Here is a 60,948-nt window from a genome sequence, read left to right as displayed (position 1 = left end):
TAGCTAGTTCTGGTTAAAGAGTAAAAGTAGCCAAATACAGTTTGGCTAGCTATGACAAAAATGCTAAATGCAGTTAGTAGGTAGCGACACCTTTATTAGTGTCATAAAAACTTTTCAGCTGGACAGGGTAATGACATGCTGTTTTTCCAGTGTTCTTAATTAAACCGAATTTGCAATAACGTTTTTTTGAAAAGGGCATTACGTCTAAACGCATTGACAACACAGTTTACCTGTGCTAAGCGCTCAGTCTAATGTTAATGATGGCTGTTTTCTGAGTTTCTGTTTATCCAAAGTTACGAGAAAGTTTTTTTTTTAAAAAAGGGTTATGCCTATATGGATATGTAACATTGTTTGCCTGTATTAATCCCTCAGCCCGGAGTAATATTTATTTTTGAACTTAGCAGGAATGTCTCTAAAAAATAAAAAAGGTTGGCCAACTGTTTTTGCTATAACAGGGAGGGTAACAACGACTTGTAAACTGTGTTTTTATTTCAGCTAAAGTGGTGAAAAGTTATTTTAAAAAAAATATATTACACCGGAAATACAATAATGTTCTATGCCTCACTCAATTTATGACACTCTACACTAAAGCACTTCACTTGAATGTGTGGCACAGTTTACAGTTCTTAAATCTCTCTTTCCGGCGTTCCACGCCAGGTAACACAGTTACTTGTGGCTTAACCCGGCTAGTCTAAATATTAATGCCACGGAATCGCATTTTGGATTTAGTCTCTATTGTTAATTCTAAACCGATGAACGTAGTCATAACCTTTTTATTTCTTTCGCCTACATCTATTTCTTTTTTTGTTTTTAAACTTGTAGGATTTAACTTTATGATCAAACCTTAGATATCTTAAACTTGATGAATATTTTAGTCATGTCACAGATATCATAAAACATTTTCCAAAAATCGCTACACCACAAGTTTAATAAATTGATATGTTAAGACGTCTTAAAATTTCTTTCTAATGAAAGTTGAGTGTGGTACAGTATTGCTAAAGTATTAATTTTCACAAATCACTTTTTGTATATTTGTACTACATAAAACATTTTTCAAGTTCAAGATAATACCATGGGATAATAGACCTTTTCATAAATGATTGCGTAACTTTGCTTCGTTGCACGGAAACGAGGCAAGCGGTGCTTAAAATTCTTTACTAATTGCTTCCAATATGATTCTTTGTTTACGCTAACAACAGATTCAAAATGCTGCGGAGATACATTATTATGAGGGCGATATTTACATAAAAACGAGTTAACTCCTTAATAAAAGGCTTTATCTCTATAAAGTTACGCATCTTTTGACATTAATAAGCGCTGGCATTCTGAGTTTGAAGACAAGATCTGTGGAAGTGTTGGTTTTGTGACAAGCTTTATTTCAGAAATATTATATCTAAAATTTGTAAAAAACAGTTATTTTAATAGCTAAATCTCAGCTCAATATGGATTTTAAAAAACACGAGTTGGAGATACCAGATTTTGATGATTATTTCAAAAACAACATGGTTGGTAAGTAACCTTAAACTTTTAAGCTAGCTAGCAAGAGAAATTTACGTTTTAATGGAAAAAAGTGATTGTTAGGAAAACGAAAACTATAAAAAATGTATATATATAGGTTTTTTAAATTTATGTAGATATGGATGCCATTACTCTCACAGAAGATGATATTGACAACCCATATGTAAAATTAAATGTTACAATGCTTTCAAAATATCCTATGGAACATTTAAAACAGTGGTTAGTATTTAGAGGAGACACTCTACGTGGTATTCACACACTAAAAGATGCCCAAGTTAGGTAAGTGATATTAAATTGTAGAGAGAAGCTGAACAGAATTATGGCTTTATTATATTGCAAACACAAATCTAGAAACATAAGAAAAGTGGAATGTTGGTAATTACAATTTCACAACAGAAGTCAGAGCAACCTCAATAAACTTGGATTTTATAATATTTTCATAGAAAATTATTTTACATGCTTTTTTACCATCATATGTGTATGTAGCTATTTATATATAATATATATTCTAAAAAAATATTTTCCTAAATTCAAGATTTTGTATGCATAAAAAGCAACACATTTGTATTCAATGTATTTTTCTTCACTTTAGAGTATGGAACTACTTTGAGAATAAAAACAATCAGAAGATTGTTGATCCAACACCTGATAAGCTTTGGATTAGGAAAAAAGCAATGGAGCTAGGAAAAATTTTAAAACCGCTTTGGAAAGAAGGCTCACTACCTGAAGCACCCTCAGCAATACAAAATGATATGAAAAATCCATTGGACCTCACTGGCTGGTCAAAGTCTTTGCAAGGTGTACCTGTCTTTACCGTTACGCAAATGACAGACTATCACACAAAAGTAAACAATACATTTGTTGAAAAGGCTAAAACAATTAAAAAACATTTTGCAAGAGGTGAACAATTTGTAGAAGAAAAATACATTGATACCAGCACAATATATGTCAAACAAGACAATAATATATTTTGTATAAAAGGTATAGCTGCTGCAAGTTTAAAAAAAATGAATAGATGGGTGTTTATTGTACTTAACAAAATTAATGGTGAAGTTGTATTTGCACATTGTCAATGTCCAGCCGGAAAAACCGGCACATGTTCGCATTGCTATGCCGTTATGAAACTGTTAGCTAAATGGGTAGTTGATGAATTGCGTATGATTCCAGAGCCTAAAGCATGCACATCAATGCCATGTGTTTGGAATGTACCGCAGGCAAGAGAATATATGCAAAAGCCACCTGTCTCAGAACTAACCATTAAATCACCAGATTCAAAAAGGAATGCCACAAATACTGAAGGAGCTTCTAAAAAAGGAATTACATCTTCATTGTACGAGCCAAGATCTGAACATAACAGAGACACACGTAGTGACAGTTTGAGAATTTTGCTTGACAACGTCACTAATTTTCATGGCAAAGCACATGCACCAAAAATTATGAACACAAATCCTCAGCTATACACGCAAACACAATTTGGGCCGGTGCCATTTGGATCTATTCTGAGCTACCAATGTGCCTTAATGCCACCAGATTTTAAAGTTTACTGTAACATTAAGGAGGATGGAAACAAGGGCGACCGGGTTTTGTTTTCAGATTTTACTGACCACTTTTTTAAACAAAATGACAATGTTATCGATAATTATGCCAATGAAATTCATTTAGTTGAGCAAAAAAAGCTAATGTTACTACAAAATTTAAAAGAGCAGGCAGCTGATGCAATCAGCATCGAAAAAAATACACGAGACCAAGCTAACAATCCAAATTGGTTCAAGTATAGAGAAAACAGATTTACTGCCTCACTGTGCAACAAACTTGGAAACAGTGGACCCAAAACAGAAAGAGGCTTAAAAACTTTAGCACGAAATATAGTGCATGGTTGTGTACCACAACAGTTTTTAAAAGTTAAATTTGAGTATGGACGATATCATGAACCCATAGCCATTGCACATTATGAAAGATACATGAAGATTGCAGGTTTCCAAGTTGTTGTGGAAAATAATGGTTTAACAATAGATCAAAATAATTATGTGCTTGGAGCTACACCAGATGGAAGAGTTAACTGCAATGGCTTTTATGGCATCCTTGAGGTAAAATGCAGTCACTTGTACAGAGACATAGATCCAAAGTTAGTGTGTTCTGTGGCGAAAAACCCTTGCATTCTCTATGACAGCAATACAGAAAATATCAAAATAAATAAAGATCACACATATTACAATCAGATACAAATGCAATTGGCTATCACATGTCAAACATGGTGTGATTTTATTTTTTATACCTCAAAAGGTCTTGTAATCGACAGAGTGCCATTTGACATGAAATACTGGCAAGAACTACAAAAAAACATTTTACGGTTTTACTTTACATATATGCTACCACAAATCATAGAGAAAGATCAGGACAAATTGATGTAAAATAAGACCTGTATATATTTGTAATGTATATATATCACTCTTTTTGTAAATATTTTTGATTTAAAACATTGCTTCAGTCTAAAGTTGTTTGTTTACTTTAAAATAGGGTCTTGAAAATTTGTGAGAATACCACATACCGAAATAATTTGATTCAGGGAGTTCAACATGTTTACTGGAATAACTCGATCGAATATTCGAAAACATTTGAGTCGTTGAATCATTCTTTCCACATGAATTCTTTCTGATGCTATTTGTTGACTTTTGACTACTTCAGACTCTGAAAATTGCTCGCGTCCTTTCAAAAATGATGGCATAATTAATTCCACACCAAGAGGTTTTACATAGTCCTCTATCAAAAAACCTCGATCAGCCATAATAGCATCTCCTGCCTGCCAAAGTTCTGGAAATAATAAACCACTTTTGACAACAATATCTTTATCTGAGATGCTACCGGGGTAGGCACTCGATATAAATGTGAAACCTCCACCAGGAGCAATGCCAACAAGTACTTTAACGGTGGTGTGACTTTTGTATTCTGAGTACATCATTTTGTGTAAATATAAAGATGAAGGCACTGCAATTTTAAACTCTACACAATCTATAATGCATCGTACGTTTGCAAATCTTTCTTTCATACTAGCTGGCATATTTTCTTGAACTTGACTGCGGGAAGGCCAAATGCATATTGTTCCGAGCTTAACATACATATAATTTACCCACGTTTGAAAAGTATTTGTTACAGTACCTTCAGACACTTCAAACAAATATGATAAATGGCAAACATCAAAGTTTCTTCGCATTCTAACAAGGGTCAATAAAAAACTTTCAAGAGGGGACAGCGTACGTGGTCTACCTCTATCACTAAAACCTTTGACATCTTGATTATTGTAAAGAATAACATTTTCTCCATTTTGTCCTGGGTTTAAAAAAATTAATAATTCTTTAAACACTTCGATGTTTGGTATGCCAGTGTAATGTTTACATGATGCATCAGATGACAAAACATTTTCGACAAATTTTATTTTAACTGTAGAAATTTTTTCCATGAGTTTGTGTTTCAACATTTCTATCTCTTTACACAAACTCTTTTTTTCTTCTGTAAGCTTTTCAACTTCTTTTGACAAAAAAATTGCGTCTGGTTCCTCCCTCATAATAAAGTCTGGCTCAGCTACAAATTCAGTGGAATCATCCCCTATATCAGTCTCATCAGGAATTAGAGTGGATGTTTCTCTAAATTTTTTTCGAGGAGATGGTCTGTTAACAGGAGCTTTTCTTTTGCTAAAATCCTCCACATTTTCAAATAGTGTAGGTTTGGCTCCATCTCTCAATCTGCGGCGTGTCCCTCCAGGGGCTTTTATTATATCACTTTTTGCAAAGTGTTTTTCGCACAGCACAGTATGGCTGGTTACTCTAAAGTTGTCTTGTCCATCAATACGTTTAATTCGGCTGCACCACACTTTCCTTGTTCCTGAATCTTTCGGAAATTTAAAAAAACTTATGGTTGAAGATATTAATTCATTTTCAAATTCAACCAGGCTACGATTATTGCATCCCCAGGCAGCACATTGCTTTCCTTGAGATCTTTTATGTTTTTTCTTCGTATTCCCCTCCGACATTTTGTTTACAAAAAAGTTTAGCACCGCTTGTCTCGTTTTCAATACGAGGCATACTATTGCGCAATAATTTATGAAAAGGTCTATACCTATTTATTTCAAACAACAGAACAACATTGTAGAGGTTCTGTACAAAACAGGCTACTGGCGACCTTGGTATAGGGAACAAAATTACACACGAACAAGAATCCGAAATCTTTTAGCCTGCAAGGGCTTTTCATATAGTTGCATGTGTTATCATTTTCCTCAATTTCCAATGTTAGCTAATAGACCTTTTCCGAACTTCCTAATTATGCCAAACTTAATTAAAGAGGTCGATACTAAAAATAAGTTCCTTATCAAAAGGTAGAACAAATTACTTAATTTCTTAATTATTTCTGTTCCTTAAGTGCTTCAACTGCGAGCTGAAAGTTACGGTCAAACCCTTCATATAGACAAGCTTTCTAAGAATAGCCTCGTTTTCAAAATAATTATATATAAATAATTATATATATAAAATCCAACTAGAATAATACATTGCTTTAAAAACTTCAGTTTTGTCATGATAATTTAATATTCTATCTAAATATCCTTATTTAAAGAGCGTAGAACCATTATGAAATTTTGGATGACGTCATAATTATTATAATTTATGAAATTCCGGAAAGAAACGAATAAAAGAAAATTCTTTATGATTGCCATAATAATGAATATTTATATTTAAAATCTCGAACAATAGGATTCTCAAAGTTTCTTTTTGAGTTGAGGAAACCTGGTGTTAGATACAAGTAAACAAAAAACCTCACCGTTTTACAGCTTAAACTCTCAACTGTCCTAAAACATCAGTGAGAAACCCGTTATCAGCTTTCTTGAACATTCTCCATTTGAGTGCTTGATATATTACATCTGTAGCTCTGTTTTTTTTTCATCGGCCACATGTGAATACATTCTGTTTAGGAAAAGGCAATTTTATATGCTCAAACTTTCACGAAGCTTTAACTGGATTAGGCAAAACTAATCTAGAATTAAGTAAATTATCATATTGAACCGTTACCGAACTTCAAAAATGTGTAGAAAATTTTTTGTCTTGAGGTTGCCAGGGATCCCAATGATGACAACTTGATACATTCTTGCATTACATAGCTGTGAAAAATACTTTGTTGATAACGTTGATAGCTAGCTAGATCAATTTCCATGCTGGACTCATCATTTGAACACTGCTTAAAAAGCCTACACCCTGGAGATAGCTAGCTATATATCTATGTAATGTAACTAGCTGCAGTATTTTAATTTTTTTCTTTATGTAAAGTTCTGTAAAGTCCTGTAAAGTAGTCACCCCTGAAATTCAGCTGTGCAAAAAGAATGTGTAAGTTTGAATTTGGGAAAGAGAGAGCACTCGCATTTTTCTAAACGTTCAATTGACGTTCGGCTAAACTTCAGAAAATGCATTCAAAAAAATTTAATAAAATATGAACAGCAACACAGTTACGCACTTACTCATTCAGTTTACTTGGAAATTCTCATTCTTTGTGTGTAGCTAGAAGTGCTTATTTGCGCTTGCAGCTTTGATATAATAATCAAGATTTTTCTGCACAAATTCTACAGTTGCTCTCAAAGTGTACAAGGGGAAGAGGGTCTTCGAAGGGCATACATATCTATATACGCTTTAAAAAAATATTGCGTTTTTTTAGGTATCTTTTCTGCAAAAAGTGTGTGGTTATTTCAACTTTAACACCTTAGACCTGCCACAGTTACCAATTGTCCTTTTTTAAAGTAACGTGTTATAATTAATATTGATTTTTCGGGGAGGGGTGATCTGTAACTCGGGAAACGGGTAAGTTAAAAGCAAAGCATACAATGGCGTATAAGATTGACGATTTATAGTATGTACGCATTTTTGAATAGACCCATATATAGTTGTTGACAAATGATTCTTATCTGTTACCCGCATGTGACTGGTAAATCCTTAAACTATAACTTCATTTTTGGATTGCTTATTTGATCAATTATATATTTTTTTAGAGTCAAAAAAAAGGACAAATTTAATGGAGATCCTAACTGGAAATATAAAGGACGTACTTGTAAATGATTAAAGGAAAAGTCCTTCTGATACGTTACAACCAGTAAACCACAAGGTTTTTTGGCTTACACTTGCAGAAAAACTTGCCACCATTAACATGAACTGAATCATATATCTATAGATTTTGTTTTTGCAGATTATGCCTTTAAATTTTTTAACCTATAAATTTGATTTAAAAATGATAATGCTGCAGGTCTATAGTAGACCTGGAGTTTTAATATTTTTAAAGTAATCTTGGCCTGATTTTTTTTTATATTTTTATGTTGTATGATATATACTTTTACATTTTTTGCGTGTGTCTGAAAAAAGTGTTATTTGTCCTAAAATCTTATTTTTTGATTGGCATTTTTTATTTCCTTTTTTAAACAAATATTTATAAAGTTTTATTTTAAATGCTTCACAGACTGCATTTTAAACATTTTGAAAGTATCAATTGTGCATGCAAAACAGTATAAATATAATCCAGTTTATAGTGAGGTAGAATGTAGCAAGAAATTCAGCTGTATATCACTGTATATAATACTGTGCAAAATAAAAAACTTAACTGGAAATATTTTGTTATTCTTTCCGGATCCTATTAGTTATAGACTGTTTGCTGCTTTTAAAAAAATCCACTAGAAACAAAGTCGAATGTGCATGTAACTTCCAGATTTAAACCTGGCATAGAAGCTTGCGGAGGTAGAATGTGCACACGTGATCTGATAAAACGCATTAAGTATCCTTCGCGTGTTGGTGCAACCTCGACTCCAGGGTTTATAAAAACAGAACCATCCCCGGGGTCAAGGTTGGTGTTGGGGCTAATCATTGCTTTGGAAAATAAAGGGTGCATATGTATCAGCTTTGAAAGAACAACTGTCGTATCATGGTAAACAATGGCGGCAAGTAGTTGCAACTATATATTGGTAAAAACTTTTATAGCTAACTACAACTTAGAGATTTTAATAAAACAGTTGCTCGGACGATATAATAGTATTAATTTTGGCGCGCAAAAAATTGCGTGCAATATTTAAAGACTATAAGACCAACAACACCGACATGTGGTAATGTCGTATTATAAGCTTACAACAAAAAAAAAACAAGTTCTTTACAGACAACATAGAAACTTAAAATTATTCTCTTTTGAAGTAAAAAATACTCTACGTTATACGTCCTTACTTTTACAAGTTTTAATCATTTCTATTTTGACTACCAGATTTTATGCTTATATATGAAATGCAAATTTTAATGCAAAAATCATTGAATTAAATAAAGGTTTTTCGCGCGCCAGTATTTATATCGTGCAGCAATATTTTTATCGCTTATTATATCTGTGCAAAAATTAAATAACATGAAGATTGATGGCTGTGAGTATACTAAAGATGAAGCAATAAAAAGTCAATTTTTATTTGCGTATCGTTGCTATGTACATAAATAAGTGTGGTTAACAATATAAAGTGTTCTAGATGCAAACTTTGTCGGTCAAAGTGACGAAACTTCAAATGGGAGACCAAAATAAGGACCACTTTTAAATTTTTGGTCATTATTTATGGAAAACCTTTTAGTTAGGTGACTAATGACAGCCGCAGCGGATGTCAAATTATCAACGCTCTTATCTGCCTAAAATGACCAAGCTTTAAGTAAGATGACGAAAATTGGGATCCATAAATTATTAGGGGTGATAAAACTTTTGACCAACAAAGTTTAAGTCATAAAGTTATATACAAATTGATGTTTACAATCTATTTCAAAAATTATTAAAGAAAAAATGTACAGAAAGCGGTAACAAATTTGTCTAAATGTGATAAACTGTTTCTAAAGAACAGTATCACGTGGTATATTAGCTGTTGGCAGCAAATAAAATTACCGAAAGCATATCAATATACATGTGCCTGTTTAATTAGTAATGAGATTCTGCAAATGAGTTATACAACATACTATTTCAGAGATATTCACTTCAAAGTGGGATTATACAAAAAATTTAAAGCACATTTGAGTCTACACCTTTAACAAAGGGCTATGAAACAAAATAAATCAAATAATGGGACCTGCCATTTATCCAACATACCTATCCAAATGTTAAGTCAATAATATAACGGATTGAATCATTGCCAGTAAATTATCCTAAGTTTGTTAAAAAAAATCCGTAAAATAAGACAAAAAAAACCCCGGGAAATCAAAGTCAAAAGAATTGCAGTCTTTCATAAAATTATCATAAAATATCATATGTCATATCATAAAATTATTACGTTTTGTTGTTAATTTGATTAAAAAGACGGAAAATAGAACATTTTCATGAAATAGACAACAACAATAACAAGGTTTAACAGCCCGTGACATTGCCCGTCTATTAATTTATAACAAAGCATTCCTGTGGTTTTAAAACCCGTCACGCTAAATTTAAATTGGCATACTATAAAATTCCCCAGCTAAAAAAATTGCTTTATTTTATCACATAGTTTGTTCTGACTAACTGGAAATTGTAAACAAAAAATTTAAAAATACAGAATATAGTTTTTACGGGATATTTTTTAGGCGCCTTTATCGAAAAATTGTTGAAAACAAAATCGATTTTGCCTGTTGCAGTCAGACACACTCATACACATACTTAGCGTATTATTATAAGAGATTTCGTTAACAAATGGCGGGAATAATTTAAACGTTCCACACGAAATAGACAACTTTGCTGGTGCACTCATTTTCAAAAGTGAAATGCATTGAGGGAGCAATAAAAGTTAATTGCCCTTAATATTTTTTAAAAAGTTAAAATACATAAAACTTTTGCAAAAGGCAATAAATAATCGTTTAGTATATTTTACATATTACTGTGACTAAATTCTTAAAAAAAAAAATCCACTTTCACCGATACAGACACACGGGAGCGCAAAAGTGCGGCTATTATTTTTAATGTCAGATTCTTTACACACATAATACTTACAGATAGGTGAACCTTCATACTTAATACTATCACATAGATTAAGTAGTCAGTACGTTACGTAAACTTAATGAAGTAAAAAAACTGTTATTTATGCGTAAATTCCGAGGATCACATCATTTCTATCCACTAAAAACAGCAAATGTTTCATTTCTCGACTTTTCTTGACTAAAATGTGTTCACCACTTTTAGAAATAACGTGTACACGTTTACAAAGCTACTTGTAGTATCATTATTCTTCTTCTTCACCTTCGCCTCACTGTTTTCTCACCGCACATAGTACTGATAAATGGCCGGACCTTCGTACGTTACATCGTCACATAGACTATCTAGCCAGTGTATAGTAGCTACACGATATATATCAAGTATATAATATTTAAAGCGCTCATTGACACCGAAGCGGTCATGATGACCAAATTTTCCGTCGTTCCACTGGGCGCATCTTTGAGCCAAAACCGAGTTGTCTTCTTCTAACGGATAAAATCCACCGCAGGCGTAAGGTTTTTCATCAGTGACTCCAGTGAAATAATCCAAAACAGATGACGTTGTTGTTGCTATGTCAACAATTCTGTCGTGATGTGCGGGTTTACTGCATCGTATCCTTAGTTGCTTGAAATCAACCAGTTGCCTTAACATTGACAGACCATCGTGAGTAAGAACAAAATTCTTAAAGAATACGTCACCGATTTTAGTAGCATCTGAAATTTCATGAGCCTGTAGTGATGTATCTAGATGAGTTATCTGTGTCCATCCTCCTGTACATAATTAAGTTTTTAATTAAAAATTTATTACAAATTTTGAACAATTTGAAACATAATTGATCCCCAGAAAGGTATTTAATTGGGTCATTTGTCCCTTTTGGCTGTTTGTTTATATCTCCTGTAAAATGCAAGATATTATCTGCTAAATTGATAAAATATTATAGTCATAACGAATTGGAGAGTCGGTAGTACTTACAGTCTAGTGCTTCTTTTTCTCATAAGATAATTTAATAAGTTTATATCGAAGTATTAGTATATTCACCCATTTAGGGGTCTTAAATCCGTGTTATAACAAGTTGTACTAGAACATTTAATGTCTATGATTTTTACGGCAAGGTTGAATCCCCCCTATAGAGCAAAACGAGCAAACTATTAGCTACCGCAATTTAATTTGTTATTTAGTTATTTGTTTTCTAGCTGTGAAAAGATTTTCCGTTGATAGGTCTGAAGATAAAGTTCATCGACTGATCTGATTCGAAAATTATAGCTATCGTTCAGAAGATAAAATGAGAATTTGTGTCAATTTACAGTGGTGTTAGTACAAAAACAGACAACAGCTTTTAAGGTGTTGCTTTTTAGTGGTTGCAAATACCTTACCTCCATCTGTCACCATGTCACAATACACACTTATCATTTTTCCATTTAATTTTATCCAGTAGTAACCAGAAGTTATGTAGGGTCGTTGTCTCCTTAATTGTTCACACGAAGATTCTGTCACTGAAGTAAAATTGAATTTTTTTCGCCATCCAGGAGCAACAATATCTAGAATGTGACGAAAACCAGAAATTCTGTCATTGTTAACATTTGTTACTGGGTGTAGAAGTTTTAGAGCTGACGTATCAATCAAATTGGAATATGGTGTGAACTATCCACGAGGTCATGTCAGACCTTCATCGATGACAGGTTGTAAAATTCTGTATTTATTCCAACAATTCATTTTCTCAATTGCGAGAAAATTTACTGTTTTGTATGAACCGTACTTTTATTTGGATTATAAATATTGGGGACTTTTTACTAAATCATTGTTCCAAACATTCTGTCCACTTAATTTACCACATACGTATTTGAACATATCTTTCACTATTACTTTTTGCTACCTAGTGAATAAGTTATAAAAATCTTGGTTAGAAATTTGGTTTTATGTTTTGTATAAATTTGCCTTTTTGTTTCATTTTATAGAACTGTTTCGAAACATTGTTTAAATTTTTGTTTTTTATCTTTAGCAAGAAGCTAACCTTTTATTACGTTACGATTTGTTGTTTTGTACTTTGATTAGTATTGCATCCCTTTTGATTTTGGAAAAAGGATCCTTAGCTCTCATTTTCTTATTATTTATAAACATGGTTGAAGTGCATTATCAATCAACAGTTTTTACAAGTTGTGTATGTTCGACCAGGGCAAAAGTTTTTCTTGACGATACACGTTTAATCATTTATAAGAATTTTTTATTAACGCGACTTTTAATAAAAGCTTTATAAGTAATTTATTGTAACCAACGTAATCATCTGAAAAAGTTTTTAATTATTGGCGACCTCTGCACCTTAGGTAGAAAATCCTCTAAAAATTGCGAGTTCGTGGCCAAATTATTCCTTATGTAAAACGTCTATGCAGATTTTCTTTTCTTGAGTGAAAAATAGTTCTTTCGCTTCTTTAGCTAAACTTGGAAAATCAATTTCCTCTTCGCTCATAACAATGTGGAAAACTAAGTCATCTGTTCGGTGCATCCAAAAAGAGGCGGCTCTCCTGAATAGGCGGCTGTCAAATAAAAATCTGAATAATTTGATAAGAACTTGCATTCGTGACCTTGGATAATATGCGGAGAAAAAAGCAGTCGACTCATCATCTCTTGTTTTTCGAACGCGGGGAATACTCCATAACTTCATTGTGTGATTAAGGTCAGATAGCAATACGCCCATGAAACAAAATTTCAAACAATCGATATTAAACTGCAGATTCAAATCAAAGATTGTGTTGTCCTTGAGAAAGTTAATTAAACAGTTACGTCTTTTTCTTTTGAAAATTGACCACCAACACTTTATTTGTCGATTTCTTGTTGACGGGTCGTAACAACAACTTGCATATCCAGATTCTCTGTCACCGTGATTACGTTGCATCCCTTTAATTATTTCGTTTTCAGACCCTTGATCTGCACGGATACAACAGGGTATTAGCTGACAGTGCTTAACTGTATTGCGGAAGTATGATGACACACTTGTGAAGTTGTTATTTTTTGCTCCTACAGCTAACCACAAGATCTTTGTACTGAAACCATCAATGGCTTCATGGATGCCAAAACCAAACGGTTTAAGCTTATCATAGCTATGTAGGTGCTACAAAAAATTCGGTCCTTTGAATGTGTGTTACGGCGTAAAACGCGATGGTTTGTTCTCCTTCCAACGCCTTCTGTATATAATGCCTTATGGCCAGAACGTAATGATTTTCTATGCACATTGAGACCACTAAGTTGTAAATTATGATGCATCAAGCGGTATCCAAATTTAGAGCTAGATCCATTGAGTGCCTTCTTTAATGCTGATAGCATGCATTTTACGACACATGGTTCTAAAAAGATTCAGTTTTTGAATAATGAGGTGTAGCTAGTGTTGTAGTGACAACACTTCTCCGAACGTCGACCTATGAAGAAGTATTGTTTCTAAATACGAATAACCTGCTTTGAAATACTGAAAAGAAATAGCTTTGGAAAGTTAGCTACCAAAAGTATTTCTGCCTTACAAAGAAACGTGAAAAGAAAATCAACAACTTACATTTGTGAAATGCTAGTTGCCTTCGTTTACTGTTTGAGACATTGTTTATAAAGCACAATCGACAAGTGAAGTATTGGCCGGAAACTTGTATCTTGAACCTGCCAGTTCACCACTAGCACGTTATTGCACATTATTAAGTCGCACTTCGAGTTATTATCTTGCACTATATTTGCTTGATGTGTGTTATCAAATTGCACTTGATGAGATGTCTAAAATTCATCGCTGCATTATATGTTATCTTTGAGTTATCAATTTTTACTTGTTATTAGTCGGTAGGGCCCGTGGAAAAATGCACTTAGGCAGAAGAACAATAGAAAAGAGAACCATCACTTACATTTTGATGAGGTCTGCAAGGACCCGTCAATACAGAAAATTTTTTTCTCGGAAATTTGTTTACCCGTTCCCTTTATTGTGTAGAGCTCGATCAAAATAATGTATAGAATCAAGTGCTTTTGACAAACGCCGAAAAAAGTTAAAAGAGTTTTAAAATTTTGTTGATGTCAGCAAGGAGATGCCAAAATAGGAAAATTCTTCTTTTATAAATTTTATACCCGTTGCCTTCATTATATAGATCTTAAAACGCTGAGCAAGAAAATGTATAGGAACATGTACGTTTGACAAACGGTTTCTGAAATATTGAGGTTTTAAGGTTTTTTGATGACGTCATCAACCCAAATTCGGCAGGAAATTTACCCAATTTGGTCCCAGGCTGTTCCTAGTTACCCACGCAGTAAAAAATGACTTTGTTATTTGGTCTCAAACATTGTTATAGCTTTATTAATTTTTTTTTTCATTGACAATATATATATATTTCCAGGACCACTGTTGACTGGGTAAATTACTTTACAAATATTCACATGCGTAACATTAATTTAAATTTACATTTTGTAACTAGAAGCTACTTTAGTTAATGTTGGCAAGTTGTTCACTTGCACGTGGGCTTAAGTTCATTTGATTTTCTTTATAATATCTTGTTCTAACTGCGCTTGTTTCGCATTTCTCTGAAGTTACTTCCGCAAGTCCCTTGTGAAGTCTTTTGCATTCTCTTCCATATCCTCCTGTTGTAAAGAAAACAAGTGGCGTGACATTGATCACTCTGTTGTCATATTTGCATTTTTTTTTCTTTTTTGTTTACTTCATAGCATTTAGATGGTGTCGGGATTACATATTTTTTACCTATTTGGTTGAAAACCCTGACGTCAAAAAATGCCTTCTGTCCTGTTACCGAAAACCTCCTTCCTGTTACGTCTAGTCTAGCTTCTTTGGAAAAGTTACTCAATGTTGATAAAACTTCGCCATTTAACTCTTCCAACACAGGCGTTCATTGAAAGCAGATTCGATTTCTGTAATCTTGATTTTACAATCTCGATTTTGGCTTTTTTAATTGTTGCTTTGTTTATACCCAGGTTTTGGTCTTAGGTATGCCATCAATCTTGATTTACGATGAGACTGGTGAGACTTTCTGTGATGGTTTTCGAGTTTTTGTATTCAGTGTCGCTTAATTCTTCGAAGATTTGTATAACAAGTTCACCAAATTTTGCTGGGAGTGAGATAACTTTTCCTTCAGTTTCATTAATGAAGACTCCACCAGTTAACGACGGATTGAACTCCGTTGTAATTATATAGTCAATTCTCTTAAAAAGGTTGGATATTCTTGGTATGGTTCTCATCACATAAGTCATTTTTTGCAGAAAACCACTCACAAATGACGTATATGGGGCGCGAGGTACTGTTTGAGCAATTTCTTATAGTTTCTTCAATTCGTCACACCACCCGTTGATTTTCTCAAGCACATAGCTCGCCTTGTATTCAGCAGAATCATCAGCTGGCCTTGTAATCATCAGATCCGCACCAAAGTGTCGCTTGCCATCTTTAGTAATGTTGATTATAGTCTGATTAAAAATTTTTATTAGCTTTTCCTTCTTGATCAGGCTTTACAATTAGCCAATATTTTGTAGGTTCATGGAAGTACCCAAACAGTGGTCTCATTTTGCATAGCTGTTCCCACCTTTTGTTCAGATTTATAAAGCATCCAGCTGCAGAAAGGTCATCTGCATATGCCTCTGTTTTTGTTTTGGTTCCAGGTAGATTTTCTGTGACTTCCAGAATCATGTTGATGAGTGGAATGATTGCAATGGCATATATAGGCATCGCAACTGGATGTCCTTGTATCGTGTCTTCTGCAGATGAGATTTGTTTTCCACCAAGGATGAACAACTAAGATGGTGATACGTAGCAATTTATAATGAATGTTGCTATTTTCGGGCAAACAACTTTTGCATTGTGAAGGAAGGCATTACGATTCACCTATTGAATGCATTAGTTGCATTTATTAGGAGGTCTGCTTCGGTTTCCTTCTCTCTGAAGATGCTTTTAGTTGCATGGATCGCACCTTCACAGCCCCCTTCTCGACCGGCATAAACCTGAAGAGATCCAACGGATTTTGTGATGTCTTTTCTTAATGTTGTTGCAACTGCCTTCACAATGATGCGTCGCAGGACTTCACCAACACCAATTGGTCTCAATCCTGGAATCTTGCCAAGTTGTATTAAACGTGATGCAACGAGTGATTCTAATGAAGCATCATTTATTTCTTCTGCGCACAACTTGCAAGTTACTAAAACAATGGCTTTACATAATTCCATACAGCTTTCACCACATGATTTACTCATCAACATTCTTTTCCAACCGTCATAGTCCATGTTTGGAGGTCCGGAATCTCCTTTAGTTCTTATTACCACAGTTTTAATTGTATCACAATTGATACTATCAAAGATGATTTGATGAATCGTTTTAGGTTCATCTGGCAAAAAAATTCGATGCATTGCCGTTCTTGCAACTGGATGCTGTTGTTGATGGATATTTTAATGTTTCATCATTTAGAGGTAGGAATCTTTTCTGCATTTTGTTAGTGAGCAGTTTAAGAGCAACATTTACGGTACCTTTCTTTATCCTGTTTGCGAACTGCTTCGATGTTTCATTGATTGATTTCTGGTCATGGATGCGTGGAAATCGGTCTTTGCCAATAACACTAGCGTATCTCCTGCATACCAAAACTGTTGTTTTCTTTCGTGCGCATTGCGATGGTCTTTTGACTTAATATTCTTCGGAGGTTTTTGCAACAAAAGTGAAGGCATGATCATGACAGCTTTCACAGCAATCTTTTTCATTAGTGAATTATGAATCCATGCATTACGCAATCTTGTTGTTTCGTTAATGAATTCCTTTGCAGCCGAGCCTATTGAAAGAAGAAATAGATTTTTTCTCCAAAAGGCTATTTGCTCGTAAACGAGACTGATGATATCTTCAATTGACGTGTTGTCATGTTTTTCCTATACTTGTCGGTTGCATTGAGGAATCGGTACCACCGTTGCTCTTTAAAAGAGTCTCATCACTTTCACCTGCATCAACTTTGTTAGTTTCTTTGCTGTCATCAGGACGTTTCTTTTTGCACTCTTCGATCCAAATATACGAAAGCAGTAGTCACATTGTAGAGATGGTTTTTATTTTCTTGGGATGCTGCTTATTGTTCAGCACTTGGACGTTTCAATTTGCACAGTTGATCCATTGAGAGATTTGACCCCAGAGATAACAGCACAACAAAGAAAATACAGTAATAGAAAAGAAAAAAAGGTGTAGCTTGGTCAAAAAACACTTCAAGTAATGAGGAGATCCCCCGGGGTTAGAACCCTAGCTCACCAAATGTCTCTAACACTCAGGAGATTGACGTTAAACTAATGTTATTAACGTCGTGCCCTCACGTCAGAAAATTTAACATTTGAGATATATGCTTTTTGACAACATCAAAGGAAAATGAAGAAAAGTTTGAATCGTCGTATTTATCTTCGTATGCGTTTCCGGGTGTCTTTTATTTCTTCCGTTTGCACGGTGCATTGGTTACCGTTTTGACCTTAAACTAATGTTATTGACGTCGTGCCCTCACGTCGGAAAATTTAACATTTGAGACATAAGCTTTTTGACAACATCAAAGAGAAATACATGTCAAAATTGCCCCTCACAAACACACTTGCACACCGTATTACTATAGGCGATTAAAACTATTTTTCCGTTTATGCGTTAGGTCACGGTTCAAAAATAGAATTTTAAAATGATTTTTTGTGATCGATTTTTAGCTTATATTACCTTTGGTAACTCTCAATATATTATTCGTTTGCTAAATTTTTTAGGTATAAAATAATTCGGTAAAATACACATTCAAATGGCATGTATTTCAGTTTTTCCTGACATTATTAACATGTCATGATATTGCGTCGCTATTGTTCTAATACAGATTAAAGTCTTGAGTTAACATTCAGATAAAAATTCTTGTAAAAAAGCAAGCTATCAATTAAAAGAACGTGCACTGAATTGATAGCTACTTAGTTAGTTAGGGAAGAAAAAGTTTAGTTAGTTAAGGAGGACGTTTTTTGGTCATTAACGCTTCACGTGTTCATAGTCAAAGGACTGATCCAATATGCGACTACAGTGAGCCTCAGTTTTGTTGCAATCTTCAGAAAATGCAATATTGAATATAAATTTAATCCAGAATAGGTTTTACAACGAAAGTTTGGATGTTTATGATCCTCTTATATATCTACAATTTCATATGACGATTTTTAAGAATTCTTATCCTTCTATCCGTAATTAAAGATCAGGTCAGTATGAAATTAATTTTGCATAAAACATCATCTGATGTATAGGTTGGCCCTGTAAAGAATTTTGTGTAACTTTCCCAGATATTAAAATTTATTTGGAATTATTTATTGTATTCAATATTTGGCTTTTTATTCTTGTTTTGACAATTTTGGCTACAAATTGTGTTAGCCCAACATTGTCGTTGTTGTCGTCGTCGTTATCGTCGTCGTCGTCGTCGTTGTTCTTGTTGTTGTTTTTAGGCTGTGATATTGCGATAAAAATTTGAGCATTTCGCGCACTGAATTGAAAATAGATACCTGATTGATACAGCTGAAGAATCTGTTCATCAAGCAATAACGCATACCAAATAGCAATGTCGCTTATGTAAACAGCTGGTGCTATTGAACGAAGAGCTGATGGGGTTGATGTTCTAATTGTCGACACTCTGCCACAATAAGTTTTTTCAAGAATCCCCTGTAGATACAACCGCAAGCATGTTGCTAAAATAGTTTAAGAAGTTGTTTAACGCCTTATTAACTTGTGTGTAGTTGCAACTAAAAATAGCTAATCATATATTTACTTAAAAAGTTCCATTTAACCACCACATGCGTCCAAGAGTAAAAAAACTCCTTTTGCTTTGAAACTACAACATTTGAATGATCTCTTTGTCCGGACACGACTATCCGTAGTATAGCATTGAAATCATCAACTCCTTGAAGTTGTATTGCAATACCTAAATAATACATAACGGAATTAAATAGCTACTCCTTGTTTTATTTAACAATGTTTTGTATTGATGGTTTCCAAATTGTAGATAATACGTACGGGCTGCTGTATTGACTTATCAAAATTGCCTTGTCTAGAATTTTAAGGGTCCTTATACTTTACATGTAAATCTTTTACTATCAATGCACACTTTTGGCACCTTTTTTTGTTACACGTTTTCTTGAACACGAGGTGTACATAATATATAGTATATAGTATATATAGTATATAAAAAAAGTCCAAATACATCTTGGGCTCGGAAAGGGCCTAATTTTAGCATTAGAAGACATACATACATACAAATATTTTCATTTAATAGATTATAAATATACGAATAAGCAACAATATTAACCACCTACAATAGCTGCGAGTAATTATTCATATTGGTTAACTTGTCCATAGATAAAAACAAAATCAACGCTGCATAACGAATTTGTATTTTTAGGCTATCGCAGAAAGAGCCACACATACGTCAAACCCAGTTTTAGACTCCTTCTGCAGATACCACCGTAAAGATCAATGGCTCACCTCTTCAGATTCCTTCCGCAGATACATCTGCAATACCTCTGCAAACATCAAGTGACTCCCCGCTTCAGACTCATTACGCAGATACCTCACGTTAACATCGATGACTCCCCGTTTCAGACTTTTTCCGCAGACACCCTATCAAAAACCTACGACGCCATCAACATAAATTATCATAAATTATCGAAATTTTGAAAATGTCGCAAAATTGCTTACATCAGCTATTGCAAGAACAGAAAAAGGAAAATTCCCATAAAACAACAATAGTGTAATTACGTTTTGAGAAGGGAAAGTCCCTTACTCAATAGTTTTATCCACGTAGAAAAAATTTAAAAGTAAAATTATACTAATAATATAGAGAGATAAGTTGGTTCAGGAATGCGATGACGAAACTGTATAGCACTGTATCAGTGCCAGTAGCTGTAACCACGACGCTGATCGAATGCAGAGGGTGGGAGATAATGTTACTTTTTATAATAATGAAGAAAGGAACAGATTTGCTCTGGGACAACACTAAACGATGATACCGGAGTTAAAGCGCAGGAGAACTGCTACGATGCTGAGTCCATAAAAGACGAATACCAAGAAGTCGGAGACATAAAAAGCATGTTCTCATGCAGCATATATTCGGCGAAAACGACACACCACTTTTAAATCTCACCTGAATCGAAGCATTCATAGAGGAACAACAGATAAAGCGTTTCGATATCGACTTTTGGAGTAAAGCATACCTGTCGAACCATCAACACCTCAGAATTATACTAAGGGAAATTAGTGTTCAAGATCATCAGCACCAGGGAGTCTCTGGTGGGTTGTGGATCTCCTTCAGACTTTTTGCAGAAGAAGCGGTTTATCTATAGCTTTGACAAGGAAGCACCGTGGAGACTAGTCTGTTGTAAGAATTAATGCAGACAAGGGTTGCATGACACCAACCTGGTTATGGTGGAAGGAAACTGTTTCTACATCAAGAAGATGGATGTTTTGACGAAGGGAAAGGAATGTGACATAAAACAAGTCTTAACACAAGTAGGCCATCTCAAACAACATATATGCAATGGACACAAACAAAAAAATCATCTGGAAAGGTTAGAGATGGTGTTTTAAAGAGAGAACTTTCGCTAAGCTGCATTGTAATGGATAGAGTACATGTCGATGGAAAAAAGAAGTGGCTACGGAGGAGGACGCGTCGTAGGGAAATGCAAGGCGAAACTCAAGGTAGATCGGTATGAACCTACAAAAAGTGGTACGCTTGCCTCTGCTAACCAGAATCCGACGAAGTCTTATACAAGTGGACAACGGGAAAAGAAGAAGCTATATGGGAACTAGGCTACAACCTCGTCACTGCCTGGGAATGTGAGAATCTTAGCAAGGCTAAGCGGTATTTCAAGAAAGAGCTCACTACATCATACACTCACTACATCGTTTTGACTTTGAGGCTTTTCTAATACCACTGAATCAGCAGAAAACAGCAGGCTTTACGAATATAACCGAGCACGTACCAGTGAGCGTTGCTATCCACGATAGTTTGAATGGTGAACCAACATTTATAGAGCATGAGGGTTCGAAAATACTGGTTAAAAGATTCGTTGAAAAGCTGGAAAAGAGGCAGAACCTCATCGTAGAAAACGTGGAAAAAACGTGCCCTAGACTTGAGGACTTTGCCTTACTTCCCGTAAAGACTCGAAAAAGTGGTTGGAATGGATCAACCAAGTAGACGTGATTGTCATTAGCGAAAAATCACACTGCTGAAGAAGGACAACAAGTACATGTTCCCGACAACTTCGAAGTTCAAATTCCTTGCTATCAAAAACTCTTTACCACAAGGAATAAGCTATGATAGACGGTAGAAATTTCAGGAATGTAAATTGGAGAAGGTGATGTTCCTATGCGAGTTGTTAACGGACTACGACAAGCTATGTGTGACTGGTGCTGACAATGTAGAGTTAACCAAAAAATATAGTGGGCTCCGGACAGTCGGTGTGATAAGTATAGGTTAGGGAATGATCGCTTAGTGCATTTAGGGTTCACCGTTGACGATACACCTAGAAGGACTGTGAATGTGGACGAGCAAAAGGCGCAGAGGACTCTGAACGAATTTAAGGATGTACGGAACAAGTTGAAAAGGGGATCACAACATGGAAATTATTCAAAGTTTACCAAAGGTCGAAGATGTGGTGGATAATACAGAAAGTTTCCTATGAGATACTTTCTTAGACGGAGTCTTTTCAGTGTGGGAACTAGGAGATTTAAATCTTGAACACCTTAAACATCTATTAAATAAGGAGATATTCTACAATAGCGAGATCGACAAGGTTTACGAAAAGGTAAGGAGGCTGGAGGCTAAACAGGAGTAGTCTAGAGTGTCAGAGGAACAACAGCATATGTGGAACGACAACATTTGTTTGTTCACGCTGAAGATCTAGAAAGATTACAGGGCAAACGCGAGGCAGCGCGTAAACCTCATGGTTGCTGCCCACTAGACCCAGACCCAGTTCAAGGCGATTGAGGAAACGCTGATGAATATATATCCCCCTGCTGTTTCGCTTTTGGTACCTCTTCTCGCCCATGCGTTTGAAGGACAATTCAATCTAAACTTTTCCGTTAGGTTTCGCCGTTCGAGTTTTTATGTTGAAGCGTTGAAGACTTTCCACTGGGCTTTACGTGGGCTCTTGCTACCGTGTTTACATCGACTTGGCTACCAGGCTATACACTAGCTGGTGCTATCATGGTGTTGTTGTTGTAATCCTCGTCTTTTCAACGTGGACCAACATATCACTAGATAGGATGTAGACGCTAGGCATCACGACAAAGTTTACAGGGGTTTTGGCATATTGCATCACTTCTTAAAAGGTTGTTCTATCTTGTCCAACATCCTTTTCTAAACACCATCGATCTAATGTTGTGCAGCAGTCTTGTTATATATTTATCTGTTCCTGAGCCGATAAAGGTGGCTTTGGCTTGCAATTGTGGGGCAAGTGTAAGCATTGTGAGCACTTTTACACTTTTACTAAGCTTTGCTAAGCCTTTTAAGGTAAGATCCTGACCTGTAGGCATTATTAACTTGGCAAAATCCACTTCATCATGTGGCAACCATTCCTCATTGGTAAGCGAAGCACCTGTATCTCTGCACCATTCACATAGGTAATTTTCCTTCTTCTGACCTTTTTCATCATACTATCACATGCGACGCATGTGCTAGTACACATAGAATTGAAAGATACTGGTGACTAGTAGGAGGGGAAGTTGAGAGAGATGCCTAAAGCTTTAGTAGCACAGTGCACTGCAAAGTAAACCTGAGTGTGCCAAAATTCTAGTGCATGTCCAGCTTTCCATATAACTTACACAAAATCGTTAAGTGTCAGTGGAACCTTAATGTGTACTTGGTAGACTCTAGAAATATCACAGGAAAATGACTCGTCGTGGATATGTTGATGTCTTGATGCTAAAGGTTCGTGACACCTAGCGGCTTTTCTCCCGGTTTGACTTGCCTTTTGCTCTTGGCTTATACAAGTAAATGTTAATCCTTTTTTCACAAGAAATATAATGCACACACTTTCGCAATTCTACATCACAGATATAGCGAAACCTACGCTCTTTGACGTCAGCCTAGGACATATCAAGTTAATTGCTTCAAAGTCGATATTGATCGGACCTAAACGGCTTAAAATCTATAGTAGCATTAACTGTGCCATCAGGAAGATAGATACCAAACAAAAACGTTATCCGGATCGAGATCATGAACGTGTTGTACAGAATCGAGGATATAGCAGCACATATCAACAAGGAAGCCGATGAAAAGGTCATGATCTTTATGCTTTAAAACGGTATCTTTAGAAAATCAATTAATCGACCGATGCGGGGACTTATGGTTCTACCGGAGCCTCCGGGTGGAAAGTATTTCGCTAAGAGTGACAACGACATTTTCTTCTGGCGTCTACCTTTGACTACTACTTGTATGTCTACAGCTGGATGAAGACCACTGCTTCCTTGATAGTGAAAAGTCTAAGATTCTAGCCATACTTCAGACCAAAGAAGCAACCTGGGTTAGCATGATGACGTGAAATTCCAACACCCGTGTCTACCTCTCTCTGCAAGGTTCAACGGACAGGTTTGAGTTTATGCTGACTGATGAAAATTATCACCATGCGAAAATTTATCATTTTTTGAAATCACTTTGCATATACTTATAGCATAGGGAGGAATAAATCTATATCCGACAATGCCACCAACTGTCCCCGAGGTGGCACAGGACGAAATTCAAGTCTTCAGATGGAGCAGTATCAACGCAGTTGAGTGAAAGAACGTAATAGTCTAGCAAAGAAGTTGCATGACGCATGGTACGTGGGTTAGAAGGAGTGATCACGCCCCATCACAGATACGACAGCGAGTGAAACGTATTTTATTTTATCGATGAAAAAAAACGTGCAGGGCTAGTGGCGAGAGGGCGACAAGAAGATAAAGACGAGGCGCTTAAAATTTTATACTGCATTCCTCTACCACCTACAGCCCCTTCCAAGTTATGGCGAGGGTGCAATAGCGAATGCGAATGTGAATGAGTTAGCTCAATCTACAAAACTACGGGCTACCGCTCACAAGAGGGTTGATTCTGCAACTCCACACCCAACCACCTCCTCGGTAGCTGTATCAATTAGTAGATTGCCATCATAAGCTATGTATCTTGTGTAAGCTTTCGCTTTCTTGCTAAGTTCCTCCATGTATAATTCTACTTTTTTGTCTTTGTGCAGCTTGTACACAAGGTACATAAAAGAAGACCCATAATCTGTGTTAAAACATTCTTAAACTTGGCTTTTCAACTGGCACTTTCTAGTTTCTGCGTACACATCTTAGATCGTTCCTTAATACATACATTCAACGCCTCTTTCTTCAGGTTTTTCATGTTTGTTTCTGTGTAATATCAACACGTTTACCCTAGATCGTCTATATTGTGGTGAAACTGTCATCATCCTCATCAGAGTCACTAAGCTAGCCAGCGCCATGGATCCAACCTCCTTGTACGTACACCTTTCCAATTAGGGCTGTGGTTACCAGTCTTTCCTCTGCACATACACACTGGCAACTTTCAGGATCGTGCTACATTCATAAGGATTCTGTGGTACTTTCTTCCTATGAAAGTTGGTACGTTTGTTGTCTTCGAATTGCTTAAGCCTCTCAGAGATATATCTAGACTTTTAACAACTTCCGAAGAGAAAGTGTTGACGCCTAGCTCATCCAGGGGCGGATTTGGCTATGGTGTACTAGTGTGAATATATCAACAAAAATTCTGCGCAAATAATTAAGGTGTATCTCTGTGAACATTTTGCTCTCTGATTTTTACACTCATTATTAAAATGAACTAAAATAATGACCGCCAGCGTCCATCGCGCATTAACATGTTAAATATCCGGAACAACGATTAAAAGTGCAACAGTCGTGATGACGTCATACGCTGTTAAGAGAATGTCTGCGGAAGAAGTATGGAGTGGGGAGTCGTCAATGTTAGCGTGAAGTCTCTGCAGGAGGAGCCTGAAGCGGGGAATCATTGGTTTATGCGGGGGTAGCGAGATATGACCTATGTGTGACCCTTTATGCGATGGTTTACGCTGATGAAGCCACAGGGTTTGTAAAGGTGTATCAAAGGAGCCACTACAATTGTGGTTTGCCTGGTCCTGACTACAAAACCTGATTACACTAACACTTACTAGTAGTCTGTCCGTTCGTTTTGGCATCCTAAAGCACATAAACATATAAGAATAGACATACCGTTTTCAGATAAAGTAGAAATAATCGCTGTTCTCTGATTCATAGCTTGCCAGGTAGCTCTGAACCACAGAGATATCGTGAAGTATCCGGGATGATTTACATGGTGGTTAGAAAACGGCCCACTAAATGACAAATAAGATTTTGAACTTTTAGTCATGATTCCATGTTACATACGTATTGGAATGCAATGATCAAACGCCCGAGCATTTATTACATTGTTTACACTTCAGAGACAAATAACATAATACTGGCTAGATTTAACTCGCTTCTTAACTTGCCTCTTTACTCGTCTCTTAACTCGCCTCATAAATCGTCACTTAACAAGGAAATAGTTTTGACATTTCTTTGTTGTTTTTAAAAAGTAGCACAGGTTTAATATTTGGCTTCGTCACTGTCTAATTTTTTCACACGTTACTTTAACGTGTTACAAAGAAGCCAAAAACATTAAGCTTTAATGTAATAGTTTAATTCCTCAAGTTGGTTGGGCTACGAGTTTAATTAATGTATTACAAAAATCCAAAACAGATATAATCGTTATCAAGGAATAATGTCAATTTAGTATGTCTAGTTGAATGCTAAAATAAGTAAAATGTATGTGTTACCATCTTTTTCGATCGTGAATACAATAATTTTGCGTGTTAAACTAGTCTTGGTTATCTAAGAGCTTGTTGGTGCAAGGAAAAGAAAGCATGGCTTCACTGGTGATAACAATTTATCGTAGACAATAATTCTATTAATCACACCAGGATATCTTCTCACATACATTACAGTGCTGCGACATACGTCTTAGAAAATTCTATCCAAGAAATCATACCGCAAAACTGTTTCCTCAAAATTTCCAAATTCAACAATCTCTCCATCACCTTTTTGTAAGACGTAACCTTTCCCAAACTGGTCCAATGCAATGTTGTTAGCTTCCAAATCTAATACAACTGTTGTATTTCCGTCCATATCCATTCCTCTGCCATATGGTGTCGTTTTATTAACGTGGTTTACAGTTTTAAAAGGAATATGAATGTTTGGACGAGGCACATATTCTCCATAATCTAAAATAAAGGTAAATTGTCTACAGTGTACTTACGTACTAATACCAGGCAATGTAATTTTACACAGTTATGCACAAATTTTTGTAACATCAGACCATGTAAGTATTTAGTACAGAATCTCTATGATTTTAATTTTATGACTTTCAATATTTATTACTAGCCGTCACTTGTAAAAAAAATTTTTTTAGGCCTGCCGGGCGGTGGCATCAGTCAGTCCGTTGGTCGAGCCCAAATACACAAATTTTCTGACTTTTCGTAATTCGATATTTTTTGTTTTAAATATATCTTACATGATTATATACTTAATAAAATCGCATTTAGCAGTAAATAAAATAACTAATAAATAATTATACTATTCCTATTGTTGATGACATGTATTCTAATATGAACATTTAGAACGACATTCTTATATTTCTTGGTACAAAGTTCCATAAAAAGATAAAAAATAGCGCAGAAAAGATTTTTCTATTTTGATATGCAAAATGTAATAATCTATCCATATACCCAGTTTACGCACAAAATTTATAGTGGTTATTATGATAAGAAAATTTCTCATCAAAATGTAAAACTTAGAAATTTTTTTTTAAAAAAAATCGAAAATATCTCTAATCTGTGAAGTCCTCCTCACTAATACAAATTGATTTTTCAACATATAAGTGGTTGAGAAGCAAGACTAACCACTTATAATCTAATAAAAGAGAATAACATGGCAGACAATGTTTTACCCATTGATTTTCGCTCTTTATTACATTTCGGTCCATTTTACCCAAAAAGGCCGACAACGCGATTTGTACCCCTGTGTGTACTGGCCAGAATTTTTTTTTTTTACAAAATATTTTTCTTAGTGGTACGTTAATGTTAAAATGTCATCCAGTCAAAATTTCAGAGCCATGGACTAACTGAGTCATTTTAAAGGACCATGTGCCCTATGTGCACACCAAAGTTTTTAAGCAGCCCTAAAAAAGCCGGTAGGGTTAATCATGCATCTAACGAATTTTGTTAAAACTTGTTTAAAAGACTTTAAAGATCTGTAAAGGTTAAAATACACGGTAAGTTTAATCTGAGAAAAAAAGGTAATATACCTGTCTACACGTTACAAAAAATAATTAACGGGTATTGTTATAGAAGCAGGGTAAATGTTTGAAGAAAAAAGCGGTTATGATTAGAAATTGAAAAAATATGCTCAAATCTTAAGTTTGGACAATAGCTCATTAATCATTCTGTTAATTTCAATAGAAAAAACTTAGCAAAAGTTGAACATGTCCAACTTTTAAAAAAACTTACAAAACCGAAAAAAGTTGTACATCTTTGCTTTTTGCATTTAAACGGTCCGTTGAAACTCACCGGGTATTTTAGCCTTAACGATCGAAAGTTTGGTTCGTTATCATTATGTTAATATTATATTATCATTTGTTATTTTTCCTTTGTGATACAAAAATCGGCTTTTTTCTAATATACGGCTTAAACTGCAAAGATTTTTAAAAGGCGGACACTTTGGTCATACACCTATGGTGTCCGCTAATTGGAGAGTATACTGTATTTTTTTTTTTTTTTTTTTTGTCGCCGACACCGAAATTTGAACTGGTGTAAAAGGTTTCCGCCTTTAAAGAACAAGTGGATGCTCATTTCAGAGTGAGGTCTTATTTATTGCCGCCCCTTAAGGGGGCGGCAGCATTGTCGGCCCTGCGTGTGAGCGTGTGAAGGGCGAATGGGAGAGACGAGCCGTATAAACTTTCGATTTCTGCCTTTTTGCTTCGTGTCTCGATTGCTCAATATTTATCACATAACATGTGACCATTAGTGAAGAAGACAATGAGTTGGCGAAAAAATGCAAAAAATGTTAAGCGACGGGCACTTTATGTAGCGAAATATATTTAATTGGTCGAATGGTTTTTGGCTCTTTCCTCCAATTGGCTAATTAAGCTACTTCGTAGCGTACTTACTCTCCTCGTGTTGGGCAGCGTGGCGAAAATAATCAGTTGCGTGGTTTGTATAAGAGGTAAAGAAGTCTGTTTATATGGTGAGCTCATATTTTCATTTAATTTCTAAGTTGTTTGAATTGTTAGCAAAGACAGCTCCGTTGTGGAGTAAAAAGACAACTCCGTTGTGGAGAACCAGATTATAAAATGTTGATTAATAAGTTACATTTTTTAAACTCTTGTCGCCATACAGCTGGAAAATTTTCTAGTGCTGTAGATTGTTTTCTTGAAACTTGGATACATTGTGTTTCGAATCTGTTTGTAGGAAATAATTTTACCAGCTATTGTATAGGATCATTACAATACGTCACTAGGCAATTTAAAGATCATCAAAATAAGAACTCAGAGGCCTCAGTTCTATGCTCTTTAAGAGAGGTTTTTTGGCAGTATTTAAGATTAAAATGTCCTTCTTTTGTTCCAATGAATTGCAATGCACAGTTTTCTGAAATTTTTCAAAGTACTGTATTTTGTGATATGCCAGTTAGTGAAAGAAATAAGATTTTTTCAAACTATTTTTTCAGTGTGTCATGTAGCACATGTAACAATAATTTTCAAGTCTCAAATGAAGTTTTAAAAAATTATGTAAGTTTAGATGGTATATTATCTTCCAATTTGCTGCCAGAGCAATTGCCTTTGTATCTAGCACAGAGTAACTCTATTTCTAATGCACAGTGTGAAAATTGTAATATTACACTTTCAGTCACAGCATCAGTCAAGCAAATCAGTGATGTTTTGTTTGTACAATTTAATGAGTCTATGATGAGTGTTTCTCAGTTTCCTCCAGAAATTGTGTTAGAGCAGCAATTTAGGTTAAAAGGAATAGTTAGACATTTAGGTATTCATTTTACCTGTGCAATAAACAGTAACGACAACTGGATACTGATAGATGATTTGCATGATAGCTGTAATTTATTTAACTCGTTAGATAGTTTGTATTCAATTAACTCCAGTGGTTGGTTTTTTTGGAAAATATGTTAAACACACGCACCAAGACAATGCCTTGAATCAACAGAGTCAAAACTTTGATATTTTTATAGATTTTCAGGTGTTTCAAAACAGCAAAATATAAACAACTTATTTTTTAGGTCAGGCTTCAGATTTACTTTAGGGTAGAACTTTCGCGGCAATTTAATTCTCGCGAAAGTTTCTTCCGTAAAACACGCGAAATTTTTAACAAACGGAAAATTTAAGACAATGTGTTGCTCGTGACTTATATTCACTGGCCAAGTAGAAAAACTTGGCGATTTAAAAAAGAGAAAAGAGGTCCTTGGGACGAGAGTGCCCTAATGGTTCATAAGCAAGTTGTTTAATTTTTGGCCTAATTGAAACGTGAGAACCAAATTATCTCATAAAATTTGATCAAATAGTGGGCCTGTTTAGTATTATTGCAATAAGGTTGGGGCGGCAGATTAGGTTGACCTATGGCTAGTAAATATAAGAGTAAAAATTGAAATCACTATAAAACTTGCAAAACAATGATATGTAGCAGTTTGTAGCTTAGTTCTATAACAAGTTTTGTTTTCTTGTTTCGCCAACAAATAAAAATAGATTGGTAACACAAAAGCATGCCTAAAGTGATTTAATGCAATATTTGTAAATTTTATATTGTAAATCAATACTAAATGTGTCGAAAGAAACTTATATATGTGTCAAATTGGAAATATCTCAGTTTTTGGATTTTAACAACGTTAATAAATTGAATGAATGCTGAAAGCGAGCCTTTTCTTTTAAAAAATTTTCACAAATATGACTTACTTACTTTAGGTTCATTTTACAACTGCTATCATACAAGAAACGCTGAAATGTCATATAAAACATATTTAAAAAAAGTATTTAATTATAAATGTGTGATATAAAAATGGACTATATTTTGTTATGCATCATTGTTTTATAAATTTAACGGTTGCGAATCTATAAAGCCTACTTATAATAGGGTTAACATAAATAAACAGACGCAAAGACATGGAATATCTAAGACATGAAAATTATGTATAATCTCATGTGATGCGAAATATGTAAATAATAGACCACCTGCTCAGATAATCAATCCTATTCTCATGATAAACACTAAGCAGAAAGGATCGCTTTACACATTTATGCTCTCTCTATGACCATGGTGTGACTTGGCCGAGAATTTACCCAGGAGCTTATGCATTGGAAGAGAACGTTCGACCACTCGACCACTAAGATGTCTACGGTAACTAAACCGAACAATGTTTTAAAAAGAAAAAGTATACATACTTGATTTAACTTTGTGATCTGACGTTACACAAAATATAAGATGATAAACATCAAAATGAATGCAAGGACCTTGATATATCATAATCCATCTGTTCTCATTTCCATACCATTCGTATATATTCTGATCTTCGTGTAGTGAGTAGATAATACCGTTAAATGCAATTTTGAACTCAACAGAAGATCCTGGATTTGTTGTTAGTATTTCCCATTTATTTACAGTTGGAGAAGGAGTTGTCTCGTGCCTCATAATGCATTTGCAATCTTTGCCAATGGCATACCAGTGATTCCCATATTCCTGAACTCTCGATATCGCACCTGCAGCAACTTTAGTCAAAGCAACTAATAAAGAGAAGTAATTTTGTAAAATCAAAACACAGAATTTTGTGATTGTTTCTTAACATTTCTCCTACAGTTGCTGCTCTGACTAGAAATTGAATTTTATGCTATGCGTTTTTTAATAACAGGTTCAGAAAGAAGTCTTTAAGAAGAACTGCGTCCATATATATTACGAATCGTAAAATTTAGATATTTGATTTAAGTTAATATTTAACGGCAGAGCTTACCATTCTTTTATATTGTGGTCAATTCAGTGCTGCTATATAGACCGAACTAAGTGTGATTTATCGAAAACCCATTTTTCGTAAATTGTTTTCTTTATATAAAGTAAGATATACTTACTATTGTCTTCTTTCAAACGAAGTTCAAACGTTGATAAATCGATGGCGAGGATGTGTTTTGCAGCACAATCGAAAGATAGACCATGTACGTCTTTACTTATCCATGAACCTTTCCAAACATGAACAATATTGTCGCCATCTAGTGCACACATAATTCCATTTCTGCGATATTTAATTTCACGTACCCAAGGTGTTGCAAGAATTGCATAGGAATCGTTGGTCGGTGATGCTCCTGGGGTGACTACAACTCCATTTTGTTGGTCAATACCATAAACACGGTGGTGGAAAATGTTGATTGTGATGTAACTTATCCAAGATGGAGAATGTTGTCTCATTTTACCATGCACTAAAATTGTTACAAAATTTGTTTATATTTCTCAGGTTATTCCTGCAACGATATAGTTAAAAATAAAACAAATTCGGGGTATTTAGAAAATCCTACATTTTCTGCAAATACAAGGCGAACGATAAAATTCAGCCGACCAGCAAGAACATGGATAGCAAGAATCTTTTTCGTTGCATAAATCCCGAACAATCTAAAAGAAGAAAAAGAAAGCTCAGCAACTCACATACTGCTTCTAGAAAACTTACACAACACAAAATTAATGTTGATGACAAAAAACTTCGAACTAATTTCCAATATAACATTCTGAAAAACTTTTTGCTTATTCATAACATGTACGTCATATCTTTGAAACTTTTGCTAGTAATATTTTACTATTGTCTTACATTTATGAAAGTGGAGCACGAAAAAGTTTCCTAACTGAAATTAAATGACACAAGTGCCATATACTTTTTGGTTTTTTGCATAGCTTACGATAAGATAAATGTAATTCTTCTACGTTGTTTTATTCTCCTTTTGTGCATCGCTTACACGATGCAATTATTTCACAGATATGCTTTGATTACCCTCTTCCTGGTGACAACCGCTGAAATTAAAAGTCTGCCTTATATTTTGTCACTTATCGCAGAAGTGCGATTGGTGACCTATCGCAAGTAAGAAGTGAAATGTAGAAATTTTACTGCCTGAACCAAACACTCGTACTTTGCTGCGCAATTACCTGAAAAAATGTGTTTTACACTTAAAATTTCAGATTCTAACTATAAACACTTTATATATAAACACAACAATCTCTTTTCTTTAACGTTTTGAGCGAGAGTATCATATTCCATATTTACTTTTATGTAAAAAAAAAAAAAAAACGACAAAATCTGTGACATATCCAGAATATATCTTTTCAGCAAGCTTTCGCCAACACCCAAGTAGGCATGTTCACACTAATTCTAAATTCTTTCTCTTTCACATGTAGAGATAAATACTAAATGTAATAGTATATAATAGGAAGAATTCCAAAGGCATTCCATCAGAGTAAGTTTAAGATCATTAGACTTTTCCAAATATACTGAGAAGTCGTGAAACGATGCTAAAGAATAATTACAAAACATCAAATGTTTGAGAACGGCACTGACCTGGGGAACAAGTTTAACGTGTTTACCTGTAAGTGCAGAAATACTTGGGTGCTCAGACATACGGACTTTAAAATGGCGTTTTGTTTTGCCATAATAAGTGGCGTTGCAGCCACTACACTTAAAACAGTAAACAAGTCCGGAGCGTAATGAATTGGGCATTCTGTCCTTAAAGACAAAGCAGCTACGTAGCCTCCTCTTGGAAAAATATAAGTTTAATATCACAATGTGTCGATTTCTGCTTAAACAAATGGTGCGAGCGTGTTCTAGTTTGTAAGAAGATCTTTCCTAAAAAAGGTAAAAAAAGACTAACTCTTTCTTAGAAGCAACAGTCACTGGCTCCTTCGGTTCGCAATTTCTGCTCTTGAAGATTCTGAGACAGAATTCAAAAACCTTCGAAGGGTATCCATTCCTTTAAAGAATAGTCTTTAACTGAGATGCTTCTACGTGAAATTTATCGAAATCTGAACACAGATGGTAATAACGATAAAGTCAAGAAAAAATCAAGCCGTGTTATTATTCCTTGTTGTTGTTTAAAAGAAAGTAACTTAGTTTTCAAATTTCGCAATAAAATTTTTCACACACTGATTAAAAACACATAATGGTGTTAACTTTTTTAAATCTCTATCTAAAAAAATTGTTCCATAGACGTGGTCGTCTTTTAGATGTAGCAAAACTAGTTCGCTGCTTAACAATTTTTGGCTGCCTTAGATTATTTTCACGAAATCTAGTCGGAAAATTGTGATTTATTAAATTAAAACTATTGTGGAATGTTTGTGGTGCTAACTTATTTTTAACTTTAAACATGAAGATTAAGTATTGATAGATATTTATTTGATAAATGTTAAGCGCCTTTAAATCTTTCATAAAATGCCTTGAGTGAGTGCCATGATCCTGGTAGTAAATTATCCTAGTTGCTTGTTTTTGTTTGCTCAAAATTGGTTTTAATTTGGTCCTGTGTGTACTTGCCCATGCAATGTTTGCATAGTTTATGTACGAGTGAATTAGTGAGAATTATATGTTTTTTAAACACATCTGGTTTAAAATAGATTTAGCTCTACAAAGAATATCAATAATTTTCGAGATTTTGATCTAGGATTACTCCAAGAAACTTAATTTCTGTTTCACTTTCAATTTCTATATTGTTTATTGCTAATTTTGGTAGTTTTAAAGGAATGTGATCCCTTCTACTAAATTTGTGAAAAAAGGTTATCTCGATTTTTTTATACTTAAAGACAATTTGTTTGCACGGAACCGCTCATGTATATCGATAACTTCCGTATTTACAGAATCGAACAAATCCTTTATGTTGCTATGAAAGTAAAATAAATTCGTGTCATCTGCAAACATTATTGGATCCAGCAATTTTGTAGCTCGTTTCAAATCGTTTACGTATATTAAAAATAAAAGTGAGCCTAATATCGAGCCTTGAGGTACTCCACAAAGTATATGTTCATAGTCAGTTTTACCTTTTTCATAGCTTATAAACTGTTTTCTTTGAGAGAGATAACTACGAAACCAAATGATATGTTTCTGATACCTTCAAGATTTGAATTTTTTTATTAGAATTTCGTGATCTACGGTGTCAAAGGCTTTTAATAATTCTATGAATACACCTATTGTGTATTTATTTTCATTAAATGACTGGAGCATTTGGTCAACAAGTTGGACAATTGCATGTTCAGTGGCATGTGCGTGTTGAAATCCAAACTGTTTTTCATATAAAATGTTATGCTCTAAAAGAAATTTATCTAATCTATTGTACATGATCCGTTCAAGTAATTTTGAGAAACAGGGCAGTAGGTTCACATATTCACAACATGTCACAGATTCACAACACTCGTAGAAAGTTTTCTGAGCAACTTTTTTTTCTTTGCCTTCTTGAAATATCTTTTTTTCAGTTAAAAAGTTTAGCCATTTATATGCTTATATTAGCCTCGTTAACTAAGCTTTTATCAAGGATATCAAATTTTGTTTCTCTCAAACGAAAGCTTAAATGTAAAATGGTACTGCAAGTAGTGAGACACTTTTTTTATACCGCAGTGCGGTATAAAAAGAACAGGCGAATCCGTGAATTTTTTCACGGGCCACCGACTAGTACCCCTAAAATTCAATTCCGCCTGACAGCAAACCCGGAATTACAATCAACCAATGAGCACAAAGCCGGTGTGGTCACATGTTATCCTGTTAAATAATACAAGAATTACTTATATTCAGGTGAGCAAAGCCATTGTCGCTTAAAACAAAAGATTTTCCGATATTGACCACGTGAACAAAGAACAACAGAATTAACCAATCAGAAAGCGCAGTCAGAATTCTGACGGCAGAAAAATCGTTTGAAACCCAGCATAATTTAAGGGGTTCCACCTTAACTATTGCGATTTCATGGTGGTAAGAAAAATTATGCTGGTTCTTCTGGCTATGCTTACATCAAATAACTTGACACATCTGACTCGATTGTGACATTAAATAACGCCAAAGTTTAACTATGCAGTTATTCAGAATTATTTTGCATATTTAAGGCAGAAAAAAGGTCGCATTTTCAACCTATGTTAAATAATTGTTTTGCTTTTTGCTTAAAATTGGCTACGAACAGTGAGGCGAACGTTTTTGTTGGCTAAAATAAAAAGTTGCTGAAGAAAAGATAAAATGGTCATTAATATTCATCATTGATTAATGAAATGAAGAATCTTTTTGAATCGCATACATAGCTACTTATTTTAATAAATAAGTTTGTTTTGTTTTTTGCTAAGGTAACTAACTAACTAACTGTTTGATTTTCACTTTTCATATTTTCCACTTTCATATTTTCCCCTCAATGTTCCATTAAAAATAGATGACAAGGTTCTAGTCACGGCAACGATAATTTACGGATTTATATAATTTAATTTGCATGTACACAAATCAACTTTGTTAAATCGATAAAAATAGATTTTCTCCAATTTTTAGTCTTTTAACGAATTTATCAAGGTAGTTAGAAAACTATTAAAATATTTCCCAAACTCGTCCTGAGAAGGAGGTTAAATATTTTTATACTTTATTACAATACTCTCTTTGTGTATGTTATTGCAACTTTCGTATCCTTCCCTGCACAATGTCGGGTAAAGACCTGCGATAAAATACGCCAACATTCTCTTTTTATAACTGTGGGGTGTGAACGCGAAAAGAGTCGAATGTAGGCTACTTAAGCTACTACTACGAAATGCTAAATGAAATCTAGTTGTAAAATTTTCAAGAATATTTTAATTTTCTATTTTTTTCAGATTAAAATATTAAATTTTTCTGCAGATGTCCAGGTAAGGTAAGTCATTTAGGTATGACATAAGCCACCCTCGTCCCCAGGGCTTTTTGACATTATATTAAGATGGCAAAATATCCTGGGGACGAGGGTGGACGTAAAGCGTAATTTATAATACGCCGCTAAGAAGATCGAAGATAGTATTATTGCAATTCTTAGTAGCATTTCAATCAAGGAGTATAAAAACTAAAGATGCCTTACGGTATCGTAGTAGGAAAAGTATCTCTCATTGACAAAATCTGTTTCGTTTTTTGTATCTCGATCCTCTGCAAGTAATTCACAACGTTTTAATCCACTACGTTCATAATTCACAGACACACATCCGTTCTTTGCTAAACAATGGTTACAACAATCTTCCTCCAGCAGGACATCAGGTATCGTTTCCAGTGGCGCGATATTTAATTTCGTATCCTTGTATTGAAACACCTTATGAAATACTGCTGATCTAGCTCTTTTTTGTCTCAACAGATGACTTGTTGATACATGAAAACATGCAAACAATAAATAAAAATAGCGAAGTAAAAGCATGTTGGTATAAAACCTTTGTTGACACAAGTTATATCTACCCAAACTTGTTATCAGAAGAATTTTCTGTAGAATTTTATAAGTTTGAAAATTTTTACTCCCTTCTGATGAATAATGCATGAATAAAGTTTGTCCAATTCAAATTTCATTTCACCATGCAACAAGGTCGTAAATAATAGAATCAACAAGAAAGAAACAAAATAGGTAAATGGATGCTTTGTATCCACCAATCATTTGGCTCTTTATAACCACATCTTTTAAATAGATATATTGAGCATAAAAATTAGAAGTTATCAAGAAAAGAGTCAACCCACAGGGACATTAAGTCCACACAAATTTAAGATATTTTGTAACCTGCTGAAGGACGCCTTTTTTCTTTCTTCTTTTTTGAAATCAGGTCTGTTATTGAAATTTGTGATGAAGAATGATTTTTTTATAACAATGAAACATAGTAGATTATATTCCAACAAATAAAATCTACTGTACGTGTAACCGATTTTCAAATTTGATACAATTAACGATACGCACAACGAATGTAGTGGTGACATCACTTATTGTATATGTTAGATTTACTTTCCTAACATCATTGTTGGTCCAAACCTAGTCGGAATAAAAAACCCTTATATTTGGCTGCTATATAAATCCAAAATGAAGAGGAATCAACCTCCGCATTCACAGCAATCAGATGTAGCTCATTTTAACCCGGCCTCTTGGAGTCTATACAATACAAGCCTTCATAAATAAGGCATTAAAACAGTATCACATGATGTTAAAATGTGAATTTTCGTGACCTGTTTTTTTGCATGACATGTAAGACATGTTATTGCAACTAAAGTCCTTGTGCACAAATCCTTAAAACTTTGTGCCAAATATTGCGCACTCTTCACGAATGACACAAAGGGAGGTTTAAGAGTCCCACCGGCACTTACAACCTGCTTGGGGTCCACCGGAAGTGTTTCTTACACTACTGCTTTTACAACAATTCAAGTAATATTAAGTTTCAATTTTTCGTATGTCAATTATTATCAACTGTACGCTTAACCTGGGTTCAAACGGACTAAAAGATAGTTTTAAGATTATTAACACTAAAACAAAAATGTGTTTATCCTTTTGAAACTAATATATTCTCATAAAAAGTAGTTATAATTTAACCCTATTTTTTTTAGTTTTTTTACACATATTATCATATTATGACCGGGCTGGAGGAGGAGAGAGGGTTCCGTTTTCTGTAAATAACTTTCGATAGGCTTGCCTAAATTGAATTAAACTAGTGCCACTTATAGTAAGTCATTAAGGGTACAAAATTGCGGGAATAATTTTTTGCTTATGCCAGCACTTTTCTGTGCCGTCATCAGAAGCTATGAATTTTTCAAAGATACCACACTTTCTGCTTAAAATGCAAAAAAGAAAAAAACAAATACTTGAGGTTTCAACATGACTTTGTGCATTTTTTTCACTTAAACAAATCAAATGCACTTTTTTCTCGCAAGCTTGACTTTCTTCACCCGAATCACTTTTTCGCCCAAACTATTCCAGTCGTCATTATATCCAGGATCATCCGGATCTTCCCATGCACTTTCATCATCACTTGGCATATCCCATGTTACTCCCTTGTTCAAACGGGACTTACTTGAGGCCAACGCTTCTTGTAGATCATACTCTCATGAAAAGGATCTAAAAGACGAAAGTTTCGATATGCCTATTGCTATTTCGTCAGTAATCCCAGCTTTTAACCACCCATTTGCTGATACCTTAATAAAAATAATATTGTTCTCCTTTAGAAGATCTTTGACGGCACTGGTTGTCTGTCCCTTGAATACATCCATAATCAGAAGTTCAGGATGCTTAATTTCCAAAGCCTCCTTCGTTAAATTTTGAAGTGTGGAATAACGATCTCTTTCATTAATTTGACAGACTCTTCTACGTTGTTATTATGTTTTGGGTTTGCGCTCAGAGAGAATCCCTTAGGGAACTCTACTTTTGGGATACTCCGCTAATTTTTCCAGTTTATATGAGCTGCATAGGGAGGAATTAACCATCAAGCATGTGTTTATCTGATTCCCCCTCTATCGGTACCGCGCTACACGATTTTTTTGCAAGTGTTGATTTCCCACAAGAAACGTACTTGACCGGCGCTTGATCCAGATTTAAAATCATTGATTGTGTGATATCATGGTCTTCAACTAGATGGACGTAAAAAGGATATTTGCTTCTCTTCTGGAATTTCGACTTTTCCAATAGTCGCAGCTCCTAGATATTTTTAATCGCCCTGTAACAAGAGACGTCCTCATTGTATGGTTGGTAACATCTTATTCAAATAACGTTTGTTTCTTACATCTGTTTTCACCTAAATTTCTCATTTTGATTTAAGCGTGCGTACAGTACTTTCTTTAAGGTCTTTGTTTTATAGCAGCACTGTTTCCACTTTCAGAATTTATTAGTCTGGTAACGTTCGTCAACAGTTAACTTTTGGTAAATCTAACGTCTTTTTGTCTTTAGTGACTTTTCAATTTCTTCAGTGATGGCATTGTAATCAACTAAGCCTAATCCTGTTTCCCTCTGTGATGCTAAAGAAGATCTTTGTGGAGGAGAATCGTTGATTTTAACAGAATTGCATGCTTCACCATCGTGCTCATTTTGAGGATTCTCCACTGTTTTCTGCAATCCTTGTTTTTGCTAATCGCCTTATAATTGACATCTTGGTGAATTTCGATTTCAAAATGTTGAAATTATTTGCGGGTATTGAATTTCGCGAAATCAAATACCCGCAAAATTTTATACCTTTATACCTTTATCTAAAATCACGCTACGTAGTATAATGTCGAATCCAAAGGCAAAATACGTCTAGAAAATCAATATAATATTGTCTACGAAATCCCGTACAAGGACTACGATGCTGTTTATATCAGTAAACTAAACGAATGTTCAATTAACGTGTACAGAAGCATAGAAAAAGCCGTACGCAACACCGATACAGACAAAAATGAGATTAGGGTCCATAGTTGGAAGAATTAGCATATTATTGACTTGGACAATATAAATACCATGAATCGCGAGTCCAGTTGGACACCAAGAAAAGTGAAAGAAACCAGAAATAGTATAGTCAAAAATATTTGAATTAATAATATTTTTTATCCACTTCCATGTGTCGCCAGCACTTTCGAGAGCGAATACCTTTTATTCAAAAAAGGAGCAAAACGATTCGAGTGAAACGTAACATAAAGCGAACTTTTAGACTTATGAAGGACCGCAAAAAGGTAATTACTTTAATTGCTATAATCTGATTGGTTTATTTTGTCCCTATAGTTATATCTTCAACTAATAAGTAACAAAAGATGATTTTAAAGATTGCCCGTAGATGACAGCTGCAACTATCGAAATGTAGCCACGAATAAATTCATAACATTATAATACGTATATTATTTAAGGACAATGACTAAACAGAAAAGTGGTAATATTTTTAACTTCAAAAAGAACATCACCATGTTTTTTATTATTTTAACTACAACGGAGAAGGGTGGCTTAATCAAACTCGTTGCATAAACGCATGTCAGAAAAGATGCAAGATACCCTAAGAACAAGGTTGTTCCGTGCAATGAAAACGCATGCAATCGAAATTGTTGCAAAATTCTACTTGCAATGCTAGGTGGCAAGACTGTTGAAGAATGTAGATAGGATACAATATCCATAGAAGTTAAAGCAAATTCTTCATGCGGGATTGTTGGAAAAGCATGTTTACATTTGCAACTCGTGCCAAAAAGACAGGTTTACTAAAGAGGCGGGAACTCTAGAGTAAATACAGTTAGTAGACTGTGAAGGCTAGTTAAGGCTTATTGTACAAATTTATGAATTTTCAAAGGATTACAATAATAACAAATCAAAATTTTTATACATCTGTAATGCTGCATATAAATACAAACTAAGGAATACAAAAAAGCTTGTTCACCTATCATATTTGTTTACTTTTTTACACAATGCGATTTTAGAACATGTATATCAAATCAGTTGACATGAATTAGCTAAATAGTATTCGTTTAATTAAGTGGTAAATATTTATATCACCAAATATTTTTTTATTTGACTAAAACCATACTTTCTATAATGACGAAACACACTGAAAAATAAATAAGTACCTACTTTGCTATTAGTTGGCCTATTTTTCCATTTGAATTATATTTGTTGCAAGTTTCAAATTTTACACCCTTATCGAATTTCATAAATTATAATAATTATAACGTCATCCAAAATTTTATAATGGTTCAATGCTCTTTAAATAAGGATATTCAGATATCAAATTATCATGACAAAGCTGAAGTTTTTAGAGCAATATAATATTCTGGTTGGATTTTATTTAGATTTAAAGAAAATAATTATTTTGAAAACGAAGCTATTCTTAAAAAAAACTCGGCTATATGAAGGGTTTGACTGAAACTTTCAGCTCGCAGTTGAGACACTTAACGAACAGAAATATTTACGAAAATAGGTAACTTGTTCTACCTTTTGCTAAGAAACTTAGGGATAAGAATCATTTTTAGTATCCACCTCTTTAGTTTGACGTAATTATGAAATTTGGGAAAGGTCTATTAGAGAAAATCTTACTTCATTTTTGCGTCGCGTAAATTGACTAAAGAAAATAGAGTAATCTAAACATCTGGTGGCATTTCTACTTCATAATCGTGATTCAATTCTTCATAGTTGGAGCTTTCATGTCTGTTTAAATCTTTGCGAACAGAGTTTTCGTCTTCTCTAAAGTTTACGCAGCCAGAGCTTTCGTGGTTTTGCAAATTTTTATAGATCGGCTTTTCGTGTTTCTGTAAATCCACATAGTTCGACTTTTCGTGCTTTTGCAAATCTTCATAACCATGCCTTTCTTTCCCTTCAACATCTACATAACTATAGCTAACGTCCATTGTTAAATCAGCATATTCAGGGCTGTCGTGCTCTAATAAACCGGCACCATCCTGGCGTTCTCTCTTCTTTAAGTCTGCATATTCAGGGCTTTCGTGGTTTTGTAAATCAGGATAAGCCTGGCGTTCGTTTTCCTTTAAATCTGTATAGGTAGGATTTTTGTATTTTTTTAGTCCTGCATAGTGCTCATTTATGGATGATTTTGATTTGTCTCGTCTGGTACGACGTCGGTGTAACATTAAAATTACTATTACTGCAACTACTAACAACGCAGGGAGTGATAACCAAGGCAAGTAATAAGGTAATTTCTCCTTTTTATCATCTATAAAAAAGTCATTTTGAAATTAGTGAATAAGGAAATAGAATGCAGGGTTTATTTCGGCTCATTCATGAATTCAATTTTCAACTAAGACATTTACCATTCTATTAGACTTTTCAATACTGATTTTATTTTTTAAGTTACCGCAAATTTGATATTCGTGAATAATTTGTTTAAATGCTCAGAATTTAGTCACACCATTATGGCAAACAAAAAATTACTAATGCAAAATTATGTATTTTCATTGAAAAAAAAACCCGACATAATTTCACTCAACACAAAAACATAGTTGCCATGACAACGCTTAGGCATATATTATAAAGAGTTTCTAAAAAATTAAAACTAAATAAAAGTTAGAAAAAGTAACAAAATTTACTTTTGAACACACAAATAGTTAAGAAAAACAATTCAGCAAACATGGTTAACAAATACTTCTCTTAGTCTTAAATAAATAAGTATATGTTTCGCAGTGTGGCTTACCAAGTTTTGTTGGCTTAGCCGGTGTTTTGCATGTTAGATATTTCGGTGATAATTTTAACGCCCCCGTAGCTACCGGAATCTCTAAAGTTAATAAAAATTAAAATTGTACGTATAAGTAACAAAAGGCATTTAAGGAAGGATAGAAACGGTTAATCCTTCTAACAGTGGCTATCTCTTTACAACGGACACTTGTCTTAAATGCACATGGAATGAAGGTCAAACTCTCATAAGAAAGCTTCCATGTAGCACACACTATAGCAGAAGCCTCTTTATATCAACATCTCCATTTAGTGATTTAGTTTTATATTTGCATTAACAATTGTAATTTACATTACCCACTACATTTGACCTCTCTGTAGCGGCACACTAAACAATGGCTCATATAAACAATTCTTGTAAGAAACTTGCTTATGTTTTACGAAAGATAGTGTTTTTTTTGCATTTGATGTGTGTCATCTCCAGATGCGTTCTTCTCTAAAGACTAATTCATTAACACACTCTATGCTCGATTTCACTGTACTTTACTATACTCATTGGATTTGCACATGATTAAACCATCCCCCCATTATTTAAAAATAAGGAGAACCGTTTTATTAACTCTACAATTTGCCAAAGTTCACGTCGGTCAGTCCACTCGACGAACTCTTCTGACTTTGAATATTCGCCATCATGTATTAAAACGTAATGCTTTTTGTTTTCTGCTGATTTTTTACGATGACAGTTAGTTCGAGTAGAGCCAGAAATCGGATAATTTCTAGAGAGTCGATTTGAGTGGTTGGACATTTGGCGAAAGGGAAGACAGGTCGTTTTGCAAAAACAACTTCATTTTCTCTCTAAACAGGCGACTACAACTGTTGCAAAGTAAAAAGTAACTGGGAAACTAGATACCTTGTAAAATCAATTTTACTGGAAATGTAAAATTTATTGGAAAGTTCGAAGAAATTTTATCACTATTAATGTAAAAATAGAAAAATGTCTTTAATTTCATTGCATTTTCAGTTTATAAGTGCACAACAGTTCAAATTAAAGAACTTTTTTAGCCTAAGGACCGAAGAAACTGTTCGAATTAGCAATAACCGGCAAAGGTAACCGACTGGTGCACTTGCGTTCAACTCCGGTGTGGAAGGTCTGAGAACACCGTTTAGTATGAAAATAGGATTGATATCTTAGGCGTTTGTCTAGTTGAGCGGCTGTTGTGCTTGCGCACCTTTCGTAGCTCAAATGGGAGCTTAAAATGCACTAATTGATGACAGTTCTATTAAGAACTGAAAAGGCTATCCTGGGTAAATAATTATAAAATAATAGCAAACAATAAATGCTCGGCGTTCGAAATAGGCAGCATAAAGTATAAGACTTTATTAGACTAAACTCAAGGGACTAGAAAATTCGTTCGAAATGGAGAATTTTCGAATTACGCGGCATTTGAATTAACGAATGTGTACTGTATAATTTTTTTTGCGCGGTCAAAATTTTGTGATAAAAAAAGTCATGGGTAGTTAGTTTCCATTGTTCGAGCGATGTACTGTCTTTGTTATAAATTCGTGCACGGAAAACGTTACGGGCGATTGGCAAAGAGTTGTCAATTTCGTTAAAACGCTTTAATATCTGCGCCATCTAAAAGAAATTAACAAGAACAAATTTTATGATGAGAATAGAACAATAATATAACTTTCAGAAGATTCCGTAAGTGGAATTTTTTTTGTCTGTTTTATTCCCGCCCTTTAATTGGAATTAAAAAATCAAGTTATAATGATAATAATATTATTTTTATGTTCACTAAATGTACATTTAAGACTTATTTCGTGATTTTTTTCCATCTTTGTCCATTTTCATTTGTTATGAGGACATGTGGCTGAAGCTGAATTTCTTTTTCTTTGCTTGAATTGTTGTTATTGCGTTCTTAAAGAGCGTGAAAAAATGTTAAATTTGCTTAAAAATTGACTAGAGCCTCTATCTTCGCACCAATTAGGCGGTAAAATGCACTCATTATTGTTATATGTAATTGACGTGAAACACTACTTTGATTATTAAATCTCTTCGCCATTTTGTATTTTAAAATATATATTTTTAAAGTAAAAGCTTTTCCCACACGTAAATGTGTCTTTGCGGCGAGATCTATATCGGAGAAATAAAACAAAACGTAGCAACAAGATAGGCAGAACACGTATTTTAAAAAAGATATTATATACGTGCTGGGTTTGAAGTGACTTTTCGCGCAAAATGTGCAACTCAAAATTAGAAATCGATCACGACGTTCAATTAAGAAAAGAGGAAAAAAAATGGAAACAGTAAAAACTGCTTAGAAAAGTTATAAAGGTTTGGCACGTTAGCAGATGGAAATAAAAGAATATTAACAAAATTTATCAGTTTTGCTTGTATTATATGATGGCTTCTTTTGAATCATTAAGTTTACAGAAAAACGGTCTGTGCTTTAAAGAGGAAAAACGAAGAAATAAACTCAGGTTTATAACGACATTACTTTAACTTTCTTAGGTGAAGAACTAATCCTCCTTTTTTATCTTAAATAGCTGGTTAAATAATTTATCCAAACTTAGAGGAAACTTTCGAACCTGCTTTTATTAAAATAAAACTATGTCTTTTATATGTTAGATTAATCGAGCAGTACCTACAAGACGAGGACGATAGTACGGATAGTTTTAGTATAGAAGTATTATTTAACAAAAGAGAACTTTAAATATGTTTGTCGGTGAAACGTTTAAAACTTCCTTTTCTTGTACCCTTTCTTTGTTTTGTAATTTAACTTAGTTTAGCATTTTGTACATGCAAATTTGTAACCACAAAATGTGTTTTTATTTGCACTGATCATTTTTGCAAATTTCAAGCAATTTATTTCGCAAAATAAAATAGCTGACTGATTTTTTTAGCTGGATGGAATAACGATGGTCTTTTTCCTTTGCATTTTTTTTTTTTTATTAAAAGGGTATCACGCCTATACACGTGTCCGAAACAGTTTACCTGTACTAAGCACTCAGTTTGGTGCTCCGATTCGTTTTAAACTTCCACGGGATCTTATTTCGCATAATAAAAAAATAAAAAATGCCATTCAACTGTTTTTGCTATGACGGGCAACAACATATTGTAACCTGTGCTTTTATTCTCGCTGAAACACTGTGTGCATTTCTCTGGATTTGCGACATACTGTATGCAATTGCCACAGCGCTCCATCTGGACAGGAAGTACATTCTTGTATGAACTTAAGCGCTCAACCTATCACTCAACCTTTCATTACTGATGGCTTAACCCGTCGTTTCGAAGCCGGCTATGTCCCGTTTAGTGTCTTTAATAATAGTCGTATTCTGCGTGTTATAAATCGTTGCGCGCAGCTTTTTTCGGAAAATTCCGGCAATACCCTGCAGAATCCGATTTTTACGGACGAAGGAATCTAAAACAATATTTAAATTTTTAAAAGCTGTGGCGTCGATGTTACCAAGTCTGTTTTTGTCTACTAAAAGCTTTAACTTTAATTTTTATATGATTTTACATGTAAGGATAAATAAATAAATAAACGCTTTTTAGCCACATGAAAATCTTGAACTCACCAATTTGAAGATTTTTGCTCTGAACGTAGATTTCGAGCGAGCATCCTAAAAATCTAGCTAGCTATTCGGCGATTCGGTTCAGCTTTGTTACCGTAGTGATGATTGACATTTTGCTAAATTGACGAATCGCATTTGTGCTACATCTGCTATTTTTAAAATTTCGCTGGGTGAAAACAAACCTAGTTCGTAGGGGGAAAGAATGCTAAAAAATATGGAAATGGAAGAATAATTAACGAAAGGAAACCACAATAAAAATCTGTTTGGAAATGATGCTTACCTATCTAGATTTTATTATCAGTATTATTATTATTAGTATTATTATCAGTACTAGTCGTTAGCCCGTAGAAAAATCCACGGGTTCGCCCATCCTTTTTTTACCGCATTGCGTGCGTCTCGCTACCTGCGCAGCTAAGCTACCATTTTGCGTGACAGTCGGACGGACGGACGGACGGACAGTATTATTCTTTTATTGTATTGTGGCTATCTAGCTAATTCTTTAAAGTGGCTCTGGCAATAAAGTTAAAATAGCCCAAATTCAGTTTGGCTACAACAAAATTCGTAATTACTAATTTTCATGCTATATGCAGTTAGGTCTACGCCTTTTAATACTGTTATGAAAAATTATTTCGCAAAATAAAATGCTTTAATGATATTTTGAGCTGGACGGGGTAACTGTTGTTTCCTGTGTTTTACTGAAGTTGCGATGAAGTATTTTTGGAAAAGTGTATAGTAAGTGCTTCGCCCAGTGTTAACAACGAGTCTAACCTGTGTTTTTATGTTAACCGAAGTTGTGATACAGTTGTTTTTTTTGGAAAAGGGTATTACGCCTATACACACGTGCGATACAGTTTATGTGTGCCAAGTGCTCAGTCTGGTGGTTTCAAAAAAAATAACAGCCTCGGTTGTGCACCCGATTTCAAACTGTTATTTCGTTAAAACATTGGAAAACAAGTGAACCATATCTTTTAAGACCTGGCTAACATGGCATACCTTGAACAATTGAAACTTGTCGCAAGAAAATCCACTCCATAGAATAATCAAATTTGATACTGATCACCTTCGCCAATACTCCTCCCAAATCTATTGTATACTCAATCACTTGTGGGCTAATATAGTACATTGAATCAGGAGCACATACATAACCAAGTCTCGGTATGGGAACAGATCTACCAGCTTCCACAGAAAATCTTTTAATAGTGCCAGCATGCATACTTTCATTTACATATGTTAAAAGCTTAACAGCATAAATTCTTGACACAGCACTTAAAGTAAGAGCAACTAATGGTTTCGGGCGTGAAGTTTTATTCCAACCAACCCAACAGTTTGAAGTTAATGGACTTATAGTTTTTAAGTGTTCTCCATCAGTAAGGCAGGCCAGTTTCACGAGATAAAAATCTTTCTTTAAGTGTGGGATTGTGAGGGTATTTTGTGTCTTTCCAAGAGTACGTCGAGCTGGAATCACCTTGATATATCATGTAATGGAAGATGCGAGCTGAAAAATAAGACACACTTTTTTTAAAGAAGCAGTGCAGCTATTCACAGGAAAAAAACACTTTATATTTCATATATAAGAAACAGGATGTTCCAGCCCTTCTAGGGTGCTGTCGAAGATGGTTTAAGTGTAACAGATCATTAAAGAAGTTAGAAGAAAAAGGTTATTTTTTGGTACTTGATAACTGTTGGAGATTCTACTTCCCAAACATCTAGGTTTAAAAGTTCGAATAAGATTTTAAGCAATATACGAGGCAGAGGTGTGCTAACAACAGATTTTCTTCTTTTTTTTATGCAAAACTGGACAGATGTGAATGTTTGATTGCTCATACTGTGTGTGAACTTCTGAGCTAAAGTATCATAGTTCAAAGTATTATAATTCAAAGTTAGCTAGTATAGCTCATTTAACGCTAAGAATAGCAAAAAAAAAAACATAAAAACTGCTCAGTATCTGAGCGATATATACTATTACCAAATGTTGTTAATAATGACATTGTATAAAATATTAATTTTGCAAATATTTTTTCAAGTAAAAAAAACATATTTGTTTTGCTGGAAACTAAAACTCAGTTTATAATAAACTTCGTTTTCATGTTATTCAGTATTTTACTATGTATATTTCGATGAAAAATATGTGTATATAGGTCTGTTTTTAAGATGCTGCTACTGTTACCGTTTTAGCTAACGCTTTTTAAAATTAAGAGAGCATAAAGAAATCACCTGTAAAAGGAAAGGTGGGATCTTTTGATCAAATTGAGGGAATCCTATCATGAATACAGACAGAAAAGCTTGTTCACCTGATTGGACAACCTCGTCATAATCCATACTAAGAATGCAAAATTCAATGAATTTTCCGTAGTATTTATTATCAAACATTTTGTGAGCAATACGTTACTTTTTTTTGGTAAATTTTGCCTACGAAAAGAGTTCTTCCTTAAATGTCTAGACAAATCTGATATAAAACTTAAAACTATTTCCATTAAATAATTGCTGCGGCGTATTCATCTTTAAAGAAGTGTTCCAGCTATCGTTTGAAAAATAACCACATTATTAATCCTTCTAAAGTGAGAAACAAATCTTTTTTTAGCAAGCCTTCGTAATTTATAATTCTATTTCAGACTTTCTTCAGCTGTTTTTCGTTGAATCGGTGGCCATTGAAAAAAAACACGGTTTAAATTTGCGGTTAAATTTCCTCTACGCAGAATCACTTAATTCTTTGCCTGTTTGGAGGGGCTTGCGCCTAGGTAAAAGAAATACCAAACGCGAGTCACAATTTCCTAGTAATATGGTAACAATTTCTTTATTACATTTTTCCTCTCAAACTAATTGAGAAACAAAATCTATTGTATCATACATGTATATGTATATCTAACCCTAACCCTTGACTTAACCCTGAAATAATTTATTATTCATTTTTTTAACCAATCAAGACAATAACTAATAGAGTGTTATTACATTAGGATTATGTGATACCTGGTGCCTTTATAGCTGGACAACCATACACTTGAAGTTTAATGCATGTTATGGTACGTCTTTCAATTTTCATTCTGATTCGAACATATTGTCCCAGAAGCGGAACTTTAAACAGTAATTTCTTTCCACTGAATAAACTGTAGTTCAAACTTTGTAATTCCTGCAGGAAAAAGTAAAAATTACATAAATTTATTTCACCCACTGTAACAGGAGTTTAATTAGCAGGTAGTATCTATACCTTTCCTCCTTCATAATCTGCCCAAAGCTTAGAATCTAAACTGTACTGGAGCTTAAAGAATGTTGGGAGATATTTGTCACTTGGTTTAAAAAAATCTCTAAAACCATCAACATGAAGACCATATATCAAATGTTTAGCTTTAAGGTTGACAGAAGCCCAGTCTTCGTAAGGCGATGATATATTATCTTTTTTTAAACACCACGCGTATGGCATATTGGTTGGTAAATGTTCTGCGTTTAATGAGATTTGCTGTGCAAGAAATCGGGTCTGCGTAAAGAATGTTTTCCCCAAATCTTTTGTTACAAGACCAAGGTTCGTTTTAGTGCATTCTAAATAAAAACATAAATTCTGACAGGGCAATTTGACACGAGTGTAGCCCGTAAGGCAGGAAAAATTAATTAGTATAATTATAATTCTGATGGCATCGGTAAGTTACAAAGAATTAACACGTATCGTAATGAGGTTTGACAACGTTATGTTTTGGGGAGAGATTATAACGGTTCTTTTAATTTGAAAACGCCCAATTTTTAAATTGGCTCACAGTAAGATAGTAATAAAGACTATAAGATATTATAATATCTACATTTTCGATTTGTTTTCCTTACCATAGTGGTTTTCAGTTTTATTCTCTAGTAAAATGCATTGTTTATAATCGTCCTTGATGATTGGAAGCCTATTATGGATGAAACATTCCTACAGTAGAATATGAAAATGCTGGTGTTACATGGTTTTGAGTATTTTCCCAAATCCTTCCACCAAATTGACAGGCTAACCCAAAACTTGTTCCTATGTAATTTGTGAGTCCACATAAAATTACTTTCTTTATCGATCCAATGTTTTTGCTTTATTTTACGCTTTGACAACGGCATAGTTTTGTGCAAAACTTACAAGCATGTACTAACTGTTATCATTCTTACCGTTAAACTCTTTGCGTTGAGGCATTTTACCAGGTAAGTTACCATACATTTCCATGCGTAGACATTTCGTATTCACTCCGGTTGGTAGCTGTACAAGTAATTTTGATGCATGTATTGGTGGGTTTAGTACACGATATTCATAGTTATCACCTTTAAAGTTTTTCACAGTAATCGTCTAAAATAATAAGTAAAAAGAGTATTGAAATAAAGATAAAATAACTATTTTCAAAACGATAATTGTTATCAGGTATGTATTTATCAAGTTTTGCACATAACCGATTAAGGTTTGGCCTTAAATAACTGATAATACATTAAGCCAATGGTAAAATAGGTTACTAAAGGTGTCGCTAAACGCCACGGTTCTGGAACTGCTGCAGAAGAAGTCGATTTTAGTATAAATCGTTCTTATATTAAAATTTAAGGATAACTTTTTAAAACATTTTTATCATAAATACTGGCTGAGTTTTGTTAGTTACCTTTAAACCATTCTCCGAGTAATATTGCATTGATCCTCCATGAAAATAGCGAATTATAATATTATTACCATAACTAGAAGTTTTATAGCCTTGCAAGGCTATAGCATTTATCTGAAGGTTGTATATAAAATCAACACTTATAGCAAGTTGATCAGAAAAGTATTCATCTAATGCTTTTGGGTCATTCTCAATACACCATGCAGACTCATTGTTTAAACGACAATGTCGTGCTTTATAAACGCCAACGTTTTTGTTAGCATATATTTGCCGGTCTGGTATCTTTCCACTCTCCAGACCAACTGCTTGTTGTGACTCTATACAAAAATATTCACCGGAATACATTACATCATAATGAAATAATTTATCTGAACTATCCTTTTCTAAAAAGCATTACCTGGATCGAGGGGTACGATTAGTGCATTATCAACTTTAAAACATTGCAGCAAGATCCAAACCCATACATGTTTCATTCTATTATAATTCTGTAAAGAAATTTCACGATTGGATTATGCCTGCAATTTTTTAAATATCTGATTAAAGATACATGAAAATTTAAGACATTACAATTAAAAAATAAGGGCGATCGTTACGACTACCAATGCTTGCAGCTGTAATGTAGGGAATGAAAATGAAAAATTACTATTGTTATTGTTATTAAGATTTGTTTACACAGGATAGTCTCTTTAGTTTTTATTGGTACTGCTCTCAACGAGGGTCCTGCAAAGGTGGTCCTTGTCCATTTAAAGCTCTTATTTGAACTACAAAAGTCGTGCAAGCACAGAAAACCGGACAACGCATTAAGATATCCTAATCTTATGCTGAAGCCTAAACAGTAAGGATAGATTTTAACTTTTATAGTCTCTTGCATGACTCGGCCGAAGTTTGACCGACGACCCTTCGCACTGGTAGCGAACGCTCTACCGCTAGGCTATTAGTCGGTAAACAATTTTCAATGATAATAACAATATGTTTTCACTGCTACCGCTTCAGAAGAACCCATCGAAAAACACTCTAGTAAAAGTATATAGTAAAAGCCAAAAAAAGAGGGTTTCGCAGCTGAAGAAAATAAAAAAAATCAAAGAAAATCACACTGAAGATTTCTGAAGATTTTATACATTTATGACGTGGATATTTTATTATTTAAAAAATATTTGATTGATCAGTTGCTCGTCAAAAATTCACAAAATCTTGTTTAGAAACGACAGCTGTTTAAAACTTGTTCTCCACGATCCTTCCTGCTATTTTCCAGCTGAGACAGCAAGGATATTTTTTGTCATTTAAGCTTTTCAGACTCTGATCATAAAACTTAAATCAGATGGCTCTTCTAACAATGTTAAAATCAGGATCAAAATTCACAAAACCTATTCTAATGTTAAAGCTAAACAGAAAGGATAGATTCACACTTTTATAGACTCTGGCATGAGTCGGCCAGGATGTGAACCCAAGACTTCCCGCACTGTAAGCGAAGGCTCTATCACAAGGCGACCATACAGTGTATAAACACTTCAAAAAGTAATATTCACATGTAATGTCGAGAAAAACTTTATTAGCGCCATGTCGATGCGGTTATTACAGCCATACTAACCTACAATTCTTTGTATTATTGTGATTAGCCACGGTTTTTGATTATTTACATCACCGTGAGATGTTTTCTTCCTTTAGTTATTTAGAACTCTCATTAACTTTCGTGACACGTCCTTACCCCAATCATTTGTATAAGCATTTTTATTTCAATATTATATGCAACCAAAAACTTCAGAAACTTGTCTTCGTCCTGTTGCCGACTTCCTGTTATGTTATTTAAACAAGTATATTACCAATTTGCATTTGGGAGAGTTTCTACTACCACAAAACTAAAGTCAATAAAAAATATACACAAGATTGTGCTGCTAGAAATTCTATGAAAATTAGCCACACTGTTATTTGTCACAACATGTTAACAACCGGTTATGTTTTTATTTTCTTTACAAACTCAAAAACAAATAAGATAGATCAAATAAGGTCAAATAAAGCTCTATTGTTTGATTCGAAAGGGAAACTTGATAGCTGCTTGACGATATTTATTAAAGAGATATACTTGGATGGGGGTTATTATTATTATTATCATAGGTGCGATTATAACAGTGTTTTCGATTACGATACCCCCAGTTTCCACAGACAGGTAGCGAGTATTGTAATACAGACTTCAAAGTAAAGTTTAAAAAACTGATTTTTTTAAAGTCCACAACGGGGCAACCAAAACAAGTCTGAAAAGCATGTCAGAAATATTGTTTTAGTGTTTGACGTGCCTTTCATATTTATGTTGCCACAAAGTGAGACATAGAACTCTTAAGAGTAAATGGCATTTGCCGTTTTTACTCTCCATCTTTTTATAGATTTATAAATAAAATACTAATGTATTACAGTCCTACCTTTGTTGCACATGCCTTACCGGAAGTAAGACATTATTTTAGGGGTCGCAGACATTGTTTTTATTATTTTGGCTAAGCAAGACATGCAAACACAAAAAGTGGTTGGCGTATGGTGAGCACAATAAAAAACTTCTGTGATTGTTAAACTTTGAGCTGTGCCACAGAAGCAGTTGTGCGAGGAAGGGAATATTTAAAATATAATATTCAGACATTGTGTTGTTTGTAAAATTGCTTATAACCTCACACACTTTTGCGAAAAAAATCGGCGAGCATGACAAAGTTTTTGTCACTAACACTTTATGTACTCCAGCTATGAACAAGTACCACAAGTTGTACTGTTGATAAAACCGTTCCAACTTAAGAGGAACTTGCAATAAAAATGGCAGCACTGCCACGTTAAACCCTCACCTTCCTATCATACTTTCTAGCAGCCTCTGAAAATTTCAAAAATATATATACTACCTAACGAGCTAGCTTTTTAGCTAACTATACATTAATAATTGACCTGAACAAATTTTTTTACGGTGAATGATTTAAACAAAATATGGTCTTTCATTATTTGACGTTGGAAACTTACAATCTTAGTCTTTGACTGCATCTATTTGACAGAAGCTATTATTAAGGTTTCTAAACATTAACCTATTACGTTTTTATGTATCACAGTAATATAAACTGTCCTCCCAAATTAGAAGGTGCATACCTATCTACTTAAAAGCACAAATGGCAACCTAGGAGAACTTTCGTTTTCCCGCCAGACGAAAAAGAATGTGCAAGAATGTACTTTCTTGCATGCGTTTGTGTATGCTCGATCCAGTTTCTTTGTTGCTTTCTATGGGGTACATATTATAAACGAAATTTGTAAAGTGGAAATGTGAGTTTTTTAACTTTTCATGTTTGGGGTATATAAAAGTATGAAACGAAACTACCATCTTTGAAGTTGATTTTAGGGTTAACTTCCCCCTTAACCCTATTCGGTCCAGGGAGGGGCGGATTCCGCCCCCTGACGGTTTCTTTTTAGTAACTCCTTATTGCTATGTTACATGGCTATGAAACTTACTGAGTTTCAATATTCATCTATTAGACACCTGCATGCCAAATTTTTAGGTCCGATAACTTTCAGAGGCTTTGATATTGGCCATTACTCGAAACCACCCCTAAATATCTCAATGGAATCCTTATAATGGGAAAAATTTAAAAACTCCTGTTAGGACTATCCTTAGAACTTGAAACTTGCAACACAACTTTGTTTATTAAGAAGAATCATTTTGCATAGTTTGGACACGTGATTAACCCTATTTCCCGTTTTTGTCGGATTTTACCCGAAAATCGGAAAAAAAACGGATTTTCGGGCAGTTTTTGTCTATTTTTTATGCGATCCACGTAAAAACCGGAAAACATGTTAAATAAAGAACTTCAAACAGAATGCAAAAATTCGCTCTGAAACAAAGGTAAATAAATTTTAAGCAGATAGTGGCATTTTTATCAAATTTCAAGCTTCTAATGACGTCACAGAAAATGTGCTGACGCAAGCAAAAAAATTTATTGCTGCAATTTTGTTCCTTTTATGACGTACTATAAGTGAGCCAAGTTTGATTCAATCTGAACAACCCTATGAAAAGTTATTGAGGGGGGAGGGGGCGGATTCCGCCCCTCCCCCCGGTCATAGTATGTTCGAAAAACCCCGGACCGAATAGGGTTAAGGTTTACAATGACGTCATAAAACATTTCAGAATATAAAAAAGGATAAAATTAGTTGAACATATTATATATGAGGCAAAAAAAAATAGATCTGAAAAATAGCTGAATTAGACTGAATTATGAACTTAAAAAGTTATAAAAGTATTTTTTGTAATTTTTTTAAAAAAATAGTCGATATTTTCACTAACCACCCGCTCTCCGATGCATAAGATGCGAACCAATTTTTTTACAAGAGTTTCTATTATTTGAATCAAATTTAGAAAGAAAGAAAAATTGTGACATAAATTAATTATTTTGTGTGCCCAAAAAATTAAAGGAAGCAGCTGCCTTTTATTTTGTTTTAACAACGAAAAAAAAATTGTAAGCTAAAAAAGAAATTTTGTTCAATAATAAAAAAAAAATTAAAACAAAACATTGCCCAATTTAATTAGCACTAAAAATTAATTATTTATCTTTTAAAAAGGCCAAAGATGTTAGCTACAAGAGGCGACTAGCGAAACCCTGTTTTTAAGAGCTAACGCCTAAACTTGAAAAGTCATGACAATGAATATTACTGGTAACACATCGGATGAATATATCTGCCTTACAACAGGTGGAAAGTTCAGTCGAGAAGTTAATTACTTTATGGTGGTGATCAACATTATGGTAATGGTTTTAATACTTTCAATTAACTCTATTTTAATCAGCGCGATACGAAAAGAGAAATGTACAAGAATAGACAAGTATTTTTTGATTATATCTGCGACAGACCTTTGTGTTGGCTTGTTCTCATTGCCAGCTAATATTGTTTTGTTTGCTGGTTTCACTGAAGAAAAAATATGTTCCATTGCACCGTTTTTATCTGCTTGTCTCATTTCTCCATATCTATTTTCTTGGGTTATGACGATTTTAATGACAATAGACAGGTGTGCATTAGTCATTAAACCAAACTTTCACTCTGGATTTTGTAAACCTGCTTTAAAGTATTTCATCCCGTTTTGTTTATTTTGTTGTGTGGCAATTGGTGCCACAATTAGCGTGCATGATTATTTTCTCGAAAAAAAATTGATAAAAGAGTCGGAGGCGATCAACTATCAAAATAAAGCACCAATTACAGCTGTCATTATTACAGCAGGGGAGCTTATATTAACTACTGCAGTGGCTGTGTCTCAAATCTATTTAATTATCCGAGTTCGAAGGTCGATGGCAAAAATGAATGGCAATCGTCACACAAGTGTTGATAATAACAGAAAAGTAACTGATACAATTGCAATGATGTTCTTTTGTTCTGCAATTTGCAACACACCCCATTTGGTCACTTATGCGTTGTCTAATTTCATTAACCACGGCTCGAGAACATTTTTAATGTTTCGTTTAACCAGACTAGTGATCATTACACTTTATTTGAATTCACTTTTTAACGCAGTGATTATATTGGTAAGAAGTTCGAAGTTGAGGAAAAGAGCTTTAAGACTTTGTAATCAAAAATAACTTTTATCTCATATCATGAAGTTTGTTTCGAGAATTTTAAAGTCAAGACGAAGACCATAGAGAAAGAACACACGTTTTCACATCCTTGCAGAAAAAAAAAATAGCCTACGTGTTTTTTAAAAGCATCAAGCTTATAAGCATATTCAGATAGGAAAATTTTTAAGCATACGCTAAGGATATTCCGCAGGCTTGATGAATCCTTCTTATGTGGTTTTCTTTGTGTCATTGACTTCTTTAATTGCCTTCACACAGATAGATTTTTTAACACCACTATACTATCTAAACTTACCTAATATAATTATACCTTTAGATAACGGGACCATTTCATCCCTAACTCATAAAAAAACGTTTACGTTTTTAAGTTTTTTTCCATAACGTAAATATACCCCAAACCTGATTTTTTTTTTTGCATCAGGATATTCCAGTCTGATTTCAATATATGACGATTTTTCAAATGAGAAGTTATATTCTGATTAATAATCAATTAATAATAATAATCATTAATACGCCTTAGTAAGGAGGTTTATTAGGGCCATGTCTACACATTTTATTAATCAATGTTGTATATCGAGATTGCAGCTTCCATTTCAAGAACAAAGCTTCCTTTGACCTTGAGATCAAAGCTTCCATCTTAAAGCTTACCTCCCACTTTAAAAAAAGTAATCGAAAATCAACTCAAAATATTGTACTCATTACGAAAAAAATTTCTTTTATACTTATTTTGATTTGTTCGCAAGATATTCGTCGTTAAAGTTGTAAAATATTAGCTGGAGAAGAAGCTTCGTGCCAGTCGCCATCTTGTGTCCCGATTGTAAATAAATGCCTTCGCGGGAGGGCTTGTGACGTCAACTCCCAGATGATAATTTCGCTAACTCTGCAGTGGCCCAGGTTTTTATATGTACAAAGCGGTTGTTTGTTATTTTGTTTTTCAATATTGTAACGGGTACTGAAGATGAGTTTGTAACAGGTATATACTGAAGATAAGTAAACAGTTGTTTTTTACTCCCCTTTTTAAAACTGAGTTCCCGTGAAAAAGTTGTGGGTTTTCTTAGTTTTAAAGTTTTGGTCAGTAAAAAGTCTACAAAACCTGGTATTCAATCAGACTCTAGCTTGGAAAGCTGTTATAAGGATTAGAATGGAAGTGGAAGCAATAGTGTAGTAGTGAACCGTGGCATTTTTCGTCCCTGAGAACGAGATTGGCTCTTTCTGACTTGTGTAGAGACTTGCAGAAATGCCCACCACAGAGACGGGTCGTGGCGTCGGGAAGTATATTTTGAAGTAAAAATCAAGCTATTTAGGGTTATCAGAGCAAACCATGGGGGGCGACATTTTATTTTATTCTTTTGTAGCCTATCTTACCCCCTCCCCACCAAGCAATCTCGGCCTATAGCGTCCTTTGATATGAGAATGAAACGCGAAACGAAAAATAAATTAAAATAGATTATTATAAGAAAGAAAGAGAGAAAGAAAGAAAAAAAGAAAGAAGAAACAACAACGCGCGCATAACAAAATAAAATCCCGTAAATCCCTGCCTAGTGTACCACAATATAATAGAAAAGTCTTAGATGCAACGCAGAAGAAGAGCGAGAACCTATACCAGAATTTGCACATGGTATAATGCAAAGACAAGTGGACAGAATTGCCAAAGCCTGTTTTGCCAGCGTTGATCAAAACATTCTAGTGACTAAAACTCGACTTTGAAAGCGTATCGACTCAGTTAATGAGTACATGCAGCTCGTTGTTTCTTGCCTGTTGGCGAAGGAATGCTTTCCAGCGCTACTTCTATTATTTTTATTGCAAAAAGGCATAGCACGAAAGCACATTTTATAATTATATATTATATATACTCTTCCTCTTTTTTTCCGAGTTATTGTTTTACGGCAACATGTTCAGGGGCCCTTTTTTGCCATCCGGGAGATGACGTCAAACTGGGTTTAATCCGAAAAAAAAATTATCACAAAATGGCGGTTTTCGAGAAGGAAGCATGCTGTAAACACAAGAAAATGTGGCTTTATATTAGCTTTATTATTTTGAATTTTACTTAATAAATGTTAAATTACAAATTCTCAACATATTATAAACAGAATAAGATGAACTTTTTTTAAAGTGGGGAGGTAAGCTTTAACCCTATTAAACCCGGCCTTTTTTTAGGTCCGCTGTAGTACAAAGTGCCCGCGGCCACATTTTTATAAATTACTCATGAACTAAAAATCATTTTGCTATAAAACTTGGCACACTTATAATTCAACACAATAGGAATGCGATTGACTTTTAATTTGTGTGTAATGACGTCATTGCTTTCTGTTGTGACGTCATCAAAGACAAAGGGTAGTTAATATTTTAGATATTAATAAAAAATGTCGTAGTTTAGAGTATGCTATGTTTTGAAAGTATGTAAAATATATACAAAAATATTATAATTATGAAAAAAGCCTGATTGTTAGATATATGTTCGGAGAAAATGAAACTTGATCACAATAAAGAATTTTTTTCCAATTCAAAACATCGATTTCTTCTTTTTTTCAAAAGTAAGTATATTTCCCAAAATGAAGAATTAATCACAATAGGAATAAGATTGACTTTTAATTTGAATGTTATGACGTCATTACGACCTGTAGTGACGTCATCAAAGACAAAGGGAAATTACGGACCAAAATATATCAATTTTGGTCCGCAAATCATATATTCTGGTCTGTAAATTACACATCTAGTCCTCATTTTATCTTACACGTGTGATTACTTTCAAATGTTTATCAACTGAATAATTTTTGACTAAAGATTAAGCATAGAAGGAGATAACAAAAAAATATTTACTTTAAATATTTTACCCCCTGTTTACAAATGGCTTACCCCAGGAAATATACAATAGAATCCAAAAAAATTTTTTAGAATTAGAGAGTCCAATAAAAGTTAGGAAAAGTCACAAAATTTCTTCAAATGGAAGGTTTGATATACGAGATCAAAAGGTGTTCTTCGATCTTGAAATGGAAGTTGCGACCTCGAGATAAAACATTGATAAAATGACATGACAAAATGTGTAGACATGGCCCTAATAAGCTTCCGTACCTTAGGGAAGTAGTGCATGCTTTTTCTTTCGTAGAAATATGCTTTATATTTAAAAGAATATCAGGCTGGAATTTATGGTAAAAACAGTAGAGATATAAGAATATAGTTCAAAACACTAGAGATATAAGAATAATCGTCAGCCTAGTTTGAATTTTGATATTCTTAGAAAGAAAGCGTGTATTTTATATATGAGGCATATATAGGATTTTACGGAGCTCCACCTTTCAATCTTATGTCCTAAAATAATATTAAAGTGGGCCAAAATTGTGAAATTCGTGAAAACAACAACACAGCATGATTTAAGTCGATTATTGCGACAGCTGCCATATTGTTTCTTCAAAACTATGGAGAACAAATTAAAAGCATAAAAGAGGAAGTGAAAAAAATTAATTAAAGGGTGGGAATTATAGAATTATAGTGAAGGCAACAGGACATCGCTTAATTCAATTAGTATGCTCAATATTTAATAAGATCAACCAACAAATAAGCAATAGATAAGCCTTCAATACACCTTTCCCGAATTTCATAAATTATAATAATTATGACGTCATCCAAAATTTTATAATGGTTCTGTGCTCTTCAAATAAGGATATTCAGATAGAATATCAGATTATCATGACAAAACTGAAGTTTTTAGAGCAATATAATATTCTGGTTAGATTTTATTTAGATTTGAAGAAAATAATTATTTTGAAAACGAGGCTACTCTTAGTAAGCTCGGCTATATAAAGGGTTTGACCGTAACATTCAGCTCGCAATTGTGGCTCTTAACGAACAGACAAATTTACGAAATTAGGTAATTTGTTCTACCTTTTGCTAAGTAACATAGGGATAAGAATCATTTTTCAGATCGACCTCTTTAATTGAGTTTGGCATAAATAGGAAATTCGGGAAAGGTCTATTGTAGAAGGAGACGTTCATTGAAGGGGGTTTTGAGTGAAGTTTCAGTTCTAGTTTACAAAGACTCTCTAAAAAATATCAATAAAATTATTATTCTACTAGTCGATAAGGCCCGTGGAGAAATCCACTTAGGCAGATGGGCAATAGAAAAATAGGTTGTTTTAGATGTTTTGCTGACGTCAGCAGTGAAGATCCCAAAAAAGTTAGAGAAATTTATTTTATTATTTTATTGTAATGTGTAGAGGTTAAATCACGCTGATCAAAATAATGTGTAGGATGATATGTTTTCGAGGAACGCAAAAAGAGATATAAGTGTTTAAAAATTGTGCTGACGTCAGCAAAGGCCCGTGAAAACACAAAAAAAATTTTTTCAGAAATTTATGTACCTGTTGCCTCCCTCGTATAGATCTTGAAACGCTGATCAAGAAAATGTATAGGATTATGTACTTTTGACAAACGGTTGCAGAGATATTAGGGTTTAAAGGTTTTTGATGACGTCATCAACCCACCCATTCCGAAACGGATTTGGGGACCCAGGTTTGGGAAACTTACCCAAATTGGTCCCAGGTGGCCCCTAGTTACCCA

The 60,948-nt window shown here is 34.2% G+C and overlaps 5 protein-coding genes across 5 annotated transcripts; 1 reads left to right on the top strand and 4 right to left on the bottom strand.

Annotated features, from left to right (window-relative positions):
* The first annotated feature begins 1,367 nt into the window (after nucleotides 1–1,367).
* On the top strand, nucleotides 1,368–4,012 carry LOC130612096 (uncharacterized). The gene is made up of 3 exons (XM_057433386.1): nucleotides 1,368–1,509; nucleotides 1,635–1,797; nucleotides 2,111–4,012. The coding sequence occupies exons 1-3, from the start codon at nucleotides 1,443–1,445 to the stop codon at nucleotides 3,927–3,929; spliced, it is 2,049 nt and encodes a 682-aa protein (XP_057289369.1). The 5' UTR covers nucleotides 1,368–1,442; the 3' UTR covers nucleotides 3,930–4,012.
* A 9-nt stretch (nucleotides 4,013–4,021) lies between these two features.
* Nucleotides 4,022–5,545, bottom strand: LOC130612971 (uncharacterized). Its single transcript, XM_057434300.1, has 2 exons — nucleotides 5,063–5,545; nucleotides 4,022–4,999 (listed from the first exon to the last, which is right to left on the bottom strand). The coding sequence occupies exons 1-2, from the start codon at nucleotides 5,543–5,545 to the stop codon at nucleotides 4,022–4,024; spliced, it is 1,461 nt and encodes a 486-aa protein (XP_057290283.1).
* Nucleotides 5,546–8,888: 3,343 nt separating this feature from the next.
* Nucleotides 8,889–37,033, bottom strand: LOC130612283 (uncharacterized). Its single transcript, XM_057433591.1, has 10 exons — nucleotides 36,633–37,033; nucleotides 32,109–32,202; nucleotides 31,668–32,012; nucleotides 30,990–31,328; nucleotides 26,538–26,769; nucleotides 25,724–25,845; nucleotides 19,254–19,406; nucleotides 18,991–19,173; nucleotides 11,871–12,035; nucleotides 8,889–11,267 (listed from the first exon to the last, which is right to left on the bottom strand). The coding sequence occupies exons 1-10, from the start codon at nucleotides 36,957–36,959 to the stop codon at nucleotides 10,780–10,782; spliced, it is 2,448 nt and encodes an 815-aa protein (XP_057289574.1). The 5' UTR covers nucleotides 36,960–37,033; the 3' UTR covers nucleotides 8,889–10,779.
* A 3,666-nt stretch (nucleotides 37,034–40,699) lies between these two features.
* On the bottom strand, nucleotides 40,700–47,589 carry LOC130612427 (uncharacterized). The gene is made up of 3 exons (XM_057433731.1): nucleotides 47,214–47,589; nucleotides 42,664–42,744; nucleotides 40,700–42,186 (listed from the first exon to the last, which is right to left on the bottom strand). The coding sequence occupies exons 1-3, from the start codon at nucleotides 47,431–47,433 to the stop codon at nucleotides 41,600–41,602; spliced, it is 888 nt and encodes a 295-aa protein (XP_057289714.1). The 5' UTR covers nucleotides 47,434–47,589; the 3' UTR covers nucleotides 40,700–41,599.
* On the bottom strand, nucleotides 47,579–52,725 carry LOC130612426 (uncharacterized). Its single transcript, XM_057433730.1, has 6 exons — nucleotides 51,213–52,725; nucleotides 50,819–51,132; nucleotides 50,343–50,517; nucleotides 49,426–49,754; nucleotides 49,188–49,347; nucleotides 47,579–47,715 (listed from the first exon to the last, which is right to left on the bottom strand). Exons 1-6 carry the CDS (start codon nucleotides 51,286–51,288, stop codon nucleotides 47,585–47,587), a joined length of 1,185 nt encoding a protein of 394 aa, XP_057289713.1. The 5' UTR covers nucleotides 51,289–52,725; the 3' UTR covers nucleotides 47,579–47,584.
* Nucleotides 52,726–60,948: the final 8,223 nt, after the last annotated feature.

The sequence above is a fragment of the Hydractinia symbiolongicarpus genome, chromosome 10, assembly GCF_029227915.1.
Source record: "Hydractinia symbiolongicarpus strain clone_291-10 chromosome 10, HSymV2.1, whole genome shotgun sequence".
NCBI lineage: Eukaryota > Metazoa > Cnidaria > Hydrozoa > Anthoathecata > Hydractiniidae > Hydractinia > Hydractinia symbiolongicarpus.
This window is presented reverse-complemented; position numbering and strand designations above follow the sequence as displayed.

Coding starts and splice junctions, on each gene's coding strand:
- LOC130612096 (XM_057433386.1), top strand. CDS start 1,443: ATGGATTTTAAAAAACACGAGTTGGAGATACCAGATTTTGATGATTAT. Junction 1,510..1,634: donor TTTCAAAAACAACATGGTTG/GTAAGTAACCTT, acceptor AAATTTATGTAG/ATATGGATGCCATTACTCTC. Junction 1,798..2,110: donor CTAAAAGATGCCCAAGTTAG/GTAAGTGATATT, acceptor TCTTCACTTTAG/AGTATGGAACTACTTTGAGA.
- LOC130612971 (XM_057434300.1), bottom strand. CDS start 5,545: ATGTCGGAGGGGAATACGAAGAAAAAACATAAAAGATCTCAAGGAAAG. Junction 5,000..5,062: donor TTATGAGGGAGGAACCAGAC/GCAATTTTTTTG, acceptor TTGTGTAAAGAG/ATAGAAATGTTGAAACACAA.
- LOC130612283 (XM_057433591.1), bottom strand. CDS start 36,959: ATGCTTTTACTTCGCTATTTTTATTTATTGTTTGCATGTTTTCATGTA. Junction 25,846..26,537: donor TTTGAGGAAACAGTTTTGCG/GTATGATTTCTT, acceptor TTTGTCATTTAG/TGGGCCGTTTTCTAACCACC. Junction 19,407..25,723: donor TTCTACTTTATCTGAAAACG/GTATGTCTATTC, acceptor TGTATTATTTAG/GTATTGCAATACAACTTCAA.
- LOC130612427 (XM_057433731.1), bottom strand. CDS start 47,433: ATGCATGCTGGCACTATTAAAAGATTTTCTGTGGAAGCTGGTAGATCT. Junction 42,745..47,213: donor ACAAGTTTCAATTGTTCAAG/GTATGCCATGTT, acceptor TATTAACTTTAG/AGATTCCGGTAGCTACGGGG. Junction 42,187..42,663: donor GGCTAAGCCAACAAAACTTG/GTAAGCCACACT, acceptor ACTTTTTTATAG/ATGATAAAAAGGAGAAATTA.
- LOC130612426 (XM_057433730.1), bottom strand. CDS start 51,288: ATGAAACATGTATGGGTTTGGATCTTGCTGCAATGTTTTAAAGTTGAT. Junction 50,518..50,818: donor ACTCGGAGAATGGTTTAAAG/GTAACTAACAAA, acceptor TTATTATTTTAG/ACGATTACTGTGAAAAACTT. Junction 49,755..50,342: donor TCAACGCAAAGAGTTTAACG/GTAAGAATGATA, acceptor GTTTTTATTTAG/AATGCACTAAAACGAACCTT.